At 46.7% G+C, this 72,089-nt stretch overlaps 1 protein-coding gene across 1 annotated transcript; it reads right to left on the bottom strand.

Annotated features, from left to right (window-relative positions):
• Positions 1–23,408: 23,408 nt before the first annotated feature.
• LOC144606262 (apoptosis-inducing factor 3-like) lies at positions 23,409–69,415 on the bottom strand. Its single transcript, XM_078422186.1, has 17 exons — positions 69,307–69,415; positions 65,475–65,584; positions 63,128–63,172; positions 62,925–63,006; positions 60,595–60,707; positions 58,298–58,384; positions 54,859–54,950; positions 45,404–45,534; positions 39,487–39,600; positions 37,553–37,626; positions 37,385–37,448; positions 35,716–35,792; positions 30,346–30,463; positions 30,113–30,211; positions 25,329–25,404; positions 25,122–25,226; positions 23,409–23,571 (listed from the first exon to the last, which is right to left on the bottom strand). Exons 1-17 carry the CDS (start codon positions 69,413–69,415, stop codon positions 23,538–23,540), a joined length of 1,530 nt encoding a protein of 509 aa, XP_078278312.1. The 3' UTR covers positions 23,409–23,537.
• Between the last annotated feature and the right edge of the window lie 2,674 nt (positions 69,416–72,089).

Here is a 72,089-nt window from a genome sequence, read left to right as displayed (position 1 = left end):
CGCGACGCAGCGGTAGAGCCACTGCCTCACAGCAACAGAAACCTGGGTTTGATCCCAATCTTGGGTGCTGTCTGTGTGGAGTTTGCATGTTCTCCCTGTGACCACATGGGTTTCCTCTGGATGCTCTGGTTTCATCCCACATCCCAAAGATGTGCTGCTTTGTAGGTTAATTGGCCCTGTAAATTATCCCTGGTGTGTAAAAAAGTGTAGAGAACTGGATGGCACGATGGCACAGCGGTAAAGTTGCTGCCTTACAGCACCAGAGACCCAGGTTCGATCCTGACTACGGATGCTGTGTGTACAGAGCTTGCAATGTTTTCCCTGTGACCGTGTGGGTTTTCTCCGGGTGCTCTGGTTTCCTCCCTCGTTTCCTTCCTCGTACAAGTTTTGCTGGCTTTAATGGAAAATGTAACTTGTCCATTAGTGTGTAGGATAGTTTTAGGTGTACAGGGTGACTCGGTGGGCCGAAGGGCCTGTTTCCGCGCTGTATCTCTAAACTAAACTCTTTTAAAAATGGATGCAAACGTGGGATAGCATAGAACTAGTGGGAACGAGTGACCGATGGTCGGCGTGGACTGAAGTATGAAGAAGGGTCTCGACCCGAAACGTCACCTATTCCTTCTCTCCAGAGATGCTGCCTGTCCCGCTGAGTTACTCCAGCTTTTTGTGTCTATTGTCGGCGTATACTCCAGTGGGCCGAGGGGCCTGTTTCCGTGATGTGCCTCTAAACCAAACAACATCTCTTCACTGGAAGGAGTGTTTGCGTTGCTTGGTGGTGTGAAGGAAGGAAAGAGGGCTGGGGTGGAGAAGGTACAGAGAGGTGTCAGTGTAGGTGGGGGATGAGTGATCAAGAATGTTGTGGAGGGAATCAAATCCCTTCGGAAAGCTGGGAGAGGAAGATATCTACATCACCATAAGGCCGTCGGAGATTACAGAGGATTCTGGAATGACTGGATCATCTATTAATTACATGGCACTAAAGTTATATCATCTGGATAATTTGGTCTCCACCCTTCCCGTAACTGAAAACATTTGTTTCTATGGGGCTTTAATGTTTGCCTGTGTTGGTAGTTTCTGTTTCCACTCTATTCCCAATACGTAATTATAACTGCTGTGGTATTATGAGCTTTCAGACTATGCCGCTGTGGATCCGGAATGTTATACAATGTATGCATAATCATTGTAACAATTGCAGTACAGCATGTGACATTAGTTGTGTTCGGAGATGTGATTTTTTTTTAAATTGGGGAATTAACAGTCCTTGAAATGAATGTTTAACTTGCTGGGTAGTTTGCAATTGCAAAAGATTAAAGAAACAAGTCAACATTCTGTCAAGTCGAATCTAAGAACTAATTCCTTGTAAAATTATGTGAAGGACTGAATTTAATGTAATTAGTAGTTAACAATTTAACTGCTTGATAGGCTTTGTTTTCTTAAGAATACCAGGGTATTAGAAAGGAATGCAAGTATAACTTATAACCAAGTCTGGAACCATGTGGTACATTTCGATACATTATTGGACCTGTCACTGCTATTGGGTGGTGGGCACAAAACGCTGGAGTAACTCAGCGGGTCAGGCAGCATCTCTGGAGAGAAGGAATGGGTGACGTTTCGGGTCGAGACCCTTCTTCAGACTGTTATTAGGTGACGATTTGTTCGCATGTTTTATCAGTAGATCTCTCCTTAGATTGATAAACAGCAGATCCTAAAGTCAGCGGACCCGAAACGTCACCGATTCCTTATCCCCAGAGGTGCTGTCTGACTAGCTGAATTACTCCAGCTTTTTGTGTCCATCTTCTGATCTTTGCTACTGATTCAACTGCAGGAGTATTTCCATCAATCTTCAGCTTCAGATTTTCAATGATTGGACTTGCAGCCAAACATTTCCGCTTCGACCCTTTGTGTCCCACCCACACTCTAAGTCCCAGGTTGCACGGTTCAGCCTCCTGGTCTGGCACTGTGATCTCCATCTGAATGGTTCTGCTTCTGTTTTGTGGCCTGGTTCCGCTTAGGAATAGAACCTTGGAAGATCTTGTGTAGGAAGGAACTGCAGATGCTGGTTTAAACCAAAGATAGACGCAAAAAGCTGGAGTAACTCAACGGGACAGGCAGCATCTCTGGAGAGAAGGAATGGGTGACGTTTCGGGTTGAGACTGAAGAAGGGACTCGACCCGAAATGTCACCCATTCCTTCTCTCCAGAGATGCTGCCTGTCCCGCTGAGTTACACCAGCTTTTTGTGTCTTTCACCAAAGATCTTACAGCGATAGAACGCTCTTTAGACATGTCTGCTTGCAAAAGGCAAAAATAATGAAACTTTAAAGTTTTCAAAAGCTCAACAAAATAGAGACTTGCTGAAAAGCATGGTAGAACTTCAGACAACAGGTAGAGCATCAGTTTTTGAATTGTTCTGGTCTTTGGCTTTGTTTTTTATTCTGCCTTTCATTTGGAACATGGCTGATCTGATGTTGGCCTCGTTTACCTACCTGCTGCCAAAAACTCTATTGTGCCTAAAGATCAATAATATGGTTCTGTCTGCCTTGAATATATTTAGAGTCAGAGAATCTTCCAGCACGGAAACAGAACCTTCGGCCCATCCTGCACAAAGCGGCCAACATGTCCCATCTGCACTAGTCCCACCTGCCTGAGTTTGGCCCATATCCCTCTAAACCTGTCCTATCCATGTACCTGTCTACATGTTTCTCAAATGTTGCAATAGTCCCTGCCTCAACTACCTCCTCCGGCAGCTCGTTCCATACACCCACCACCCTCTGTATGAAAAAGTTACCCTCGGGTTCCAATCAAATCTTTTCCCCCCTCACATTAAACCTATGTCCTCTGGTTCTCGATTTCCCCTTGAAGTGGGCAAGACACTCTGTGTTTTCCCCATCTATTCCTCTCGTGGTTTTGCACTTATATGTTGATTTAGCCCCCACAGTTCTCAGGTGAGAATCCCAATAATCCATGACCATTTAAGACTAAATTCCTCTGCTTCTTCATCTTAAATAATGACTTATTGTCACATCTCTCTGCAATTTCTTAGTCTTGGGCAGAGTAATTGCCATACCAAGCTGTGATACATCTGGACAGGATGTATAAATTGATAAGAGACATGGAATGATACAGCACAAGAACAGGCCCTTCGGCCCACATGCATGCGCTTCATGTCAAGACTATCACTTATTTACCTACATGTAACCTATTTCCCTCTACCCCTCTCCAACACTAGAGGGCATAGCTATAAGGTGAGAGGGGGAAAGTTTAATGAAATGCTTGGGGCAAGTTTTTTTACCTCCCACACTCCAAAGACGTACAGGTTTGCAGGTTAATTGGCTTCAGCAAAAATTGTAAATTGTAAATTGTCCCTCGTGTGCAGGATAGTGCCAGCGTACAGTGTTAGTGTGGACTCGGTGATTCGAAGGGCCTTTTTCTGCGCTGTATCTCAAAAGTCTAAAGTAAAGAGTGAGTCTGAGTGCGAGAGCCTCAGACCAGAGGTCTCAGAATTAAAGGACGTTTCTCTTGGAAGGAGATGAGGAACAATTTCTTTAGTCAGTGGATGGTGAATCTGTGGAATTCATTGCCACAGAACGCAGTGGAGGCCAAGTCAATGGATAAATTTAAGGCAGAGACAGATAGATTCTTGACTAGTACGGGTGTCAGGGGTTATGGGGAGAAGGCAGGAGAATGGGGTTGAGAGGAAGAGATAGATCCACCATGATTGAATGGTGGAGTAGTCTTGATGGGCTGAATGGCCTACTTCTGCTCCTATCTCTTATGAACATTCTATACACTAAAACGCTCGTTTGTTCCTGAACTACAGCCAAAACGGTACATGATAGCAGGACAATTGTAGGTGTCCCTTTGGTGCTAATGGAAGACGTTTCATAGAAATTGGTGTTATATTTTTTAAGTTATTCACATTTTAAAGTTACAAGAAAGCAGTCTGAAGAAGGGTCTTGACCCGAAACGTCACCCATTCCCTCTCTCCTGGACGCTGCCTGACCTGAGTTACTCCAGCATTTTGTGACACCATCACATTTTAAAGTTTAAATCTATCTCCTAGGGAAGGAGGAGGAGGTGGAGGGAGGGGGGAGGGAGGGAGGGGGGGAGGTGGGAGGAGGGAGGAGAAGGGGGTTGAGGGGGATGGAGGGGGAGGGGGAGGTGGAGATGAGGGAGGGAGGATAAGGGGGTTGAGGGGGATGGAGTGGGGATGGGGAAGGGAGGAGGGGGAGGTGAGGGGGTAGGAGGGGGAGGGAGCGGAAGGGGGAGGAGAGGGAGGGGGAGAGGGAGGAGAGGGTGCTGCACCAATGCAGGAGAGGTTTGGTCCCAACGGGTCCACTTGGTCTAGTGAACTAATAAAGATCTAGAGCATTGCTGTGCAGTCATGTCTGTACAAGGAGTATAGTAAGGAGCTGTGAACCCAGCCGTCTGGGGCACTGGTGTTGAGAATGATCATGGAGGATGTTTTGTCACTTATCAGTGGTCTATGGGCCAGGCGATCAAGGATCTCGTTGCAGAGCGGATTCTGGTTCCTTGATCTAGGAGTTTGGACGTGAGTTTGATGAGAATTATGGTGTTGGAGGGTGAACTATCGTCCATAAATATGGCTGACGGGTGTCACAAGTTTCAATCTTGTCTTTTAATGGACCACCTGCTGGAAATCCCCATCATCGACCAGTGGGGACATTGTTTCCCATTTCGTTCCTCATTTTAAAATTTGACAACTTAATAAAACACAAAATTGTAAATTACTAGACCAAGTGGACCCGTTGGGCCCAAACCTCTCCTGCATTGGTGCAGCACCCTGTCCTCTCTCCTCTCTCCTCAACCCCCCCACCCCTCTCCCCCACTCCCCCCTTACCCCCTCCCTCCCCCTCCTCTCCTTTTAAACTTTAAAATGTGAACAACATTAAATAGATAACATTGGTGAGTAAGGTGGGCCTAAAGTGACAATGGTGAGTACGGTGGGCCTAAAATTGTCGCGCTATCGTGTACCATTTTGGCTGAAGTTCAGTCACAAACAAGATAACAAACGAGAGTTTTAGTATATAGATAGCATTGCATTTTTAAAGGGTCAATTCGAATCACAAAAAAACAGACGTGTGATGATATTTGTCTCGGCAGGCTAATTAAAAATGCTGCTTCAGTAACGAGTGCCATTTTCTCACTTGCTTCATCTGCCCAAGTGAAGATGCAATGTTGATGTCTAATATAAAAAGATGACTAGTTTTGAGAGAACTTCATTTGCCACGCACTAGCTTTTATATATTAATGCTGAAAATGTATTGAATATTAAATCTGCCTATGGAATAAGTTCTCAAGTTCCAGGAGCAGAATTAGGCCATTCAGCCCATCAAGTCTACTCCACCATTCAATCATGGTTGATCTATCTCTCCCCCCTAACCCCATTCTCCTGCCTTCTCCCCATAACCCCTGACACCCGCACTAATCAAGAATCTGTCGATCTCCGCCTTAAAAATAGCCATTGACTAATGTAACCTATTATCTAACTCTACCCATTGACTAATCTAACTGGAATAGAGTATAATGAAAGTAATCCACTGTTTGAAAAGAAATATCCATTACATGGGTTAAAGTTAGATTTAAGTAGCAGGTTTAACCATCTTCTTTACGAAAAAGATACTGAAATACAAGGGGCACCAAGAACTGCAGATGCAGGAATCTTGAAGAAAAGACAGTGCTGGAGGATTTGTGCCGAACACAATGCCAAGACAAACAGATCTCATCCGCCTGTACATGATTCATATTCCTCTATTCCCTTCACTTTAGTTTAGTTTTGAGATACAGCGCAGAAACAGGCCATTCGGCCACCGAGTCCGCACCGACCAGCGATCCGCGCACACTTGCACTATCCTACACACACTAGGGACGATTTACACTTATAGCAAGCCAATTAACGTACAAACCTGCACGTCTTTGGAGTGTGGGAGGAAACCGAAGATCTCGGAGAAAACTCACAGCTCCGTACAGACGGCGCCCGTAGGATCTAACCTGGGTGTCTGGCGCTATAAGGCAGCATCTCTACCACTGCGCCACCGTGCCGCACAGAGACTTCCATCAGACTATCTAATAGCTTCTTAACCGCCACTAATGTATCCGCCTCCACCACCGCTCCTGGAGTGTGTTCCAGCCCCCCACACTCTTGGTGTGTGTGTGTAAAAATAATGCTCTTCGCATCTCCATTAAACTTTCCCCCATTCAGCTAAAATATCTATGCCCTCTAATGTTGGACATTTGCACCCTGGGGAACAAGGTTCTGACTGCCTAGTGTGCGGGGATCGCTGGTCGGCACGGACCCGGTGGGCCGAAGGGGCCTGTTTCCGCACTGTATCTTTAAACTAAACTAAACTAAACTAAACTTCAGAAAGTGATTACAATAAAACCACATCAATTGTGTTGGTGATTTTGCTGTGGACTTGTGGAGAAAAAAACTGAAATCTGTGGCATGGAACTAACTGTTCACTGTGCATCTAGGTTAATGCCACTCCATGTTTTCCCCCTGCATGTTCCTCTTGGAAACATTTATGGAGGCTTTGCGGTATGACAAATCTGGGGCCATAAAACGGCTGTGGCTCTTACTTCCTACAGAGTATGACCAACGGTGGCTACATTCTGAACTTTTCTCAGAACTGTCTGAAGTTTTTCAGCAATGACTCATGCAAGCCTCAGGCAGATGTGTGTGGAAGGGGCCTCAGCTACCAATGGTTGTTTGAAGGGAAATTAACCTTTGCACGACTAATACAAACCCACCTTTACAGTCATCCCGTTTAACTCTGACATGCCATTTAATGGTCATGGTATGGCGAGTCCGAAACTTGTTGGTTGTAGACGAAGTTTATTGCAGCCGCAATACACGAATACAGAGTTAAACAACAAGGTACAGGACAACCAATACAAACTTACTGTCTTCCTTGAAGACTTCGCCGAACTGACTAAAACGGGCGCCAAACGCGCACCTGACATCGCTGGCCAATCAGCGATGTCGTTCCCTGGACCAATCCCCATGGTCGCGTTCCCACGTGACCTCACTGGCCAATCCGAGGGTTCGACGACCTGGACCATTCTCTATGGTCGCTACATGACCCCCCAGAACCCGAGGTGCGGAACCTAGCAGGGAGCCGGATTTCGCGACCATAACGAGTACGGAGAGGGACAGCCTGAACCACAGGAGCCGGAGGTTCCGGACTTGGAGGAACAGCCGAAACGAGAGGTTCTGGAGGAACTACCGGCACGGGGGGTTCCGGAGGAACTGCCGAAACGGGGGGTCCTGGAGGAACTGTCGGAACGGGGGTTTCTGGACTGGGCGGAACTAACGGAGGTCGGCCTCTCCTAGGGGTTTGACCGACCAGGACTGGTTGATCCGGGTCCAAATGGGCAGGTTTGAGCCGGGACACCGAGACGAGTTCACTCTTGCCGCCCATGTCTAAGGTGAAAGTAGCCGTTCCCTTACGTAAAACCCGGAACGGCCCTTGATAGACCTTCTGCAACGGGGCGCGATGGGCATCTTTACGCAGAAAAACAAACTCACAGTCCTTCAGGGAAGACGGTTCATGTACCATGGGACACCCATGACGTGAAGTCGGCACTGGAGCCAGGGAGCCCACCCGTTCCCGGAGAGATGCTAACGCTGATGGGACTGTAGGGAGCAGGGCTGAAGGGTCCGGAAACAGATCTCCGGGTACTCGAAGTGTCGAGCCATATACTAGCTCTGCGGACGACGCACCGAGATCTGGCTTAGGAGCAGTCCGGATGCCCAAAAGAACCCAAGGGAGTTGGTCTACCCAGTCCGGGCCTTCAAGCCTTGCACTGAGGGACGCCTTAAGTTGGCGGTGGAACCTTTCTACGAGTCCATTTGCCTGGGGGTGATATGCAGTTGTGGGTTGTAACTTGGACCCGTACAGTTCCGCCAGCGCGGCCCAGAGGGACGAAGTGAACTGTGGCCCTCTGTCAGTTGTAATAACTGCCGGGACCCCGAAACGAGCTACCCAATGAAGGGCCAAAGTCCTAGCACAAGACGCTGACGAGATATCAAACAATGGGAAAGCCTCTGGCCACCGGGTGAACCGATCCACCACCGTGTGGAGGTGGGTGTAGCCCCGGGAGGAAGGCAAAGGCCCGACCAAATCCACGTGGATGTGGAAAAAACGACAAGCCGGGACCTCGAAATCCTGTACGGGGGGCTGGACGTGGCGCTGGACTTTAGCGGTCTGACAGGGCACGCAGGAACGTGCCCACCCCGCTACCTGTTTCCGCAGGCCATGCCAGACAAACCTCGCTGCTACCAAGGCAGAGGTGGAGCGGATGGACGGGTGCGCCAGCCCATGAATGGCATCGAAAACCCGGCGCTGAAGGGAGGGCGGTACTACCGGCCTGGGACGAGGAAGAGAAACATCGCACCAGACTTTCGTGCCCTCCGACCCACAAGCTACCTGGGCCAACTTCAATCCCGAAGTGGTGGACCGGTAAGCCGAAACGGTATCCGCTAGGAGCTGTGCCTCCGCAAGCTCCTGGGGATCCACTTCGCAGTCCACCGCCGAAATAGGGGGAAAAGCAGGTCTAGACAGGGCGTCAGCAACGGCATTAAGCTTACCCGCGACATGACGGACATCTGTGGTAAATTCGGAGATAGCAGTTAGATGCCGCTGCTGGTGGGCCGACCATGGGTCAGACAATTTCAAAAAAGCAAATGTTAATGACTTGTGGTCCGTAAATGCCACAAATGGGCGGCCCTCGAGGAAGTACCTGAAATGATGGACAGCTAAATAGAGAGCTAGAAGCTCTCGGTCAAACGCGCTATATTTCATCTCGGCCGAATTTAGTTGCCGGCTGAAAAACGCTAAAGGCTGCCAACGGCCACCGACCTGCTGCTCCAGAACCCCGCCCACCGCCACGTCAGAGGCGTCAACCGTCAGGGCCGTGGGGGCGGAGGGGCTCGGATGGACCAACATGGTGGCGTCTGCCAAGGCTGCCTTAGCTGCTGTAAAAGCCGACTCTGCAGTCGGGGACCACAACAACTCTACCGGATTCCCCGCAAGGCATTGGAAAAGCGGGCGTATGACTCGCGCCGCTGCCGGAACAAATCTATGGTAGAAATTAACCATGCCTACGAACTCCTGCAGCCCTTTTACTGTGGTGGGCCTGGGAAAAGCCCGGATAGCCTCTACCTTCTCGGGCAAAGGGGCGGCGCCGGCAGGAGTAATTCTGTGCCCTAGAAAATCGAGAGCAGGCAGGCCGAATTGACATTTGGAGGGTTGGATAATGAGCCCGTGGTCTTGGAACCGCTGGAACACGGTCCGCAAATGGACCTGGTGTTCCTGCACTGAGGGGCTGGCGACCAGGATGTCGTCCAAATAAATAAACAAAAAGGGTAAACCCCGGCCCACGCGGTCCATCAGTCGCTGGAAAGCCTGTGCCGCGTTCTTTAAACCGAAAGGCATACGCAACCATTCAAACAACCCGAACGGAGTAATAGTTGCAGTTTTCTGTATGTCCTCCGGTCGCACCGGAATCTGATGGTATCCTCGCACCAAATCGATTTTGGAAAACACCACCGCTCCTTCCAGCCCAGATGAAAAGTCCTGTAGGTGCGGTATGGGGTAGCGATCAGCCGTGGTGACAGCATTGAGACGCCGATAATCGCCACATGGCCTCCACCCCCCAGATGCCTTGGAGACCATGTGTAACGGCGAGGCCCACGGGCTGTCAGACTGACGGACAATTCCCATTTCCTCCATCTTCCTGAACTCCGCCCTTGCCACCAGCAGTTTGTCTGGCGGTAGTCTCCTGGCCCGAGCGAAAACGGGAGGGCCTTCGGTGCGGATGTGATGGACCACACCGTGCTTAGCCGAAGGTGCGTCAAAACGTGGGACGAGCAGCTCTGGGAACTCTGCCAGAATCGCAGCATACGAGTCGGGGGCCGCGACGACGGCCTGGACAGTAGGGCTGGGCGAGGAGGCGATTGTCGGAGCGACGTGCTCATCTTCGGCAGAGGGTCGGAGGTCGTTACCGCGGACATCAGGAACCAGTGAAAAAGCCCAGAGAAAATCTGCGCCCAGGATCGCTTGCTTGACGTCGGCTATGATGAATGGCCATTCGTACGTGCGGAGGCCTAACACAAGGGACATCTTCCGTGTACCGAAAGTGCGAATTGGGCTGCCATTAACCGCGATGAGGGTGGGACCTGTCTTACCCGATCTGGTTTCGAGGTCGGTCGGCGGCACTATGCTGACGATGGCTCCCGTGTCTACCAAAAATTCTGTGTCCGTGAATCGATCATGGACATAGAGGCGCCGGTTCTGGCCAATCGTAACTGCCCCTATGTACGATCGGCCGAGGCATTTCCCGCGAAGGTACAAGGCAAACGACAGTTGCGGGATTCGTTACCCCATCGTAGGTGATAATAGCACCAGCCGCGCTTGTGCGGATCTTTTTGGCGGGCTTTCGAAGAATTGGCGGGAGACGTGGCGCCATCTTGCCGTCGCTGTGGCGTGGTCACCGATGTCGAGACTTTGTTGATTGAACCACTTGCCTTGTTTTTTGCCGCTATGAGCGCGTCCGCTTTCGCTGCATATGCTTCGGGGTCCTTAAAAGAACAATCCGTGAGCAGCAGTCGGACATCCTCGGGAAGTTTCTCGCGGAATGCCTGTTCAAACATCGGGCAATCCGTATGCTCACCGGCTAGCATCATCATTTCGGCCATGAGGACGGAAGGCAGTTGGTCTCCAAGATCCGGTAGGTGCAGAAGTTTTGCCGCACCACCATGCTTATTAAACCCGAAGGTTCGCAGTAATACCTTCTTCATGGCCTCGTACTTGTCTTCCGCAGGTGAATTTACGATGAACCGCATCACGCGCTTGGTTGTGTCCGGCGATAGAGCGCTGACGAGGTAGAAGTACTTTGTGGATTCGTCCGACACCTTCTTTATATGGAATTGAGCCTCGGCGTGGATAAACCAAGCTTGCGGTGCGTACGTCCAAAATAACGGAAGATGGACGCCCGCCGCGCTTGACTCCGGTGTGCCCTGCTCGCTCATCGTCAACGAGGCGTCGGGTTCCTGCTCAGTCGGTGATCGTCCAGATCACGTCGGGGTCACCAATATGGCGAGTCCGAAACTTGTTGGTTGTAGACGAAGTTTATTGCAGCCGCAATACACGAATACAGAGTTAAACAACAAGGTACAGGACAACCAATACAAACTTACTGTCTTCCTTGAAGACTTCGCCGAACTGACTAAAACGGGCGCCAAACGCGCACCTGACATCGCTGGCCAATCAGCGATGTCGTTCCCTGGACCAATCCCCATGGTCGCGTTCCCACGTGACCTCGCTGGCCAATCCGAGGGTTCGACGACCTGGACCATTCTCTATGGTCGCTACAATGGAGCAAAATAGTAAAGGTGAATAAGTGGAAGAAAATCTAGAGTGGATTAAATGGCAAAGCTGTTTCCCATGTAGGAAAATAACTGCAGATGCTGGTACAAATTGAAGGTATCAGCAGGTCAGGCAGCATCTCAGGAGAGAAGGAATGGGTGACGTTTCGGGTCGTTTCAGTCTGAAGAAGGGCCTCGACCCGAAACGTCACCCTTTCCCTCTCTCCTGAGATGCTGCCTGACCCCTGAGTCACTCCAGCATTTTGTGATACCTTCAAGCAATTTCCCATGTTCATTGCTTTGGCAATTAGATGGAGCTTAGACCATAGAACATTGGAGCAGAATTAGGCCATTCGGCCCATCGAGTCTACTCTGCCATTCATTCGATCATGGCTGATCTATTTTTCCCTCCCAACCCCATTCTCCTGCCTTCTCCTCATAACCTTCCAAGCCCTTACTAATCCAGAACCTATCAATCTCCACAGTAGTTGGTATTATGGTGTTGAAGGCCGTGTTGTAATCCATTCATAGCACCCTGTTAGAAATGAAACCACTCAGTACATCAAACAGCATCTATGGAGGGAAAAGCCGAAAGTCATAAGAAATGAAATGTTCACTGTAGACTCTGCTCTTTATGCAATGCTATTTATATGTAATGTCCCAGAATATCTCTCTTGTGGACTGGATTTAATTCTGTGATGTGTTAGTAAAAAAAGGAAGACGCTGAAATTTGATGCTGCTCTGGACATCATCTTCTGCCGTATATAAAAACGTTAAAGACATTTGGACATGGATAGGAAAGGTTCAGGGAGATGTGGACTAAATACGGGCAGGTAGGACTAGTGTAGTTGGTGCATCATGAGCTGAGGGGCCTGTTTCCATGTTGTGCGTCTCAATGACTCTATATAAACAGATGTTGTTTCCAGTATGGATGAGGATGTGGCTGCAGCCACAATACTTTGCAGTTGAATGTTGAGGGTGGGTGGCTTGACTCCTAAACATGACCTTTGTTGAGCATGGTGGGATTAAGGTGTCCTTTGATCTGTTGGAGTAGCACTCCAGTTTTGGCCTCTTCCCACATTTATAAATATACTTAAACCAACTCAGGTTAGTTTAGTGTATTGTTTATAGTCACGTGTACTGAGATAGAGTGAAAAGCTTTTGTTACCTGCTATCCAGTTGTGTCTTTGTTGTATGGGGAGAAGGCAGGCACAGGTTACTGATTGTGGATGATCAGCCATGATCACATTGAATGGCGGTGCTGGCTCGAAGGGCCAAATGGCCTCCTCCTGCACCTATTTTCTATGTTTCTATATTTCTATGACTATTCAGTGTTGGGGGAATGTCAAGCAGTCCATTTGGTCTTGTCCAATTTTACCATAGAAATGTGTGGTTTGTTGGACTATTAGGAACACTGTTTTCAACCATGAGACATGGGAGCAGGCTTAGACCATTCAGCCCATCGAGTCAGTTCCGCTATTTGATCATGGCTGATCTATTTTTCTCCTCTCAACCTCATTCTTGAGCCTTGTTCATGTTGGGCTTTTAGAAGACAGTTAAGAGTGCGTCTGGATCTGCACAGAGTCAGTCTGTGTGGGGATAGTAGATCTTCCTTCCATAAGCACTGGAATGAGCCAGCCCTCTGCAGTAATCTAGCCCAGTCGTGTTCACACTGCTGTGACTGATCGTTATCCAGACCTCTGGCTTACTGATGTAGAAACATAACCACCATGTTACTATTTCCTTGGTTAATTTCCGACGTGGTTTCTTTACTTCCACGCTAGAATGTTAATTGGAAGAAGCTGATCTGTTTTCTATTTTTGAAATTGCTCATTTCTTTATTAAATGCAGCAGCTCATTAATTCCGAAAGGAAAATGTGTTGGAAAAGTGCGAGCATCTTGTGTTGGTCTGTGAAGCGCTGGAGTGTCAGGGGCTATGGGGAGGAGGCAGGACGATGTGGTTCTGAGATCACCCATGATTGAATGGCAGGGTAGGCTCGATGGGCCGAATGGTCCAATGCTGCTCCTGTGACTTATGAGCTGATAAATGACTGAATGGGAGAATAAACATGGAGAAAGTTGACCTACCTGCAATAATTAAAAGTAGACATCAGAGATGGCTTGACCTCCCCACCATCGAAGGGATTTGTCAGAGTCGCTGCCTAGAAAAGGCAGCCAGCATCACCAGAGACCCACACCACCCTGGCCACGCTCTCATCTCACCCCTGCCATCGGGAAGAAGGTACAGGAGCCTGAAAACTAAGGTCCAGGTTCAGGAACAGCTTGTTCCCTACAGCCATCAGGCTGTTCAACACTACAACCTCAAATAAGCTCTGAACTAAAATAGACAACTATTATTATTTTTTTTTTTAAATTATTATTATTTTGGGGTGTTATTATTGTTATTATTATTAACAGTACCATGTTTACATATTCTGTCATAGGAGCAGCATTAGGCCATTCGGCCCATTGAGTCTGCAAGTAAGAATGTCATTGTTCTATCTGGGACACATGACAATAAAACACTCGTGACTCTTGGCTCTTGCACATCTGCAATGTTGGATAACTGCACTTCACCCAAATATCATTTTGGTTCCCTTATAGTTCCGCTTTGGAACAGGGTTGTGCACCTCACAGAATTGCTGCCTGGCAGCTCCTGCAACCCTGGTTCAAACCTGACCTGTGGTGCTGTCTCAGTGCAGTTTGCATGTTCTGCATACATATTGTTCAGGTTGACTATTGTCACGAGGTACAGTGAAAAGCTTTGTTTTTGCACGCTATCCGATCAGATCACATGGCAGGTAATCGATGGTCGGTGTGGACTCGGTGGGCCACAAACCCTGTTTCCATGCTGTGTCTCTAATCTAAACTAAAAACGATACTATATATATATATATATGAATACAATCAAGTCAAACTCAAATAGAATAGGTAGAGCAAGGCGGAAGAGGCAGAGTGCAGAACATGGATTCCTCTGGCCTCTCCAGCTTCCTCACACAAGAAAAATGCAGGTCAGTAGATTCATGGGCAGGTGGAAATGTCCCCCACTGTGTTGGTAGTGGGACAACCTGGTGCTTGGAACACAGGGAAAATAAAGTGAGATTCGCGTAGAAAGGAACTGCAGATGCTGGTTTATAATGAAGTTGGACACAAAGTGCTGGAGTAACTCAGCGGGGCAGTCAGCATCTCTGGAGCACATGGACAGATAACATTTCAGGTTGGGACTCTTCGACCCAAAACCTCACCTGTCCATGTTCACCAGAGAGGCTGCCTGGCCCACTGAGTTACTCCAGCACTTTGTGTCCATCTTTGATATAAACCGGCATCTGCAGTTCCTTGTTTCTGTGTTATGGGTTCTGTATCATGTATCAGGGTTTTGTTTTATTGTTTGGATTACATAAAGAAGAATTGATCGTACCAGTTGCATACTTAATTGACATACTTTTGATCTATGTTAACCTTTGTTCCGGGAAAGCATTGCAACACACATGTCCTTGAAAGGGATGGTACAGTGTGCTTTCAGGAACTTGGATGTAGGTTCACTTCCCAGAACAACCTCTTCCAAGAATTTCTGTTTTGACCAACATCATGTCTGGCAGAGTTGTTGTGACTCAGATACCTTGGTGGCTGCAGCACTGTTGCTCTGTGATTGTACTTGCTCCATTGTCAGGGAAGTGATTCTGTTCTTTGGGGGATGGGGGTTAGGGTTGCCAACTATCTCACTCCCAAATACGGGACAAGGTGATGTCACCACCCCGTGCCCCATCTGACCTCACCCAGCCAACGGCCACGTGCTCCCGCTCCACCAATGGCGGCCGCCCGGGCCGGGAGGCGGGTTGCCAGGCAACCTCCAGCAGGCAAACACACTCACGCCCCCCCCTCCCCCCGAACACACTCCGTCAGCCTACACTGTCCCGGCCTACGGCGGCCCGCGGGACAGTGTAGGCTAACAGAGTGTGTTCGGGGAGCGGGGCCGTGTGCTAAGCAACCTCTGTTAGGCGAACACACTCGGCCCCGCTCCCCGAACACACTCCGTTAGCCTACATGGTCCCGCCTGACAGAGACCCCCGGGCCTAATATGGGACAAGGGCGGTCCCGTACGGGACAAACCAATATAGCCCAAAGTACGGGATGTCCCGGCTAATATGGGACAGTTGGCAACCCTAGGGTTGGACAGAAGAGCAATTGCACCCGCTGTTGTAAATACCCAGGGCATTCTCTGGTTACAATGCCGATCAGCATGATGAGTCTCCTCATTTTAGTTTAGTTTAGAGATACAGTGCAGAAACAGGCCCTTCGGCCCACCGAGTCTGCGATCCCCACACAGTAACACTATCCTACACACACTAGGAACAATTTTTACATTTGTACCCAGCCAATTGACCGACAGACCTGTACGTCTTTGGAGTGTGGGAGGGAACCGAAGTTCTCGGAGAAAACCCACGCAGGTCAGGGGGAGAACGTTACAAACTCCGTACACACAAGCATTCATAGCCAGGATCGAACCCTGGAACTCATGCGCTGTAAGGCAGCAACTCTGCCACTGCGCCACCGTGCCACCCCGTATACAAAGCAAGAATTAAAACTGGAAACATGGGTCTGAAATATGAAGAAATATTTCATGGCTTTAACGTTTTATCATCAGGAATATTAATTTGGGTGTAAACATACCATAACAAGATCATTGCACACAACACAACATTGAGATAATTACAAATCATCTTCCCAAGAGGCATTGAATACCTTTTAGTTTAGTTTTTGAGATGCATCACGGAAACAGGCCCTTCGGCCCACTGAGTAAGCGCTCCAAAAATATAGTCCTAGTGGTCCAATCTCCCCCGAAGGTCAGGCCCTCGAATCCTGGCAACATCCTCGTAAATTCCCAGGGTGGCGGGACTGTAATATGATGAAAGAATGGAGTGACTGGGCTTGTATTCACTGAAGTTTAGAAGGATGAGAGAAGATCTTATAGAAACATATAAAAAACTATTAAGGGATTGGACACGCTAGAAGCAGGAAACATGTTCCCGATGTTGGGGGAGTCCAGAACCAGGGGCCACGTTTAAGAATAAGGGGTAGGCCATTTTGCCCTGAGATGAGGAAAAACTTTTTCACCCAGAGAGTTGTGAATCTGTGAAATTCTCCGCCTCAGAAGGCAGTGGAGGCCAATTCACTGAACGTTTTCAAGAGAGAGTTAGATTGAGCACTTAGGGCAAGGGATATGGGGGAGAAGGCAGGAATGGGGTACTGATTGTGGATGATCAGCCATGATCACATTGAATGGCGGCGCTGGCTCGAAGGGCCGAATGGCCTGCTGCTGCACCTATTGTCTATTGTATTTTTGTATCTAATTTTCTCTGCTCCTTCCAGTTGCTGGTGTTTGACAGCAAAAATATCAATTTAAAAATGCATATCTGGTTTGTATCTATATTAATTTTGTTTTTAGTAAATTTAGCAAATGGAGGAATAGCACTGGTGGTTCCAGTCTAGAGCAAACTCTTTTTAAGTTGTCGTTCAGCTTGAATTGCTGTATTGGAATGATCTGTTTCTCACAGCGGCATTCTGTGACCTTGCCAGAGACTTGCCATTGTCCAATGTGCCTGACAAAATGTGGAGGTTGTCTGTAAGGATTGACACTTTTCCGGCCAATTTCTGAGTGTAAAAGTGAACATTGTTAATGAAACGCAGACGCCTTCCCAGGAGGTCACGGAGAAGCCGGGCGGTGGGGCCTTGTGGGGCAGCAGAGCCTGACTGGGGCAGTGGAGCCTCACCTCGCGGGTCAGTGGAATCTAGCGGGAATCTAGCGGGGCGGTGGAGCCTCACAGTGTGGTGGTGCCTCGTGGGTCAGTGGGGCCTCTCCTCGCGATTAAACATCTCCTCGCGGCCTCGCGGGTCAGCGGTCGATGAGGGCGTGGGGGAACCGCCTTGAGGGGGGAGTGGAGAACAATGGAGGAGCCGGCACAGGGGAGGGGGGAGAACAAGGGAGGACCTTGCGCCCTTTGTGTGACTTTATTGTAACTTTGTCGGTGCCCTTTACGTGGCGACTATTTGCATACCTTGGGTGTGCAAGTAAAGAATTTCACTCTGACTTGTCACATGTGACAATAAAGTATTCCATTCCAGATGAGGAAAAACGTTTTCAGTCAGAGAGTTGTGAATCTGTGGAATTCTCTGCCTCAGAAGGCAGTGAAGGCCAATTTTCTGAATGCATTCAAGAGAGAGCTAGATAGAGTTCTTAAGGATAGCGGAGTCAGGGGGTATGGGGAGAAGGCAGGAACGGGGTACTGATTGAGAATGATCAGCCATGATCACATTGAATGGCGGTGCTGGCTCGAAGGGCCGAATGGCCTCCTCCTGCACCTATTGTCCATTGTCTATTAAACATCTGGTAATAAAATCCCAACTTGATCTCGTATATGAACTGGTAAACAATCACTGATCTGAAGTTTAAATTAAACCGCACCACTGCAACTGTCAATTGCCAGAGAACCTATAATTAGGTTATTTTAAGAAGTCCTTCATGTTGATGGAATCTTCACAGAAGGTCTTCTTTTTAACTCTTGGAAATTACTTGGGAATGCATTGAAACCAAGACCACATCTATAAATCTAAATCTGATAGAAATTTTCAAGCTGCACATTTCAGTGAAGTTTAGTTTTTTTTAGTTCGGTTTAGAGATACAGCGTGGAAACAGGCCCTTCGGCACACCGAGTCCGCGCCAACCAGCCATACCCGCACACTGACACTATCCTACACACACTAGGGACAATTTACAATTTTGCAGAATCCAATTAACCTACAAACCTGTACATCTTTGGAGTGCCGGCGGTAACCGGAGAACCCGGAGAAAACCTACGCAGGTCACGGGGAGAACGTACAAACTCCGTACGGACAGCACCCGTGGTCGGGATTGAACCCGGGTCTCCGGCGCTGAAAGGCAGCAACTCTACCGCCATGCCACAGTGTAGGAAAGAGATCCATTTTATCAGCATTGGCAGAGTTTTTAATCCCGTCACTGAAGATCCATTGTGAATTTATGTGGTATTTGTAAAAGGAAATTTGTGATCTTAGTATCTGTTTTGTTGGATTCTATAAATATCCTCAAACATCCAGCCAAGTGCCGACAGTGAACAAGCCACTGAGTGCTGGTGTCCTCTCTCGTTTATTCTTTTGAACAGAGCAAGGCCGTGGCTACTGATTGCCTTTTAGCTGAATACGTGGCTGACAACTGTCACACACAATCAGCGTTCGACTGCACAACACGCATTGCAGGGATTCTTGCTGCTGGAGTTTTACAGTAAACTAGACGGGCGTGTACCCCATTGGGTCCAAACCTCTCCTGCGGGCCCGGCAACCCTCCCCCGACTGACGACCCGTGTTCCCTTTACTGGCCGGGGAGTGTCCCCCGGGGCTGGGGGCGGGCGGGCGAGGGGGGGAGATGAAAGGGGAGAGGGAGGCACCCGTGGAGGCAGATCCGGCGGCCATCTTAGGTAAGTATTCGATCAACGGGCCCCAACTACGCAGGCCCGGACACGTTGGGTTCCAATTGTGACGTCGAACACGGAGGTATTACTGTGTGACAGGCAGGGCAAGTGGAAAAGGGATTTATTAAAGTTTAAAAAGTGATTTTTAAAGTTTCACAAGTGAATAACTTTTAAAATATAACAACCATTTGAACCGCAGGCCAATGGTGAGTAAGGTGGGGCCTAAAGTTGTTCCGCTTAAAATTGTTGCGCTATCCTGTACCTTTTGGCTGTATTTTGGGTACGTACAAGCAATCAAATATATATACAAGGTGAGAGTTTTAGTAATGTAAGTATATAGATGAGTCCTGGCGTGAACTTACACCGGCCCTAGTACAAGCTAAAAGCTCACTAACAAATTATGTTTCCGTATTTAAATGTATATGTTTGTTGAACACAAACAGAGAAACATAGGAACATAGGAAATAGGTGCAGGAGTAGGACATTTTGCCCTTCGAGCCAGCACCGCCATTCAATATGATCATGGCTGATCATCCAAAATTAGTACTCCGTTCCTGCTTTTTTCCCATATCCCTTGATTCCTTTAGCCCTAAGAGCTAAATCTAACTCTCTCTTGGAAACGCGTTTAATAAATCGTGTTAATAAATCCTGTTGATTAGTACGGGTGTCAGACGTTATGGGGAGAAGGCAGGAAAATGGGGTTAGGAGGGAGAGATAGACCAGCCATGATTGAATGGTGTAGACTTGATGGGCCGAATGGCCTAATTCTACTCCTATCCCTTATGACCTGATGAATAGTTCAACATAATGCTATTTGCAATCGCTAATTTTCATTTATTTTGTCTTAGAAACTTTTAAAGGATGAAACAAACAGGTAAAACAATTGAAGGCACAAGGAACTGCAGATGCTGGTTTACAACAAAAAAAAGAGGCTCCTTCTGTGCCGGAGGGGCCCTGCAGTACTGGCACTCTGGGTATCAAGTTTCTTGACAATGTGTTATAAGCTGTATAAACCTGGTCTGCTGGGAAGACAATGAACTTGTCCATTCCCTCCCCTCCCCTCTCTTCCCCCGTCCCTCACCCTAGTTGTCCCACCAGTTTCACTGTTTGCATCCTTGTACTCCTCTTGTAATCACACCTTCCCCAGCCAACAATGGGCCATTGTGGGCTCCACCCTTCCTGAGGTCATCTGTTGTCTGGCCTTTTCTGGCCTCCAGTTCATTCCCTCCTCCCCCGGCACCTCTACTTTCAGTCCGAAGAAGGGTTCCAACCCCAAACGTCACCCATTCTTTTCCTCCAGAGATGCTGCCCATTCTGCTGAGTTACTCCAGCATTTTGTGTCTATCTTCGGTATAAACCAGCATCTGCAGTTCCTTCCTATACAAATGACGAGACGCTTTCTGCCTGGGATTCCATGAAGGGCCTGCCCCCGTGTAATGCCAGTAATAACGAATGCCTGGAATTCCCCTCACACTTCCAATTCATTGCTCGATCTACCACACCTCGTGGGTGATGGGGAGAAGGCAGGAGGATGGGGTTAGGAGGACGCATCCCTCAAGGCCATGGGCTCCACTGCACAAGCACATTTGCACTATTGTTGGCTTGCACTAACACCAGAGCTTGGGGACGCACCTTGCTACTCAACCACGATCTTATTTTACAATAGGCTCCACAGCATCCACAGAGAAGCAGGGAACAAATACAACAGCAGATGGAGTCATAGAGTCGTACAGAATGGAAACTGGCCCTTCAATGGATTAGAAATGAGAAGGATGTGAACATAGGTTGGTGATCGAGGATGGGAGCTCTCCTGAAGTGATGGTCGGTGTGTCCCAGCTGGACACAAAATGCTGGAGTAACTCAGCGGGTCAGGCAGCATCTCGGGAGAGAATGAATGGGTGACGTTTCGGGTCAAGACCCTTCTTCAGACGGATGTCTCCATGCCCGCCCCCTCCCCTGACATCAGACTGAAGAAGAGTCTCGACCCGAAACGTCACCCATTCATTCTCTCCCGAGATGCTGCCTGACCCGCTGAGTTACTCCAACATTTTGTGTCTACCTTCCATTTAAACCAGCATCTGCAGTTTTGTTCCTACACGTAGGTATCTCCCACATTGAATATGACTTTATTGCCTTCCATCAGTGTGAGGAATGTGGGGAATCCGCTGTGGTGGATGTTTACGTTAACTTTTATGTAGTTAAGTCTCTTGTTGCTTTTGTTCTTCGTATGGCTGTATGGTGATTTGCATATCACTGTATCTTAATTGGTACACGTGACAATAAAAGATCTTTGAAACCTTTGTATGGGAATTGCTGTGGGAATTAGAATTATCAGAGTCACAGAGCTTGGAAACAGGCCCTTTGTCCCAACTTGCCCGCAACGACCAACATGTCCAATCCACACTGGTCCCACCTGCTTGCATTTGGCCCATATCCCTCTAAACCTGTCCTATCCATGCACCTGTCCAAATGTTTCTTAAACGTTACGATAGTACCTGCCTCAATGACCTCCTTTTTCTTTCCATAAACCAGCATTTGCAGTTCCTTGTATCTTCAATTATTTTACCTCTTTGTTTCATCCTTTAAAAAGTTCTAAGATAAAATTAATGAAAACTAGCAATCCCAAATAGCAATATGTATTTATCAAACGCCATTGGTGGAGCGGGAGCACGTGGCCGCTGGCTGGGTGAGGTCACGTGGGGCGTGGGGCGGTGACGTCACCCTTTGTCCCTTATTTGGGAGTGAGGAAGTTGGCAACCCTACTAATACGGGACAAGGGTGGTCCCGTACGGGACAAGCTAATTTAGCTCAAAATACGGGATGTCCCGGCTAATACGGGACAATTGGCAACCCTAAAGCAGGGCCCCTTCTTCATGTTCACCAGAGATGCTGCCTGACCCACTGAGTTATTCCAGCACCTTGTGTCTTTATTTTTAGTAAACCAGTTCCTCGTTTCTGCGTTTTCACATCAAGAAATATGGTCGGGCAGTTTGGAAGTCAATCACCCGAGTTGCAGGCTCTCATTACAGGAGATTCTTGGGGCAATAGACCAGGCCGAACCACCTTCATCAATGACCGATTACTAAATTGAAGAAGGGTCTCGCCCCGAAACGTCACCCATTCCTTCGCTCCAGAGATGCTGCCTGACCCGCTGAGTTACTCCAGCACTTTGTGTCTATCTTCGGTGTAAACCAGCAACTGGAGTTCCTTCCGACGCCTACTAAAAATTCCTTAGGCATCTCAACGTCACCCATTCCTTCTCTCCCGAGATGCTGCCTGACCTGCTGAGTTACTCCAGCATTTTGTGAATAAATCTCCTATCCACCTGTCTGTATGAAGCCAAAGCGCCAACTTCATGTGCTTGGAAATACTGCCCCCTGCAGGCTACCCTAGGAGTCACACTCTATCCCAACTTGGATACATATTGTTCATGGAGTCATAGAATGGAAACAGGCCCTTCGGCCCAACTTGCCCACGCCAGCCAACATGTGTCCCAGCTACACTAGTCCCACCTGCCCGCATTTGGGCCATATCCTGCCCTAACATCATCATCGGTGGTCACACAAAGTGAGTATGACTTCTCTCCATAGGGTCAGACGCCTGCGCGTGACTTTGTTTAACGTGGGGAGACTGGTGCACAGACAGCCACCACACGGTCCTTGACAGATCTGGGTCAGGATCCAGTGGCGTGGAGTCCAAGACGACCGGGGACCCTTTTCTGCTGCAGCCTTCGTCCATCCGCCTTCCCAGCCGTTGTGACGCTCCACTAAAGTCAGCCACCATCCTCCCTCCGCCTGTTCCACCGTTGAGGTGGTGGTTGGATTGCTCTTTGTCAGGGACCTCCCCTTGACCTTACCACCATGGGTGACCCTAGCAGGAGCGTAGGCCCAGACGCCATCGCTCTCAGGATCTCAGGACCAGACGAGCTTCTCCACCACCACAAGGTGACAATCCACGGAGAAGCTGTCCTATCGACACCACCAGGTTAAGTCCAAAACTCCCTCCCCAGTAGTGAATATCTGTACCGGAAAGGCTGCAGCAATGGGGGAAGATGGCTCCAAACCACCTTCTAATGGAAGCGCACTATCCGGGAGTGGCAAGGAATGGGTGACGCTTCGGGTCGAGACCCTTCTTCAGACTGATGTCAGGGGAGGGGGCGGGCCAGCCTGGCCCGCCCCCTCCCCTGACATCAGTCTGAAGAAGGGTCTCGACCTGAAGCGTCACCCATTCCTTCTCTACCGAGATGCTGCCCGACCCGCTGAGTTACTCCAGCTTTTTGTGTCCACCTTCGGAACTTGGCATCATGTTCAGCACAGACATTGTGGGCCGAAGGGCCTGTTCTTGAGCTGCACTGGTATGTTCTCTGTTCTAATTGCAGGAGTAAGACTAGATTTCCGCTGAATGACTGCAGAAACACATTTATTAGCGTAATCTCTATACATTTCAGTTTATTAAGCAGGACAGAAAAAAAAAGACAAATAGTTGATGAAACTAGATTGATGGAAATGAAATTTAGATCATGGAAATTAATGACTGTACTCTCAGTTAATATAAAATGTCTTGTAATAAAAGGTTAGCAAAACAAATAGAATGATCGGCTAAGTTTTGAGAAACCTCCGTTAAATCGTTTTTGTAAAAAGACTGGCTTCAAGTGTGGACAAGTCCATCAGAGCTTCTTAATCCACGGCTTATCCTTCGAGCTGTTGACAGGAAAAATAAACACTTCAGTCACCCCAACCTCGATCTTCATGACACGATAACAAACACAAATCAGGAAGGTGTCGAAGGAACTGCAGGTGCCGGTTTACACCGAAGACAGACATAAAATGCCGGAGCAACTCAGCGTGACAGGCAGCATCTCTGGAGGGAAGGAAATGACCCATTGCTCCTCTCCAGAGATGCGTCCTGTCCTACTGAGTCACCCCATCATTTTGTGTCTGTCGCCAAAAATCTTGGCGGCGTGTTTTACATACAGATTTGAAATTGCAATTCCACATTACAAACTATACACGATATTGACTTGCCAATAATTGATTGAAGGGTGCCTCATGGATACCGGCCGCTTGGCCCACCAAGTCTGACCTACGGGTCCGACCCGAAACGTCACCTATTTATTCCTTCTCTCTAGAGATGCTGCCTGCCCCTGCTGTGTTACTCTAGCATTTTATGTCTATCTTCGGTATAAACCAGCATCTGCACTTCCATCCTGCACATTTAGATCAGCCACACACTAATCCCATCCGACACACTAGGGGCAATCTACAGAAGCCAATGAACTAACCTACAAACCCGCACGTCTCCAAAATGTGGGAGGAAACCGGAGCACCCGGAGAAAACCCACGCAGGTCACAGGGAGAACGTATAAATTCCGTACAGACAGCCCCCTTGGTCAGCATCGAACCCGGGTCTCTGGCGCTGCAAGGCAGCAACTCTACCGCTGCGCCACCGAGCCGCCCTACTCTAACCTAATAAAATATTTTTTGTAACAACAATACAATATCTCTTTATTGTCATTGTACAGGGGTGCATCGAGATTGGGAATGCGCCTCCCATACGATGCAATAAATTAATTAATTTAAACAACAACCCAACGAAACAAATTGTAACAGTTTTAAGACAGAATAAAGTGCAAGTAGATCTGTGCCGGATCACTGTGCGATGTGACCATCCGGCTCAGCAGGACCGGTTCATAGCAGCTATGGCCCTGGGGATGAAGCTGTTCCTGAGTCTGGAGGTGCGGGCGTAGAAGGCCTTGTATCGTCTGCCCGATGGAAGGAGTTCGAACAGACTGTTGCAGAGGTGTGAAGAGTCTTTGTGGATGCTGGTGGCTTTTCTGAGACATTGTGTGTTGTAGATGCCCTCCAAGGCTGATAGCTGTGTTCCGATGGTCCTCCGAGCTCTATGGACTACCCGTTGAAGAGGGTAACTCAGGCAACTAAGGCAACGTAATCTTTGGTGACCCTTGGACTATCCTTGATCGGACTTTGCTGGCTTTACCTTGCACCAAACATTATTCCCTTATCATGTATCTGTACGTTGTACGTGGTTCGATTGTGATCATGTACTGTCTGCTGACTGGTGAGCACAAAAGCTTTTCACTGTACCTCACTCAGTACACTAAATCCAAATAAACTAAAGTCAACTGAATGTCAAACCTTTAGAAAGTGGAGAGAAATTATGACAGCTATGTTTTTCATTCAACTTCAGGAAGATAACATTGGTCTCAGGTCTCACAGTAGGTATGACAAACCTTGCTTCCTCCTTTGATATGGTCTTTCCCAAAGATAGCACCTCTGCCACTTGGGAAACAGCAGGATCATAGTTCAGACTGCAAACCCCAATGACATTGTTGCCTCTGGAAATGGAAACAGAATATTATAAATTATACGCCTCATAATTTCAGTCCTTTAGAATGTAGAGAAAGTACACTCTGAGTTGGTTCTCAGTCAACACCTACTTGATGTAGAAAGCGACAAATGTCAGTTCATCAAGGTCGCCATGAATGATGACTTCTTCAAAACCAACTCCATAGCCTGGCAGAAAACAAAACAGTCATTTGAAGGAGAACTAAATACTCAGTTGGAGTTCCTGGCCTCGTACAATGCTGTATTTATGTGCTGGTGCAAAGTTACAAACTAGATTTTCAATATTTATTTTGGATTAGAGATACAGCGTGGAAACAGATACAAAATGCTGGAGTAACTCTGGCATTTTCATGTTCATAAGTTCGAGGAGCAGAATTGGGCTATTTGGCCCATCAAATCTGCTCTACCACTTGATCATGGCTGATCTATCTCTCCCTCTCAACCCCATTCTCCTGCCTTCTCCCCATAACCCCTGACACCCGTACTAATCAAGAATCTGTCAATCTCTGCCTTAAAAATATCCATTGACTTGGCCTCTACAGCCGTCTGTGGCAATGAATTCCACAGATTCACCACCCTCTGACAAAAGAAATTCCTCCCCATCTCCTTTCCAAAGGTGCGTCTTTTTATTCTGAGGCTTTGGCCTCCGGTCCTAGACTCTCCCACAAGTGGAAACATTCTCTCCTCATTCACACTATCTTGGCCTTTCATTATTCCGTAAGTTTCAATGAAGTCCCTCCTTATCCTTCTAAACTCCAGCGAGTACAGGCCCAGTGCTGTCAAACGCTCATCATATGTTAACCCAATTATTCCTGGGTTCATTCTCGTAAACCTCCTCTGGACCTTCTCCAGTGCCAGCACATCCTTCCTCAGATAAGGGGCCCAAAACTGCTCACAATACACCAAATGCAGTCTGACCAGTGCCTTATAACCTCTGTTTATATATTCTAGTCTCCCAAAATAAATCCTAGCATTGCATTCGCCTTCCTTGCTACCAATTCAAGTTGCAAATTAACTTTCTGGGAATCCTGCACCAGCACTTCTGAATTCTCACCCCATTTGGAAAATAGCCCATCTGTGGTGTAAACCAGCATCTGCAGCTACTTCTTACACAGTGTGGAAACAGACCTTTCAGCCCATCGGGTCCACGCCGACCATCGATCACCGGTTCACACTAGTTCTAAGCTTTACCAAATCTTTTCACTGATGCCATTTAACCTACAAACCTGCACGTCTTTGGGGTGTGGGAGGAAACCGGAGCACCCGGAGAAAACCCACGCGGCCACAGGAAGAAGGTATAACCTCCATATAGACAGCAGCCCTTGGTCAGGATCGAACCCGGGTCTCTGGCGCTGTGAGGCAGCAACTCTACCGCTGCGCCACCGTGCTGCCCTTTGGTTCGGCCGTATTCAGAGCATTGTGCGTAGTTTTGGTCAATTTGGCGAGGGTGCAGAAGACATTTGCCAGAATGCCGCCTGGATTAGAGGGCATTAGCTTTGCGAAAAGGTAGGACAAACTTGGATTGTTTTGTCTGGAGCGTCAGAGGCTGGGGGGAGACCTATTAGAGGTATAGAAACATAGAAAACATAGAAACATAGAAAATAGGTGCAGGAATAGGCCATTCGAGCCTGCACCGCCATTCAATATGATCATGGCTGATCATCCAACTCAGTATCCTGTACCTGCCTTCTATTCTCTCCATACCCCCTGATCCCTTTAGCCACAAGGGCCATAAAGTATATAAAATTATGACAGGATGCACAGTCAGAACCTTTTCCCCAAGAATGAACTGTCAAAGTCTCGAGGGCATAACTTTAAGGCGATAGCAGCAAAAGCTGAAGATGTACGAGGCAAGTTTTTTTCTCGCACAGAGGAAGGTGGGTACCTGGAACGCATTGCCAGGAGTGATGGTGGAGGCAGATACGATAGTGGCATTTAAGAGGCACATGGATATGCAGGGAATATGGATATGGATCAAGTAGCCCCAAAATATGCAAGTTGGTAGATTAATTGGCCACTGTAGATTTCCCCTCGTGTGGAGGTGAATAGCAGTTAATGGGAATGTGCGGGAAATGAAATAGGATTAATAGACAATAGACAATAGGTGCAGGAGGAGGCCTTTCGGCCCTTCGAGCCAGCACCGCCATTCAATGTGATCATGGCTGATCATTCTCAATCAGTACCCCGTTCCTGCCCTCTCCCCATACCCCTGACTCCGCTATTCTTAAGAGCTCTATCTAGCTCTCTCTTGAATGCATTCAGAGACTTGGCCTCCACTGCCTTCTGATTAATGGGTTGGCACCGACTCAGTGGGCAGAAAGGCCTATTTCATGCCCTATGTCTCCATTGGTGGCGCAGCGGTAGAGTTGCTGCCTCACAGCGCCAGGGACCCAGGTTCGTTCCTGACTACGGGTGCTGTCTGTACGGAGTTTGTCCGTTCTCCCTGTGACCTGCGTGGGTTTTCTCTGGGTGCTCTGGTTTCCTCCCACACTCCAAACACGTGCAGGTCTGGAGGTTAATTGGCATCTGTAAATTGTCCCTCGTGTGAAGGGTACAACGAGTGCATGGATTATCGCGGGTCGGCACGGACCAAAGGGCCTGTTTCCACACTGTATCTCTAAGCTAGACACAAATCGTAAACTATCGTCTAACATTTCTTGGCAGCAACCTTCATCAGCCATCTGCTGCCAACTCCACTGACGTCTGTGTTTTTCTACCATTTCCTGCGTTTCCCCTACACAGAATATTATTAGGCACGGTTTAGTGCAGGCGCGAGGTGAAAGATGATATTGTCACACCTTCAAAAACATGCATCCCCAGAGGCCAGAACTCATTCAGATACAAGAGCACACGGAAGAAATTCTCTGTATCAGTCGAGCAATTAAATGGTTGAGTTTTGAAAGGCGCAAAATAACGTCAACTCCACAGGGATTCCAAGTTTGCATTGTCAATGGGGTGAAAAGCTGTTAATGGGAATGTGTGCAGAATAAATTTAAATGGGTTGGCATTGGTGTAATGGGCTGAAGGGCCTCTTTCATGTGTCCATCGGGTCTGCCCTAACTCCACGTCAAGGAAGAGGGAGATTGCCGGACAGCATCAGCTGACACTATTACATAACCTGTAGATGGGTCCCGACCCAAAACGTCACCCGCCCTTTTTCTCCAGAGATGCTGCCTGACCCCATCTTCGTGTCCACCGTCGATCTAAACCAGCATCTGCTGTTCTTTGCTGCAGGTGCAGCCTGACCCACTGAGTTACCCCAGCACTTTGTGTCCATCTTTGGTGTAAACCAGCATCTACAGTTGCTTGTTTCTTCACACTGATAGCAGACCAGCGAAATCTCGGGCGGATGGGAAAGGTGACAGAGGAACCCAATCACGTTGTGTATGGTTTTAAGTTACTTTTTCCATGCTGAACGGGGCTTGTGGAACTGGACGGAAATAAGCCAAATGCGTTCGGGTGCGTATCCCCACACCAATTTTGCCTGCATTTCCTCTCTCTCCATCCCTCCCCCCACCCAAGTCACACCAGCTTTTTGTTCTCACCAAGCTGCAGTTAACAATGGCCTGTTTCCTTTATCATTTTTACTTTTTTGGGTATCTTTCATTCATTTGCTCTGCGTCCCTCTCTGTAACAACGCCTACATCTCTCAATAGACAATAGGTGGAGTAGGCCATTCGGCCCTTCGAGCCAGCACCAACATTCAATGTGATCATGGCAGATCATTCTCAATCAGTACCCCGTTCCTGCCTTCTCCCCATACCCCCTGACTCCGCTATCCTTAAGAGTATCTAGCTCTCTCTAAAAAGCATTCAGAGAACTGGCCTCCACTGCCTTCTGAGGCAGAGAATTCCACAGATTTACAACTCTCTGACTGAAAAAGTTTTTCCTCATCTCCGTTCTAAATGGCCTACCCCTTATTCTTAAACTGTGGCCTCTGGTTCTGGACTCCCCCAACATTGGGAACATGTTTCCTGCCTCTAACGTGTCCAACCCCTTAATAATCTTATATGTTTCAATAAGATCCCCTCTCATCCTTCTAAATTCCAGTGTATACAAGCCTAGTCGCTCCAGTCTTTCAACATATGCTAGTCCCGCCATTCCGGGAATTAACCTAGTAAACCTACGCTGCACGCCCTCAATAGCAATAATATCCTTCCTCAAATTTGGAAACCAAAACTGCACACAGTACACCAGGTACGGTCTCACTAGCGCCCTGTACAACTGTAGAAGGACCTCTTTGCTCCTATACTTAACTCTTGTTGTGAAGGCCAACATTCCATTGGCTTTCTTCACTGCCTGCTGTACCTGCATGCTTCCTTTCAGTGACTGATGTACTAAGACACCCAGATCACGTTGTACGTCCCCTTTTCCTAACTTGACACCATTCAGATAATAATCTGCCTTCCTATTCTTACCACCAAAGTGGATAACCTCACACTTATCCACATTAAACTGCATCTGCCCACTCACACAACCTGTCCAAGTCACCCTGCAACCTCGTAGCATCTTCCTCACAGTTCACACTGCCACCCAGCTTTGTGTCATCTGCAAATTTGCTAATGTTACTTTTAATCCCTTCATCCAAGTTATTAATGTATATTGTAAATAGCTGCGGTCCCAGCACGGAGCCTTGCGGTACCCCACTAGTCACTGCCTGCCATTCTGAAAGGGACCCATTTATCCCCACTCGTTTTCCCTTTCCCATGACTTTCAGTCTGAAGAAGGGTCTGGATTCGAAATGCCACCCATTCCTTCTCTCCAGAGATGCTGCCTGCCCCGCTGAGTTACTCCAGCACTTTGTGGCTTTCTTCGGTGTAAAGCAGCATCTGCAGTTCCTTCCCCACACTGACGCATTCCCTTACTCCGTGGTTACCTGCGTATCGAATGCTGTTTTTTGACATGGTCGTCCAGAAGTAAGGCACGGAGTGGTAGGTGGCCTTCTTCTTCAGCATGTTCAACGCGGCCACGTGACCTTCAGTGCGAGAAGAAGACAGCCGCGTTTACGTATTTGCTAACGTTGCAACAAATAAGAAATAAGCAGGTAAGGTTTTCACTGCTCGTTACTGTTTGCACAGCCATGTTTCCCAAATGGCCACCTGGGCTTACCGTGTGAGTGGGCTACTTGCCAGTGGTGGATGGTCACGTATTTGTTGTCTCTCAACGGTAGCGGAAAGGTGACCGCATCTCCGGCTGCGAACACTCTGGATATATTGGTCTCCATGTTCTGAAACAAAGTGCCAACGGCAGACAGATCAGAACAAGCACGGTCCCAGTTCCCAGCAATATCGTAAACCTGTCACGGTGTGCAAGGTCGGACGCAAAGTGCCGGGGCAACTCAGCGGGTCAGGCAGTATCTGTGGACAACATGGGCAGGCAATGTTGTAGGCCAGGACCAATTTTTCAGACCGAGTCTGACTCGTCACCTATCCATGTCGCCCAGAGATTATATGTAGGATGCTGGTTTAAAGCGAAGAAGCTGGAGTAACTCAGTGGGACATAGAAGGGTCTCGACCCGAAACGTCACCCATTCCTTCTCTCCAGAGATGCTGCCTGTCCCGCTGAGTTACTCCAGCTTTTTGTGCCTATCCTCCAGAGGTAAGTTTTAAGTTTGTTAGTCAGAGGAGCAGAATTAGACCATTCGGCCCATCAAGTCTACCCCACCATTCAATCGTGCCTGATCTATCTTTCCATCTCATCTCCATAAGCTTTCTTCTCTCCATAACCTTTGACACCCTAAGCACCTGTCAACCTGTGGGCGGCTGGATTGTAATCATGTACGGTCTTTCCACTGACTGGTTAGCACGTAACAAAAGCTTTTCACTGTACCTCGGTACACGTGACGATAAACTAATAAACTAAATCTCAGCTTTAAAAATACCCAATGACTTGGCCTCCACTGCCGTCTATGGCAATGAATTCTACAGATTCTACAATTCCACAGTTACTCCAGTACTTTGTACTTTACGCAAGATTCCGGCATCTACAGTTCCTTAGGTAGACACAAAATGCTGGAGTAACTCAGTGGGTCAGGCAGCATCTCGGGCGAGAAGGAATGGGTGGTGTTTCGGGTCTAGACCCTTCTTCAGACTGATCAGACTGCAATTCCTTAAGTCTACAAGATACAATGCAGTTGATTTTGTGCAGCATTCACATTTCCCTTAATACCTCATATAATACAACCAGCTTTCATAATTTCGTAAGGACTCTTGTTCCACTGAAATGTTACCATACGAAACACAGCAGTGAATGTTCAGTGAATGAAACTCGGCTCAAGGGCTACAATAAGATGTGTTGCAATTTTAACCGCAGAGCATTTCATTTCAATTACAAGATGGAGATCTGGGCCCTCAGAGTTTAGAATTAATGGCCTTGAGTTACATCGAGGATGACAATTCATACTCAGGATATAACATAAGCAGGAACAGCTGCACACGTTTGACATTAATTATGTTTAATTATAATATAATATCATATCATATAATATTGTATAATGTAATATAATATAATGTAATAAAATATAATATAATATAATGTAATATAATGTAATATAATATAATAAAATATAATATATAATATATCATATAATGTAATATAATATCATGTAATAAAATATAATATAATGTAATATAATATCATGTAATAAAATATAATATATAATATCATATCATATAATGTAATGTAATATAATGTAATAAAATATAATATAATTATGTAATAAAATATAATATATAATATAATATAATATATATAATATAATATAATATAATATAATATAATATAATATAATATAATATAATATAATATATAATATCATATCCTCCAATATCCTCCAATATCATATCCTCCAATTCGACGACACTGAAAAAATCATTCACGCTTTCATTTCCTCCCGCCTAGACTACTGCAACTCCCTATACACTGGGATCAGCCAATCTTCCCTGTCCCGCCTGCAACTGGTCCAAAACGCCGCAGCGAGACTCCTGACATGTACCCGTAAAAGGGACCACATCACGCCGATTCTGGCCTCTCTCCACTGGCTCCCTGTACGGTACAGAATCAACTTCAAGCTCCTCCTCTTCAAATATAAAGCACTAAATGGACATTCCCCCCCCTACATCAAAAATCTTCTAACCCACCTCTCTAACTCCAGGTCCCTCAGGTCGGCCGACTTGGGGCTACTCACTATCCCCCGGTCTAGGCTTAAGCTCAGGGGTGACCGCGCTTTTGCGGTTGCAGCTCCTAGACTGTGGAACAGCATCCCTCTCCCCATCAGAACTGCCCCCTCCATCGACTCCTTTAAGTCCAGGCTCAAAACCTATTTCTACTCCCTAGCGTTTGAGGCCCATTGAGGAGGCGCTGTGAACTGTTTTGTATGTGCTGTTATGTTTGTGTGCTATTGTATGTTTCATTTTTTCCTTAGCACCTAATCAGATGTACAGCACTTTGGTCAATGTGGGTTGTTTTTAAATGTGCTATATAAATAAAATTGACTTGACTTGACTTGATATCATATAATGTAATATAATATAATGTAATAAAATATAATATAATATAATGTAATAAAATATAATATCATATCATATCGTATAATGTAATATAATGTAATGAAATATAATATATCATATCATATATATACAGCCGGAAACAGGCCTTTTCGGCCCTCCAAGTCCGTGCCGCCCAGCGATCCCCGTACATTAACATGTAATATAATACAATATAATATAATCTAATGTAATAAAATAAATTATAGTATAATATAATGTAATAAAATATATAATATAATATAATAAAATAAAATATAATATAATGTAATATAATATAATATAATATAATATAATATAATAAAATATAACATAACATAATGTAATAAAATATAATATAAAATATAAAAGGACTGGACAAGCTAGATGCAGGAAAAATGTTCCCAATGTTGGGTGAGTCCAGAACCAGGGACCACAGTCTTACAATAAAGGGGAGGCCATTTAAAACTGAGGTGAGAAAAAACTTTTTTTCCCAGAGAGTTGTGAATTTGTGGAATTCTCTGCCACAGAGGGCAGTGGAGGCCAAATCATTGGATGGATTTAAGAGAGATTTAGATAGCGCTCTAGGGGCTAGTGGAATCAAGGGATATGGGGAGAAGGCAGGCACTGGGTATTGATTGAGGACGATCAGCCATGATCACAATGAATGGCGGTGCTGGCTCGAAGGGCCGAATGGCCTCCTCCTGCACTTATTGTCTATGTTTCTATATTTCTATAATATAATATAATGTAATAAAATACAATATAATATAATATAATGTAATAAAATATAATATAATACAACATAATATAACATAATATAATATAATATGAAATAATGTAATATAATGTAATAAAATACAATATAATATAATATGTAATAAAATACAATATAATATAATGTAATATAATCTAATCTTAAGACTTTATGTTTATTGTTCAACATGCATTTCCAGCAGAGAACACGTTTTGCTCTGCATGTTCCACTCACGTGCTTACATGCAAGTGTAGATGGGCAGAACAGGTCCTTATTGATAATCTGATGAGGTTACATTCGTTACTAGCCAAATACTCAGCAGCTCTGAGGATAATTATACCCTCATTGACATAATTCATTTTACAAAGTGCTCAGGGCAGGTGCGACCTGGCACGTTGTTAATGAATTAGAAAGCTGCCAAGTTTCAAGCACCATTGAAGGATGGCACTTCAGGGTTATGAGAATGATCTCAGGGATAATTGGATGAATGTAGGAGGAGCATTTGAGCTCTGGGTCTGTGTTCACTGGAGTTTAGGAGGATGAGGGGGGTGAGGGTGGGGAAGATGTACTAACGACAGGGTTGTTAGCACATCGACAGGCGGGAGGGATCTCATTGAAACTTACCGAATAACGAAAGGCCAAGACAGAGTGGATGTGGAGAGTATGTTTCCACTAGTGGGAGAGTCTAGGACCAGAGGGCACACCTTCGGAATAACAGGATGCACCTTTAGAATGGAGATGAGGAGGAATTTCTTTAGCCAAAGAGAAGTGAATCTGTGGAGGCCAAGTTAATGGGTATTTTTAAGGCAGAGATTGACAGATTCTTGATTAGTACGGGTGTCAGAGGTTACGGGGAGAAGACAGGAGAATGGGGTTGTGAGGTAAAGATAGATCAGCCATGATTGAATGGTGGAGTAGACTCGATGGGCCGAATGGCCTGGTTATGCTCCTGTGCCTTGTGGTCACTTCAGAGTTTCAGCATTCCTTGTGTTGGGTCGTACTTCAGTGTACGTGCTGTAGAACTACCATCGCCCAGCACTAGATCCTTGCTGGGAATGTTAAATTTATCCTAGATCATCCTAGAAAGTATGCAATGGAAATCATTCATCTGCTCCTCTTATCGGCACCTTTTTGTCCATTATAAGATTATTTAGGGGTTGGACATGTTAGAGGCAAGAAACATGTTCCCAATGTTGGAGGAGTCCAGAACCAGGGGCTACAGTTTAAGAATAAGGGGTAGGCCATTTAGAACGGAGATGAGGAAAAACTTTTTCAGTCAGAGAGTTGTAAGTCTGTGGAATTCTCTGCCTCAGAAGGCAGTGGAGGCTAATTCTTTGAATGCATTCAAGAGAGAGCTAGATAGTATGGGGGTATGGGGAGAAGGCAGGATCGGGGTACTGATTGAGAATGATCAGCCATGATCACATTGAATGGTGGTGCTGCCAGGACAGGTTTAGAGGGATATGGACTAAAGGCAGGCAAGTGGAACTAGTGTAGATGGGGCATGTTGGTCGGTGTGGGCAAGTGGGACTAGTGTAGATGGGGCATGTTGGTCGGTGTGGGCAGGTGGGACTAGTGTAGATGGGGCATGTTGGTCGGTGTGGGCAGGTGGGACTAGTGTAGATGGGGCATGTTGGTCGGTGTGGGCATATTGGGCCGCAGGGCCTGTTTCCACGCTGTTTGACTCTATGAGACAATGGCTCTATGATTGAAAGATACAGATACAGGTGTGTATCCTCTGATTAGAAACATAGAAGCATAGAAAATAGGTGCAGGAGTAGGCCATTCGGCCCTCCGAGCCAGCACCACCATTTGAATATGGTCATGGCAGATCATCCAAAAGCAATACCCCGTTCCGACTTTCTCCCCGTATCCCTTGATTCCGTTAGCCCTAAGAGCTAAATCTAACTCTCTCCTGAAAACATCCAGTGAATTGGCCTCCGCTGCCTTCTGTGGCAGCGAATTCCACAGATTCACAACTCTCTGGGTGAAAAAAGTTTTTCCTCATCTCAGTCTTAAATGGCCTACCCCTTATTCTTAAAGATTGAGAATTTGGATTGGCTTGCAGCCAAGTGGTGAGGGGAAAAATGGAAGAATGGAAACAAGGAGGAAAATTTGTTACATAAAACATGAAAGAGCGTGGGTGAAGGATATCCTTTAAAGCAGTGAAGCTGTGGTACTCAAGAGAATAATTTCTACCTTATTAACAATGACCTGTCTGTTCGCATCCATTTTGACACCACTGTTTAGAAGGAAGCTTGTTGCAGGGATCACTCCTGTCCACACCGTCACAGGTAGTTTATGCAAGAGATAAAAGACTATGTAAGGAAGACTGTACAAGGAAAATAAACAGTTATATCAGTCTAGTTTACAGATCCAGCGTGGAAACAGGCCCTTCGGTCCACTGAGTCCGCGCTGACCAGCAATCCCCGCACACTAACACTATCCTACGCACACTGGGGACAATTTACATTTGAGCTAAGCCAGTTTACCTACAAACCAGTACGTCTTTGGAGCGTGGGAGGAAACCGAAGATCTCGGAGAAAACCCACGCAGGTCACGGGGAGAACGTACAAACTCCGTACAGACAGCGCCTGTAGTCGGGATGGAACCCGGATGCCTGGTGCCATAAGGCACAACTCTACTGCTATACCATCATGCCAATCCTTTACTAGAAAACGATTTTATTCTTTAGAGCGCAGAAGGATGAGGGGTGATATTAAAGAGGTGTACAAAATCTTCAGAGGAATAGATCGGGTAAATGCAGTCTCTTGCCCAGAGTAGGGGAAATTGAGGAGCTTCGGCAAAAAAATGTAAATTGTCCCTAGTTTGCAGGATAGTGCTAATGTACAGTGTGGTCACCGGTCGGTGCGGACTCGGTGAGCCGAAGGACCTGTTTCCTCAGCGGGGGAATTGAGATCCAGATAACATAGGTTTAAGATGAGGGGGGAAAGATTTAATAGTAACCCGAGGGGTAACTTTCTGTACACAAATGGTGGTGGGAGCATGGAACGAGCTGAGTTTATCAAGTTATTATATATGTATCATTATAACATTCAGGAGACATTTGGCAGGTATATGGATAGGGTTTAGAGGGTTATGGGTCGAGTGTGGGCAGGAGGGAGTAGTGTAGATGGGACATGTTGGTCGGGGTGGGCAAGTTGGTCCAAAGGTGCCCGTGTTGAAACATGCCCTTCGGCCCAACTTGCCCACACTGCCCAACATATTCCATCTACACTAGTCTCACCTGCCTGCCTTTGGCCCATACCCACCTAAACCTGTCCTATCCATGTACCAGTCAAAATGATTCTTAAACGTTGCGATAGTCCCTGCCTCAACTACCTCCTCCGGCAGCTCGTTCCATGTACCCACAACCCTTTGCGTGAAAAAGTTGCCCCTCAGATTCCTATTAAATCTTTCCCCCGTTGGAGAAGGAACTTTTTCACCCAGAGAGTTGTGAATTTGTGGAATTCTCTGCCACAGAGGGCAGTGGAGGCCAATTCACTGGATGGATTTAAGAGAGAGTTAGATAGAGTTCTAGGGGCTAGTGGAATCAAGGGATATGGGAAGAAGGCAGGCACAGGTTATTGATTGTGGAAGGTCAGCCATGATTACAATGATTGGCGTTGCTGGCTCGAAGGGCTGAATGGCCTCCTCCTGCACCTATTTTCTATGTTTCTATTTTTCTCACCTTAAACCTATGTCCTCTGGTTCTCGATTCGCCTTCTCTGGGCAAGAGACTGTGTGTCTACCCGATCTATGCCTCTGTGCGCATACAGATGGGATAGGCGGTACAGACATTGTGGGCTAAAGGGCCTGTTCTATGTTCAATGATTAACCATCCAGTTAAAAATATATAACCTTATACCTATTCCCACGACACATATTTCTGCTGGAATAACTCTTCCATCTTCAAGCACAACTGCTCCCAACTGCAAATACATGAAAAGTTATTGATGTAAGTTACAAAAATTGGCTCCAAGATTGAACAATAAATATGCATTGAAATGATCAATTAATTATTCATTAAGTTTACCAATCTATTCTGTCCCGTGAATTCCATCACACTACTTTCCATGAAAAACTTCACATTTTCATCTTCAAACTTCTGTAACATTAAGGATTTCCAATTAGAAACAAGATCAAGTTCACAATTAAGTCTAATGAGCTCAGAGGTAGTAGTGCAGGCATACATTAACGATTAAAAGCCGAGGACGACAAAAGCAAGCTTCAGCGCTTTTCTTGAACAGCAACAGAATACATATTAAAATATTCTGTCGCTTATTTAAAGATAAGTACGGATAAGCAAAAGTTAGAAACTGGGAACCGCAGATGCTGGAGATACCAAGGAAAGACACAAAGTGCCGGAGTGACTCAGCGGGTCAGGCAGCATTAGGGTTGCCAACAATCTCACTCCCACGTAAGGGACAAAAGGTGACGTCACCGCCCCGCGCCCCACGTGGCCTCACCCAGCCAGCGGCCACGTGCTCCCGCTCCACCAATGACGGCCACCAGGGCCGTGAGGCGGGTTACCACGCAACCTCTGTTAGGCGGCGCCAGGGCCTCCGGGCCTAAACTGTCCGGGACTACAGTGTCCGGGCCTACAGTGGCCCTCGGGCCTAATACGGGGCAAGGGAGGTCCCTTACGGGACAAACCAATTTAGCCCAAAATATGGGATGTCCCGGCTAATATGGGACAGTTGGCAACCCTAGGCCGCATCCCTGGAGAACATGGACAGGTGACGTTTCGGGACTGGAGCCTTCATCAGAGCAAAAGGCCGGCAAAAAATTTTGAATCCAAAGAAGTGGTGTCCTTCAGAAATAAAAACAGAAAGTGTTGGAAACACTCAGCCAGTCGGGCAGCGTTTGTAGAATGAGAAACAGAGTTAAAAAGCTCAAAGATCCTTCAATCTGTTGAGCATTTCTTGAATTGTAATGTAGTTTAGTTTAGTACGCAGAAACAGACCATTCGGCCAACCGAGTCCGCGCCGACCAGCGATCCACGCACACTAGCACTAAACCCCACACTCGGGACAATTTCCAATTTTACCAATGCCAATTAACCGACAAACCTGTACGTCTTTGGAGTGTGGGAGGAAGCCGGAGCACCCGGAGAAAACCCACGCAGGTCACGGGGAGAACGTACAAACTCCGTACAGACAGCACCCGTAGTCAGGATCGAACCGGGGTCTCTGCCGCTGTAAAGCAGCAACGCTACCAGTGAGCCGCCATGCCACCCCTTGAATATTCTGTTCTTGTTTCTGATTCCCCATATTTGCAGATTCTCTCTTATTTTTTTAGCAGAAGAAAAGACTGCTGGAGGAACGCAGCAGGTCAGGCAGCCTGTGTGGGAGGAATGGGCAGATAACGTTTCGACTCGAGACTCTGCAAACATCGACTGTTCAATTCGACCGCACGCTGCCTCAGCCAATTAGCGAAAGGCCCGGATAGAGTGGATGTGGAGAGGATGTTTCCACTAGTGGGAGAGTCTGGGAGCAGAGGGCACAGCCTCAGAATAACATGACGTACCTTTTGAAAGGAGATGAGGAGGGATTTCTTTAGTCAGAGGGTGGTGAATCTGCGGAATTCATTGCCGCTGAAGGCTGTGGAGGCCAAGTCAATGGATATTTTTAAGGCAGAGTTAGATCGATTCTTGATTAGTGCGGGTGTCAGGCGTTATGGGGAGAAGGCAGAAGAATGGGGTTGAGAGGGAAAGATCGACCCACCATGATTGAATGCGGAGTAGGCTTGATGGGCCGAATGGCCTACTTCTACTACCTATGGACGTATGACCCGCTGAGCTTCTACCAGCAGTTTGTATTTTTGCTCAGGATTCCAGCATCTGCAGTTCCTCATGCCTTTCTTTTATCTTCGAACTTTCTTTGGAACTGGGTCTTACGGCTGATTATGTACGATCTTTCCAACCGTTCTCATTTCAGACAGCGTAGATTTAAACTTGTCAACTTAACTTCATTATGGCTCTGCCAACGTCCATCCCCAGCTCTTCCTGAAGTGGGACCTTGGTCATTCCGACCACTGTCACAGACTTGGCTTTGTACATCAGGTACCAGGCTATCTCCATCCCTAGAAGATCACAGAGAAAAAAAAAACTCAGGTGAAATACTGATGTTACCTCCTTGTACAAAGGGCATGCGTGTGCTCGCAATGTCTCATTAGAATTTATATACATGATTGATTGAATTGATTGAAAAATACTGCAAGGAACCAGGCCCTTCAGCCCACCGAATCCACAGGAACATAGAACATAAGATCCATAGGAACATACTCCGTGCAGGAGTAGGCCATTCGGCCCTACGAGCCAGCACCGCCATTCAATATGATCATGGCTGATCATCCTAAATCAGTGCCCCGTTCCGGCTTTTTCCCCATCTCCCTTGATTCCCTTAGCCCTAAGAGCTAAATCTAACTCTCTCTTGAAAACTTCCCTTGAAGTCTGGTACTTTACTAGTGGACAAATCCTTTTGAGGTCCAAAGCATAAAATGACCATTCATGGTAAACATCAATATGTGGTTTCCTTGTGGCCTAAACATCTTCCACGTAGACATTTATAAAAAGCATAAATATTAAGCACTTTAGCACTGCTAAGCTAACATTATTTGATTAATTGAAAGATGCAGCATGGAAACTGGCCCTTCGGCCCACCGAGTCCATGCCGGCCATTGATAACCCGTTCACACTAGTTCTATGTTATCCCGCTGCAGATCAATTTCGCTTCTGGGATAAATGAAGTTTGATCGTATCGCATCGTATCATATCATACACACTGGGGAAAATTTACAGAGGCCAATTAACATATTAACCCCTCACGTCTTTGGGGTGTGGGAGGAAACCGGAGCACCCGGAGGAAACCCACGCGGTCACAGGGAGAACGTGCAAACTCCACACGGACAGCACCCGGGGTCAGGATCGAACCCAGGTCTTTGGCTCCGTGAGGTAGTGGCTCTACCAGCTGCGTCGCTGTGCCACCCACGTCTTCAGGGACATGGACTGGCGTTCCAATGCAGCACATTGAGAATGCTCCCTTACAGGTGACAAACTGAGGATGGGCTGGTCCTAGTCAGACGTACAAGGCGCTATACAAAGGCAGGTTATTGTATATGGAGGTAAAAAAACAAGTAGTGATGGAAAGGAAGACTGAAGCTTGTATACAGTTGCCTGCGGCAGTCAAAACAAGTCATCCTTCCTGCTCCAGTTTAGACATCTGTAGGATCATCTACACCACTATAAGACCCACTTACCCACACAGCATTTAATAAACGTTAGGAGCAGAGGAAATTTACAGGGGCGAAGGAGGCACTAAAACCCCAACCAGAGAAAACCCATGCTGGTCACGGGGAGGGAGTACAGAGAAGGTTCACCAGATTGATTCCTGGGATGGCAGGACTTTCATATGAAGAAAGACTGGATAGACTCGGCTTGTATTCGCTGGAATTTAGAAGATTGAGGGGGGATCTTATAGAAACTTACAAAATTCTTAAGGGGTTGGACAGGCTAGATGCAGGAAGATTGTTCCCGATGTTTTCCAGAACAAGGGGTCACAGTTTAAGGATAAGGGGGAAGTCTTTTAGGACCGAGATGAGAAAGTTTTTTTTCACACAGAGAGTGGTGAATCTGTGGAATTCTCTGCCACAGAAGGTAGTTGAGGCCAGTTCATTGGCTATATTTAAGAGGGAGTTAGATGTGGCCCTTGTGGCTAAAGGGATCAGGGGGTATGGAGAGAAGGCAGGTACGGGATACTGAGTTGGATGATTAGCCATGATCATATTGAATGGCCGTGCAGGCTGGAAGAGCCGAATGGCCTACTCCTGCACCTATTTCTATGTTTCTAGAACGTACAAACTCCGTTCAGACAGCACCCATGGTCGGGATCGAACCCGGGTCTCTGGCCCTGTAAGGCAGCAACTCTACCGCTGCGCTACCGGGCAGCCTTAGTCGGCACGGATTCGTTGGGCCAAAGGTCCTTGTTTCCGCACTGTATCTTCAAACTAAAACAAAACTAAAGTTATCTTTAAAATCTTTAACTTTATGTTCCCTGTTATTTAGAAAACCACTCTCCCACTTGTCTAACAAATGGGCGCAATAAAAGTCACTATTCCCCGATCAGTTTTATTGCCCTCAGTTTAGTTTGCAACCCCCTAATGTTTATTTTAACTTAGCTGTGGATTCCAAGTACCATGTTAAATCTATTTATTGCCTCTCCCAACATAAATTCCCTTCGCTATGTTCGGCTCTTTTCCCATTACGCTTCCCCAATCTGTAAGCTCCTGGGTTAAACATTTTACAAACTACTCATCCTTCCTATAACTTCCAGAATTTCCTACAATGTTTGATATTGTCAGGTCGGGAGACCCAGTTATGGAGAGAGAGAGTAGAGAGGGACCAAGCTGGGGTTGTTTCTTCATTTCAAAGGGATTGAGGGAGCTTAGATTGTGGATAGTGTGTGGATATAAAAGGCAGTTTAAGAGCTAGATAGAGCTCTTAAGGATAGCGGAGTCAGGGGGTATGGGGAGAAGGCAGGAGCGGGGTACTGATTGAGAATGATCAGCCATGATCACATTGAATGGTGGTGCTGGCTCGAAGGGCCGAATGGCCTACTCCTGCACCTATTGTCTATTGTGTGGATATTAAAGAGAGTCTAATATTGTGAGGATAGAAACATAGAACATAGAAAATAGGTGCAGGAGTATTCGAGCCAGCACCGCCATTCAATATGATCGTGGCTGATCATCTAAAATCAGTACCCCGTTCCTGTTTTTTCCCCCATATCCCTCGATTCCTTTAGCCCCGAGAGCTAAATCTGACTCTCTCCTGAAATAGGCTTTATAATAACTGCCCTTTATAAAACTGCCCTTTATAAAAGGCAGTCTAATGTTGTGTGGATAATATAACTCACTCCATCAATTCAGACAGCTTGATCCTTCCTCAAGTTAATGCAAGCTTTGAGCTGCCGTACGTACCTCGAAGCTCGGCAGTTTTCTTCCTGAGTCACTCAGCCTCACACAAGGATGTCCTAAAACCCTTGCTCTACAATGTCCACGCAGGAATGTTAACAGAGGTGAAACTTTTGAGAAATATCTGCACACTGCAATGGTGAACTTTCAGAATGATTCTGGGTCCAATCCCAGAAAGGTCAACGGCTTTTACCAGTGTCCGGTGAACACGTGTAATGTAATGAGTGGTAACTTCACTTGTTGCACTATCATTTTGCAGGGCGTTGTGGATGTAGCCCAGTCCATCACACAGATCAGACTGCACCATTGACTCCATCTACACTTCACGCTCCCTCGGAAAAGCAGCCGACATAATCACGACACCCTGGTCATTCCTTCCTCTCCCTCTCCCTGCCTCCGCATGGCAACAGGTTCAGTGGCTTGAAAGCGCGCACCACCAGACTCAGGAACAGCTTCTTCCCTGGTGTTATCAGGCTTCTGAACGGCCCTTCCATCAGCCAGAGTATTGGCCGATTCACCTCTACCCCATTGAGAACTGGATAGAGCTCTTAAGGATAGCGGAGTCAGGGGGTATGGGGAGAAGGCAGGAACGTGGTACTGATTGAGAATGATCAGCCATGATCACATTGAATGGCGGTGCTGGCTCGAAGGGCCGAATGGCCTCCTCCTGCACCTATTGTCTATTGTCTATTAACTTTGTCTTGGAACTGATGCACTACAATGCTGAGAACTGTAGTCTGCACCCTGTATCTTCCCCTTTGCTCTACCTATTGCCCTTCAGTTGAACTGATTGCATTGATGTGTAGTATTAGCTGATCTGTTTGGATACAATACAATACAATACAATATATATTTGTCATTGTACAGGGGTACAACGAGATTGGGAATGCGCCTCCCATACGATGCAATAAATTAATTAGCTCGTCAGTATTAATTTAAACAACCCAATGAAACAAATTGTAACAGTTTTAAAACAGAATAAAGTGCAAGTAGGTCTGTGCCGGTTCACTGTGCGATGTGACCATCCGGCTCAGCAGGACCGGTTCATAGCAGCTATGGCCCTGGGGATGAAGCTGTTCCTGAGTCTGGAGGTGCGGGCGTAGAAGGCCTTGTATCGTCTGCCCGATGGTAGAAGTTCGAACAGACTGTTGCAGGGGTGTGAAGAGTCTTTGTGGATGCTGGTGGCTTTTCTGAGGCATCGTGTGTTGTCCAAGGCTGGTAGCTGTGTTCCGATGGTCCTCTGAGCTCTATGGACAACCCGCTGAAGAGCTTTCCTCTCTGCCTCCATGCAGCTGAGATACCACACAGGGATGCCATGTGTTAGGATGCTCTCTATGGTGCAGCGGTAGAAGGTCGTCAGCAGCTGTTGGGGTAGACCAGACTTTTTCAGTGTTCTCAGGTAGAACAGTCATTGCTGTGCCTTTTTGACCAGCGCAGCAGTGTTATTGGACCATGTTAGGTCCTCCGAAATGTGAGTGCCCAGAAACTTGAAGCTGGACACTCTCTCCACACTGTCCCCGTTGATAAAGATCGGGGCGTATTCCCTGTTGTGTGCCCTATGGAAGTTGATGATCAGCTCCTTGGTCTTGGTGGTATTTAGGGACAGGTTGTTATCAGAGCACCAGTCCGCCAGGTTCTGCACCTCCGCTCTGTATTTTGTTTCATCACCGTTGGTGATTAGCCCGATCACCGTTGTGTCATCTGCAAACTTGACAATGGTGTTGGTGTTGAATGCAGGAACACAGTTGTGTGTGAATAAGGAGTAGAGCATGGGGCTCAGAACACAGCCCTGTGGTGTGCCGGTACTCAGGGTCCAGTCTCACTGCCTGCGGTCGCTCCAGCAGGAAGTCCAGGATCCAGTCGCATAACAACGAGCTGAGGCCTAGCTGGTGGAGTTGGAGTTTGGTGATGAGCTTGCTGGGGATGACCGTGTTGAAGGCGGAGCTATAGTCAATGAATAGCATCCTCACGTACGTGCCCTGTCTCTCCAGGTGAATCAGGACAGTGTGAAGAGCCAGAGAGATGGCGTCCTCATAAAAAACAAAGCTTTTCACTGTACCTCGGCACACATGGCAATAAAAAACTTAAACCTAAATATATTACGGACAATAGAACATCTGGAGCTGGAGCAATTTAATGTCACCTGTATCGAGGTACAGTGAGACGCTTTTGTTGCGTGCCAACCAGCCAGCGGAAAGACAATACATAATTACAATCGAGCCGTCCACAATGTACAGATACATGGAAAGGGAATAACGTTTAGTGCCAGGTAAAGCCAGTAAAATCCAATCAAAAATAGTCTGATAGTAGTTCAGGACTGCTCTCTGGTTGCGGTAGGATGATTCGGTAGCCTGATAACAGCTGGGAAGAAACTGTCCCTGAATCTGGAGACGTGCGTTTTCACTAGGGTTGCCAACTATCTCACTCCCAAATACAGGACAAGGTGATGCCACCGCCCCTCGTCCCACGTGACCTCACCCAGCCAGCGGCCATGTGCTCCCGCTCCACCAATGGCGGCCGACCGGGCCGGGAGGCGGGTTGCCAAACAACCTCCGTTAGGCGAACACACATGGTCCCGCTAACCGAACACGCTCCGTTAGCCGACACTGTCCCGGCCTCCAGCGGCCCGCGGCCCTAGACGGGACAAGGGCGGTCCCGTACGGGACAAACCAATTTAACCCAAAATACGGGATGTCCTGGCTAATACGGGACAGTTGGCAACCCTAGGTTTCACACCCCTGTAACATTTTTGCCCAATGTGGAGAGGGGAGTTGTGCTATTACTTACGAAGGATTGTGATGTTGACTTGCAAGACTAGTTTCTCTCTTACTCACGCAAAATTTCTCGGCGTCCATCGAGTAATGCAAGCCCATAAAACGTGTGCACTTCTCCAAAAGAACTTTAAAGGAATTACCAAGGAATGAGGAGCCCACGATGACAATGGTTTTCCCCTTGGACGACCGGTCAATTTTCCTTGCTTCCTCAGGGGAGTTCAAGCTGAATATATTTTTCAGATCTGTCCCTGGGCAATTAATTTTACGAGGTCTGTATTTAAAAACAAAACATTATAGACACAGAATAATAACACTGGACTGAAATAACTGATGCACCTGGAGTGTGCTTTTTTGACATCAAAAACTAGACATTTTGTAATATTATTACGAGAGTACAAGTAACATCGAATCCCAAGGAAATCTCAGGAGATAACTTCACAAACCACAGCATTGTCAAGAAGACAGTAGCAGGTATAAAAAACATTCGAACTTGTCAGAATCACAGTCATAACAGCACAGAAACAGGCCCTTCAGCCCAACATGTCCATGCCAACCAAAATACCATATCTAAGATAGTCCCACCTGCCTGCATTTGGCCCATGCCCCTCATAATCTTTTCTATCCATGTAACTCTCTGTGTGGAAAAAAAAACATTGTCCCCCAGGTAGACACAAAATGCTGGCGTAACTCAGTGGGACAGGCAGTATCTCCGGACAGAAGGAATGGGTGACGTTTCGGGTCAAGACCCTTCTTCAGACTGGGGGTCGGGGAACGCATAGATAGGGAAGTGTGGGGTGTGAAAACGAGACATCAAAAAGAGATATAAAAGACATAAAGTTCAAGGAAAATGTAGAATAGATCATCGTTAGCTCGGAGAAGGTAACAACAAAGCAAATAGAGATAAAATGAAATCAGCGGGACAGTCAGACTGGTCGGAGAACAGGGAAGGGGGTGGGATGGAGGGAGATTTTCTATTAAATCTTTCCCCTCTCAACGTAAATCTATATCTTCTGATTCCTCTACCCTGGGAAAAAGATTACATATTCCCCTCATAAGGCTGTACACTTCTATAAGATTACTCCTCAGCTACTGGCACTCTAAGGAATGAAGTCCTAGCCTAGCTAGCCTCGCTCTAGCTCAGGCCCTTAAGTCCTGAGCTTAATAACTTCCTTCCTATGCATGTGTTTAAGCATGCTCTCTACAAAGACCTCTGGAATAGCTTCTAACCTACACATATGCTTAATAGTGTAAGAAAATAACTGCAGATGCTGGTACAAATCACTGCAAATTTATGTGTACGTGACAAATGAAAAATTGACTATTAAATCGCAGGTATTTATTCACAAAATGCTGAAGTAACTCAGCAGCTCAGGCAGCATCTCAGGAGAGAAGGAATGGGTCACGTTTCGGGTCGAGACCCTTCTTCAGACTCTCCTGAGATGCTGCCTGAGATTACTCCAGCATTTTGTGAATAAATACACATATGCTTAGATAAATGCCCGCTTTTGGTTATTATACAATACAATACAATACAATACAATATATCTTTATTGTCATTGTACCCAGGGGTACAACGAGATTGGGAATGCGCCTCCCATACGATGCAATAATTTAAGTAATTAACAGCAACCCAACGAAACGAAACAATTGTAACAGTTTTTAGACAGGGTAAAGTGCAAGTTGATCTATGCGTTGTGGCCATCCGGCTCAGCAGGACCGGTTCATAGCAGCTATGGCCCTGGGGATGAAGCTGTTCCTGAGTCTGGAGGTGCGGGCGTAGAAGGCCTTGTATCGTCTGCCCGATGGAAGGAGTTCGAACAGACTGTTGCAGGGGTGTGAAGAGTCTTTGTGGATGCTGGTGGCTTTTCTGAGGCATCGTGTGTTGTAGATGCCCTCCAAGTCTGGTAGCTGTGTTCCGATGGCCCTCTGAGCTCTATGGACTACCCGCTGTAGAGCTTTCCTTTCTGCCTCCGTGCAGCTGAGGTACCACACAGGGATGCCATGCGTTAGGATGCTCTCTATGGTGCAGCGGTAGAAGGTCGTCAGCAGCTGTTGGGGTAGACCAGACTTTTTCAGTGTTCTTAAGTAGAACAGTCTTTGTTGTGCCTTCTTGACCAGCGCAGCAGTGTTATTGGACCATGTTAGGTCCTCCGAAATGTGAGTACCCAGAAACTTGAAGCTAGACACTCTCTCCACACTGTCCCCGTTGATAGAGATCGGGGCATATTCCCCATTATGTGACCTACGGAAGTTGATGATCAGCTCCTTGGTCTTGGTGGTATTTAGGGACAGGTTGTTATCCGAGCACCAGTCCGCCAGGTTCTGCACCTCCGCTCTATAGTTTGTTTCATCCCCGTTGGTGATAAGCCCGATCACCGTTGTGTCGTCTTCAAACTTGACAATGGTGTTGGTGTCGAATGCAGGAACACAGTCGTGTGTGAAGAGGGAGTAGAGCATGGGGCTCAGAACACAGCCCTGTGGTGTGCCGGTACACAGGGTGATAGTGGAGGACAGGCGCGGGCCCATTCTCACTGTCTGCGGTCGTTCCAGCAGGAATGTGATGATTCCTCATACCCTCATAAATGTGATGAATCCAGCTCACTAGGTGGCTCCCTGCATCGAAGGAACAACCCTTTGGGGCGGCACGGTGGCTCAGCGGTAGAGTTGCTGCCTCACAGCGCCAGGGACCCGGGTTTAATCCTGACTCCAGGTGCTGTCTGTACGCTTGGCCTGTGGATTGTCTCTCGGAGCTCTGGTTTCTTCCCACACTCCAAAGATGTACAGATCTGATGGCTAATTGGCTTCGGTAAGAATTTTAAATGGCCCCCAGCACGCAGGATAGTGCTAGTGTACGGGGATTGCTGTACGGCCCGGACTCTGTGGGCAGAATGGCTCGTAACCAGGCCTCATATCTAAACTAAACCAAACTAAACCCATTGAGACTAACTAAAACGGCTTATAAATTGTGCATCAAAGTCACTGTGCAGGTGCCTTGCTAAATATAAAGTCACCAGTACACGAGGCAGAACTGAAGAACAGGAAAACTTAGCTAAATTAGAACACAAAACCAGCCATGATTTTGATCATGTTCTTATGTCAGCCTTATATTCCAAAATGTTCCTCGCTAGCAACCTTGTTCTACCCTCTAAACCTGCTGCTTATCAAAACCCAACCGCACCTCCTAGAACGTAAATCACGTTGTATGTATCCATAAACCTTGACCTACACTGGCCTTGTAGGGACCCAAGGCGAAACATCACCTCCAGAGATGCTGCCTGACCCGCTGAGTTTAGTTTGGTTTCAGTTTAGAGATGCAGTGTGGAAACAGGCCCTTCGGCCCACCGGGTCCACACCGACCAGCGATCCCTGCAGCATAATACTACCCTACACACACCAATAGACAATAGGTGCAGGAGGAGGCCATTCGGCCCTTCGAGCCAGCACCGCCATTCAATGTGATCATGGCTGATCATTCTCAATCAGTACCCCGTTCCTGCCTTCTCCCCATACCCCCTGACTCCGCTATCCTTAAGAGCTCTATCTAGCTCTCTCTTGAATGCATTCAGAGAATTGGCCTCCACTGCCTTCTGAGGCAGAGCCAGGGACAATTTTACAATTCTACCGCGCCAATTAACCTACAATCCTGTACAGCAGCAATCAGCAGCAGCAGCAGCAGAAGCAGCAGCAACAAGCAGCACCAAGCTGTGTTGCTTGGGAAGTAGTGTGTGGGGATTGTGTGGGGATTGTGTGGGGATAGTAAGGAGTAAGACCTGTGTGATCTCCCGGACAAGTTTCGATCGCCTAGCTTGGGGTCGGAAAGGAATTTCCCGGATTTTTTCCCAAATTGGCCTGGGTTTTTTATCCGGTTTTTCGCCTCTCCCAGGAGATCACTCAGTTCTTTTGGGTGGGCGGTTGGAGCGGTTGGAGTAGCGGCCGGGCGGTAGGTTTAGTAACCGAGCGCGGGGCTTTGTTTGGAGAGTATGAGTGCCAGGGCAGTTTTTTGTTCTGGGTGTCGGATGTGGGGAATCTGGGAGTCTGATAGTCTTCCAGACATCCACATCTGCGCCAGGTGCGACGAGATGGGGCTCCTAAGGGACCGTATTAGGAACCTGGAGCGGCAGATTGATGACCTCCGTCTGGTCAGGGAGAGTGAGGAGGTTATAGATAAGAGTTACAGAGAGGTGGTCACTCCTAGACCACGGGAGGTAGACAATTGGGTCACTGTTAGGGGGGGCAAGGAGCAGAGGCAGGGACTAGGGAGTACCCCGGTGGCTGTACCCCTTGGAAATAAGTACTCCTGTTTAAGTACTGTTGGGGGGGACAGCCTACCTGGGGGCAGCGACGGTGCCCGGGCCTCTGGCAAGGAGTCCGGCCCTGTTGCTCAGAAGGGTAGGGAAAGGAAGAGGAGAGCGATAGTAATAGGGGACTCTATAGTGAGGGGGTCAGATAGGCGTTTCTGTGGACGCAGTCGGGAGACCCGGATGGTGGTTTGCCTCCCTGGTGCCGGTGTCCGGGATGTGTCTGAGCGTGTCCAGAATATCCTGAAAGGGGAGGGAGAGGAGCCAGAGGTCGTGGTACATATAGGTACCAACAATATAGGTAGGATAAGGGAAGAGGTCCTGAAAGGAGAATTTAGGGGGCTAGGAAGAGAGTTAAAAAAAAGGACTTCCAAAGTAATAATCTCAGGCTTACTGCCTGTGCCACGCGATAGTGAGAATAGGAATGGAGTGAGGTGGAGGATAAATACGTGGCTGAGGAACTGGTGCAGGGAGCAGGGTTTCAAGTTTCTGGATCATTGGGACCTCTTCTGGGGGAAGTATGACCTGTACAAAAAGGACGGGTTGCATCTGAACCTGAGGGGAACCAATATCCTGGCGGGGAGATTTGCTAAAATAATTGCGGAGACTTTAAACTAGTACGGTTGGGGGGAGGGACTCAAACACAGATAGCTAACAGGCAGTGTGTGAGGCAGGAGGCAGAAAAGGGAAACACTCAGACCCAATATGTAGGAGAGAAAGAAGGGAAAAGAAATAAACTGAGAATAAGAAATGATGGGTCCCTTAAATGTGTATATTTTAATGCTAGGAGCATTGTAAGAAAGGTGGATGAGCTTAGAGCCTGGATTGACATCTGGAAGTATGATGTTGTGGCGATCAGTGAAACATGGTTGCAGGAGGGTTGCGATTGGCAATTAAATATTCCAGGATTTCATTGTTTCAGATGTGATAGAATCGGAGGGGCAAGAGGTGGGGGTGTTGCATTGCTTGTCAGGGAGGATATCACAGCAGTGCTTTGGCAGGACAGACTAGAAGGCTCGATTAGGGAGGCTGTTTGGGTGGAACTCAGAAATGAGAAAGGTTTAGCAACACTTATAGGGGTGTATTATAGGCCGCCAAATAGGGAACGAGAATTGGAAGAGCAAATATGTAAGGAGATAGCAGATATTAGTAGTAAGCACAGAGTGGTGATTGTGGGTGATTTCAATTTTCCGTATATAGACTGGGAATCGCATTCTGTTAAAGGGCTGGATGGTTTGGAGTTTGTAAAATGTGTGCAGGATAGTTTTTTGCAGCAATACGTAGAGGTACCTACCAGAGAAGGGGCAGTGTTGGACCTCCTGTTAGGAAATGAGATGGGTCAGGTGACGGAGGTATGTGTTGAGGAGCACTTTGGGTCTAGTGATCACAATGCCATTAGTTTTAATATCATTATGGAGAAGGTCAAATCTGGACCAAGGGTTGAGATTTTGGATTGGAGAAAGGCTAATTTTGAGGAGATGAGAAAGGATTTAAAAGGAGTGAAATGGAAATTTTTGTTTTATGAAAAGGATATAATAGAGAAATGGAGGATATTTAAAGGTGAAATTTTGAGAGTACAGAGTCTTTATGTCCCTGTTCGGTGGAAAGGAAAGAATAATAATTTGAAAGAGCCGTGGTTTTCCAGGGAAATTGGACACTTGGTTCGGAAAAAGAGGGAGATATACAATAAATATAAGCGGCAGGGAGTAAATGAGGTTCTTGAGGAATATAAAGAATGTAAAAGGAATCTTCAGAAGGAAATTAGAAAAGCAAAAAAAAGATATGAGGCTGCTTTGGCAAGTAATGTAAAAGTAAACCCCAAAGGGTTCTACAGATATGTCAATAGCAAAAGGATAGTGAGGGATAAAATTGGTCCATTAGAGAGTCAGAGTGGTCAGCTATGTGCTGAGCCGGAAGAAATGGGGGAGATATTAAACAATTTCTTTTCTTCGGTATTTACCGAGGAGAAGGATATTGAATTATGTGAGGTAAGCGAAACAAGTAGAGTATCATATCATATCATATCATATACATACAGCCGGAAACAGGCCTTTTCGGCCCTCCAAGTCCGTGCCGCCCAGTGATCCCCGTACATTAACACTATCCTACACCCACTAGGGACAATTTTTACATTTACCCAGCCAATTAACCTACATACCTGCACGTCTTTGGAGTGATGGAAATTAGGTGATGGAAATTAGGTGATGGAAATTAGGAGGATTAAAGAAGAGGAGGTACGGACACTTTTGAAAAATATAAAAGTGGATAAGTCTCCAGGTCCTGATAGGATATTCCCTAGGACATTGAGGGAAGTTAGTGCAGAAATAGCAGGGGCTATGACGGAAATATTTCAAACGTCATTAGAAACGGGGATGGTGCCGGAAGATTGGCGCATTGCGCATGTTGTTCCCTTGTTTAAAAAAGGTTCTAAAAGTAAACCTAGTAATTATAGACCTATTAGTTTGACGTCTGTGATGGGAAAATTAATGGAAAAGATACTTAGGGACAATATATATAATTATTTGGATAATCAAGGCCTGATTAGAAACAGTCAACATGGATTTGTGCCTGGAAGGTCATGTTTGACTAATCTTCTTGAATTTTTTGAAGAGGTTACCAGGGAAATTGATACGGGCAAGGCTGTGGATGTTGTCTATATGGACTTCAGTAAGGCATTTGACAAGGTTCCACATGGAAGGTTGATTAAGAAGGTTAAATCGTTGGGTATTAATAGTGAGGATGCAAGATGGATTCAACAATGGCTGAATGGGAGATACCAGAGGGTAACGGTTGACAATTGTATGTCAGGTTGGAGGCCAGTGTCTAGTGGAGTACCCCAAGGATCTGTGTTGGGTCCACTGTTGTTTGTCATTTACATTAATGATCTGGATGATGGTGTGGCAAATTGGATTAGTAAATATGCAGATGATACTAAGATAGGTGGAGTAGTTGATAGTGAGGTAGATTTTCAAAGTCTACAGAGAGACTTGGGCCTTTTGGAAGGGTGGGCTGAAAGATGGCAGATGGAGTTTAATGCTGATAAGTGTGAGGTGCTGCATTTTGGTAGGACAAATCAAAATAGGACGAACAGGGTAAATGGTAGGGAATTGAGGAATGCAGTGGAACAGAGGGATCTGGGAATAACTGTGCATTGTTCCCTGAAGGTGGAATCTCATGTGGATAGGGTGGTGAAGAAGGCGTTTGGTATGCTTGCCTTTATAAATCAGAGCATCGAGTATAGAAGTTGGGATGTAATGTTAAAATTGTACAGGGCATTGGTGAGGCCGAATCTGGAGTATGGTGTGCAGTTCTGGTCGCCAAATTATAGGAAGGATGTCGACAAAATGGAGAGGGTACAGAGGAGATTTACTAGAATGTTGCCTGGGTTTCAGCACTTAGGCTACAGAGAGAGGTTGAACAGGTTGGGTCTTTATTCTTTGGAGCGTAGAAGGTTGAGGGGGGACTTGATAGAGGTTTTTAAAATTTTGAGAGGGACGGACAGAGTTGACGTGGGTAGGCTTTTCCCTTTGAGAGTGGGGAAGATTCCAACAAAGGAACATAGCTTCAGAATTGAGGGACAAAGGTTTAGGGGTAACATGAGGGGGAACTTCTTTACTCAGAGGGTGGTGGCTGTATGGAATGGGCTTCCGGTGGAAGTGGTGGAGGCTGGCTCGATTTTATTATTTAAGAGTAAATTGGATAGGTATATGGATAGGAGGGGATTAGAGGGTTATGGTCTGAGTGCAGGTAGATGAAACTAGGTCAAGGAGAATGGTCGGCGTGGACTGGTAGGGCCGGACAGGCCTGTTTCCATGCTGTAGTTGTTATATGTTATATGTCTTTGAAGATCCCGGAGAAAACCCAAGCAGGCCATGGGGAGAAGGTACAAACTCCGTACAGACAGCACCCGTGGTCACGATGGATCCCGGGTCTCTGGCGCTGTGAGGCAGCAACTCTACCGCTGCGCCACCGTGCCACCCCTCCACCTTTACTCCAACTCTTTGCGTCTTTCCCTGGAAAGTTATACATTGATTTAAAAAAGTGTACCATCGTCTTCAAAATCCTCTGAGCGGGTTTCAGAACTCTTCCAGTCCTTCACCCCCAGAGGATAGTGACATAGATGCTCCAAATAAAAGGTGGAGGGTCCAATAATATCAAAACGTTAATAGTCATAAACTCTAGCTTTGGAAATGCCAACTATCACACAAATTTAGATAGTTCCAACTTTAGATAGTTCCTCTGTCCCTCCCGTCCCCTCCTCCTTCCCAGATCTCCCTCCATCTGCCTGTCTCCACCTATATCCTTCCTTTGTCCCGCCCCCCCTGACATCAGTCTGAAGAAGGGTCTCGACCCGAAACGTCACCCATTCCTTCTCTCCCGAGATGCTGCCTGACCTGCTGAGTTACTCCAGCATTTTGTGAATAAATACCTTCGATTTGTACCAGCATCTGCAGTTACCTTCTTCAACTATCACACAAACCTCTACACCACAAGCCAACACTTCTTTCTGACTGTGTCGAAAGCAGACAAACATTTCAGTGACTGGATTTCAAAGACACTTGGATAGGTTCATGGATAGGAAACGTTTAGGGGAATATGGGCCAAATGCAAGTAGATGGGGGCAGTTTGGTCGGCATGGACAAGTCCTGTTTCCGTGCTGTGTTACTTTATGCAATAACATTAATTTATCGTGGGATTAAAGGAATTGTTGAAATAATGGCATTTTTTCAGATTTAAAATCATGAAATGTTCCTACTAAAAGAGGGATCACATTGAAACCGACAGGACAATGAAAGGCCTGGATAGAATGGACGTGGAAAAGATGTTTCCAGTAGTGGGAGAGTCTAGGACCAGAGGACACAGCCTCAGGATAAAAGGACATACCTTCAGAATGGTGATGAGGAGGAATTTCTTTCGCCAGAGGGTGGTGAATCTGTGGAATTCGTTGCCCCAGATGGGTGTGGAGGCCACGTCAGTGTGTTTTGAAAGCAGAGATTGATAGATTCTTGATAGGTAAGGGTCGTCAACGGTTACGGTGAGAAGGGAGGGGAATGGGGTTGAGAGGGACAGATCAGCCATGATTGAACGGCGGAGTGGACTCGATGGTCCAAACATCGATGGTCCAATACCAATTGGATTTGATATGCAAGCAAACAGGCATGGATGGATAGGGCTAGGGAAATGTTTTGAAAGTTGTAAACAAATTGGAATAAAACGAAGCCACAGAGATGCACAATCAAGTAGCGGGTACTATCTCCAAGTCGGCAGAGACCAATGTGAGGATGTCAGTCACTTACGTGCAACCCGGAGCGAGGAGTAAATCGTTGTATTGCTGAGTAGTTCCATCGAAAAAGCCAACCCTCTTTTTTCCTGTGTTTACAGATACTACCTGAACATAACAGAAGCAAAGCGTTTAAATCTAAACCTTACAGTAAATACATTTCTTTAATATCATCAAGTATTAGGCCAAGGGAAACAGCGACCCCCGCACACTAACACCACCCTACACACACTAGGGAGAATTTACACTTATACCCAAGCCAATTAACCTACAAACCTGTGCGTCTGTGGAGCGTGGGAGGGAGCCGAAGATCGTCACGGTGGCGCAGCGGTAGAGTTGCTGCCTTCCAGCGCGTGCAGCGCCGGAGACCCGGGTTCGATCCCGACTACGGGTGCTGTCTCCACGGAGTTGGTACGTTCCCCCCGTGACCTGCGTGGTTTTTCCCCGGGTGCTCCGGTTCCCTCCCACACTCCATAGCCGTACAGGTTTGTAGGTTAATTGGCTTCGGTAAAATTGTAAATTGTGCCTCGTGTGTAGGACAGTGCTAGTGTATGGGGTGATCGCTGGTTGGGGCCGTCTCAGTGGGCCGAAGGGCCTGTTTCCACGCTGTTTCTTTAAAATCTAAAGTCTAAATAGATTGGGAAATGGGCCACATAATAGAATGTACAGGGCCCTAGTGAGACTGCACCTGGAGTACTGTGTGCAGTTTTGGTCTCCAAATTTGAGGAAGGATTTTCTTGCTATTGAGGGCATGCAGCGTAGATGTACTAGGTTAATTCCCGGAATGGCGGGACTGTCGTATGTTGAAAGACTGGAGCGACTAGGCTTGTATACACTGGAATTTAGAAGGATGAGAGGAGATCTTATCGAAACATATAAGATTATTAAGGGGTTGGACACGTTAGAGGCAGGAAACATGTTCCCAATGTTGGGGGAGTCCAGAACATGGGCCACAGTTTAAGAATAAGGGGTAGGCCATTTAGAACTGGGATGAGGAAAAACTTTTTCAGTCAGAGTTGTAAATCTGTGGAATTCTCTGCCTCAGAAGGCAGTGGAGGCCAATTCTCTGAATACATTCAAGAGAGAGCTAGATAGAGCTCTTAAGGATAGCGGAGTCAGGGGGTATGGGGAGAAGGCAGGAACGAGGTACTGATTGAGAATGATTAGCCATGATCACATTGAATGGTGGTGCTGGCTCGAAGGGCCGAATGGCCTCCTGCTGCGTCTATTGTCTATTAAATAATTGTGATTCATGTCTGAGTGAAATTCTTGGACGGGATTTTTTCTGAATTCAGAAAATTATTGGTGGAAGATTACATTGCAGTGTTATTGTGAACAGTTGTGGGCACCATATCAGGGGAAGGATGTGCTGGCGTTGGAGAGGGTCCAGAGGAGGTTTACAAGAATGATCCCAGGGATGACAGGGTTAGCATATGATGAGCATTTGACGGCACTGGGCCTGTACTCGCTGGAGTTTAGAAGGATGAGGGGAGACTTCATTGCAACTTACCAAATAGTGAAAGGCTTGGATAGAGTGGATGTGGAGAGGATGTTTTCACTAGTTGGAGAGTCTAGGACTGGAGGTCATAGCCTCAAGACGTTCCTTTAGGAAGGAGATGAGGAGGAATTTCTTTAGTCAGAGGGTGGTGAATCTGTGGAATTCATTGCCACAGAAGGCTGTGGAGAACAAGTCAATGGATATTTTTAAGGCAGAGATAGATACTGTAGATTCTTGATTAGTAAGGATGGCAGGGGTTATGGGGAGAAGTCAGGAGAATGGGGTTGAAAAGGGAAAGATAGATCAGCCATGATTGAATGGCAGAGTGGGCTCAATGGTCCGAATGGCAGAGTAGGCTCAATGGTCCGAATGGCCTAATTCTGCTCCTATGACTGATGAGTTTATAAGAATGCATTCCCTATATCACCAACCATTACAAGATGGAGTGTGGTTATCAGGTGCTCTCCCGTAGCAGAACGGTGCGCAGCGGCACGGTGGTGCAGCGGTAGAGTTGCTGCCTTACAGCGAATGCAACGCCGGAGACTCCGGTTCGATCCTGACTATGGGCGCCGTCTGTACGGAGTTTGTACATTCTCCCCCTGACCTATGTGGGTTTTCTCCGAGATCTTCGGTTTCCTCCCACACTCCAAAGACGTACAGGTTTGTAGGTTAATTGACTGCGTAAATGTAAAAAAATTGTCCCTAGTGTGTGTAGGATAGTGTTAATGAATGTGCGGGGATCGCTGGGCGGCGCGGACTCAGTGGGCCGAAGGGACTGTTTCCGCGCTGTATCTCTAAACTAAACTAAACTAAACTTTTGTGGGAGCGTCCAGCAGAGGTACCCTGATTAATGTCAGGGCTGACTGAGGGAGTACTTGGTCAACATCGGGCACATTGTAGGGGCACCTGAACAAAATAGCCAATGCACATTGCTGATGCCTTTTTGATGCTTGTTGGGTAATGCTGCTTCGCAAGTACTGCACGATACCATACTTCATTCCACTCAGTTCAGTTGATTGAAAGATACGGCATGGAAACAGGCCCTTCGGTCCACCAAGTCAATGCCAACCATCCATCGCCCGTTCACACCAGTACTGTGTTATCCTACTATCGCATCCACTCCCTACACACTAGGGGGGATTTAACGAAGGCCAATTAACCTAAAATCCCGCATATAGAAATATAGATACATAGAAAATAGGTGCAGGAGTAGGCCATTTTGGCCCTTCAATGGCTGATCATCCAGAATCAGTGTCCCATTCCTGCTTTCTCCCCATATCCCTTGAATACATCCAGTGAACTGGTCTCCACTGCCTTTTTTGGCAGAGAATTCCACAGATTCACAACTGTCTGGGAGAAAAAGATATTCCTCATCTCATTCCTAAATAGCCTAACCCTCATTCTTAAACTGTGACCCCCTGGTTCTGGACTCCCCCAACATCGGGAACATGTTTCCTGCATCTAGCCTGTCCAATCGCTTAAGATTTTTTTTTCTATAAGATCCCCTCTCATCCTTCTAAATTCCAGTGAATATATTTGGGTTAAGAGGGAAAAATAGATCAGCCCTGATTGAATGGCAGAGTGGACTCGATGGACGAGTGGCCTAATTCTGCTGCTTTGTCTTCTGGTCTTACGGTGGTATAGTTGTGGCAATAGGCAAATTGAAGGGGGTTCCAGCTCATTCCTGAGGCCAGGAGTTATCCCATAATATCCAACCCAACCAAAGTGGAGACGCTGTAATCTCTCAGAAGGTCAAGCAGCAGCTTCAGATCAGAGACTGCAAACCCGCACGTCCTTGGAATGTGGGGAAACTACAGGAAGCCCACAGGGAGAGAACGTGCAAACTCCACACAGGCAGCGAGCTTGGATCTCTGAGGCTGTGAGACAGCAGCTCTACTACCAGGCGACTAAAGAGGTCATGGAACGCCATCACGCAAAGGTAAACGTCACATCTCACCTCCATGTTCGTCCGCACCTCAATGCCATAAGTGATGTAAAACTCTGGTGGCCTCAGCAAGATATTCTTAATGTGAAGGTTCAAGTTCTAGAGAAGCATACAATGACACAGTCAGAAAATGTTATGCAGGCGGAAGACATACGGTTGCTACAGCAGAGAGAGGTACATTCAGTTAGGTTGGTGTAAGAAAATAACTGCAGATGCTGGTACAAATCGAAGGTATTTATTCACAAAATGCTGGAGTAACTCAGCAGGTCAGGCAGCATCTTGGGAGAGAAGGAATGGGTGACGTTAGGTTGGTGAATCACCTTATGGGTGCACCGACCTGCAACTAATATGATCAGTTCTCAGCTTTATTTCTCAGCTAATTGTCTCAGACAACCAGAGATCATTGCAGAACCACTATCTACCTCATCGGTGACCCTCGGACTATCCTTGATCGGACATCGCTGGCTTTACCTTGCACTCAACGTTATTCCCTTACCATGTGTCCATACACTGAAAATGGTTCGATTGTAATCATGTACGGTCTTTCTGCTGACTGGTTAGCCCGCAACAAAAGCCTTTCACCATACCTCGGTACACGTGACAATAAGCTGAACCCAACTAAACATTAAATTGAAGGTATCACAAAATGCTGGAGTAACTCAGCGGGCCAGGCAGCATCTCTAGAGAACATGGATAGGTGACGTTTCACAGAGTGCTGGAGTAACTCAGCGGGTCAGGCAGCATCTCTGGAGAACATGGATAGGTGACGTTTCACAGAGTGCTGGAGTAACTCAGCGGGCCAGGCAGCATCTCTAGAGGGAAGGAATAGGTGACCTTTCGGGTCGAGACCCTTCTTCAGACTGACATTAAATTAAACATTAAATTACCCGATTTCCCCAGGGATTGAAAGGAAATCTCAACCAGAATACTACCTGATGATGATGTTGATGATGATACTGATACAGAAACAAGGAACACCAGATGCTGGTCTATAGCAGAATTAGCCACAAAATGCTGGAGTAACTCAACGGGTCAGGCAGCATCTCTGGAGAACATGGATAGGTGACGTTTCACAGAGTGCTGGAGTAACTCAGCGGGTCAGGCAGCATCTCTGGAGAACATGGATAGGTGACGGTTCGGGTCGGGACGTGTGGATTCCAGAAGAAGAGTCCCACATTATTCAAAAATAATATGGCAAAAATATGAATAAAATAGATGTATTCTTAATAAAAAGTTCAAATGAATTAGTCCTCAAAGTTAAAACTTAAAACATTGCTGAAAATGAGGGTTGGATTATCTCGTTTAGTTTCGTTTATTCTGGTCGCGCGTACCGAGGTGCAATGAAAAGCTCTTTTGTTGCGTGCTAACCAGTCAGTGGAAAGAGTATACGTGATTAAAATCAATCTGTCCACAGTGTGCAGATACACGATAAAGAGTACAATGTGTGGTGCTGGATAAAGTCCAGTAAAGTCCAATTAAAGATAGTTCGAAGGTCTCCAATGGGGCCGATGAGAGGTCAGGACCGCTCTCTAGTTGATGGAAGACATTTCTTCAGACTGATTGCACATGCACCCATTTTCAAAAGGTAAGAATGAATAGCTGAATCAACCCTCCCTATTTCCACCAGACTTTAACAGAGGCCGTAAATGCTTGAAAAATAATATTACTAACATTTGCTCTGACTTTGTGGCATTTCCACAAAGAGCAGACATGTCACAGGTGAACAATGTGTCGGAAAGAACTGCGGATGCTGGTTTCAATCGAAGGTAGACACACGATGCTGGAGTAACTCAGGTGGGACGGGCAGCATCTCGGGAGAGAAGGAATGGGCGACGTTTCGGGTCGCGACCCTTTTCGGGTCAGCCAAAACACTATGACAACTGACAGGCGAAGTGAATAACATTGATTATCATGTTACAATGGCACCTGTCAAGGGGTGGGATATATTAGGCAGCAAGTGAACAGTCACTTCTTGAAGTTGATGTGTTGGATGCAGGAGAAATGGGCAGGAGGAGTAAAGGCCTGAGCAACTTTGACAAGGGCCAAATTGATATGGCCAGACGACTGGGTCAGAGCATCTCTGCAAAAATGGTTATGGCAGCATCTCGGGAGAGAAGGAACGGGTGACGTTTCGGGTCGAGACCCTTCTTAAGCTGCGTTACTCCAGCCTTTTGTGTCTACCTTGTGCAGATAATTAACTTTTGCAATTCCAACAGGTGGCGGTGGTAACGTTTCACTTGCCGCGAAACCAGATGAAACAATTAAAATAATACAAAAACAGCAAAGATTGAACATTGCGGACAACCAACCTTACTCAGCTTTGTGCGGTCGTAAGGCAAATAGATTTCTTTGGTTGCTATTATTATGCGTCCTTTGTAAAACTCCTGGCGAAGGGTTTCTGCGCACACCAATGCAGCGGGACCTTCAATGCAGAAAAGGAAATGGAGCAGAATGTTACAGGGTGTTTAAAACGGAGGTGAGAAAAATTAAAACTGAGGTGAGAAAAAACTTCTTCACCCAGAGAGCTGTGAATTTGTGGAATTCTCTGGCACAGAGGGCAGTGGAGGCCGATTCACTGGATGGATTTAAAAGAGAGTTAGATAGAGCTCTAGGGGCTAGCGGAATCAAGGGGTATGGGGAGAAGGCAGACATGGGTTACAGATTGTGGATGATCAGCCCTGATCACAATGAATGGCGGTGCTGGCTCGAAGGGCCAAATGGCCTCCTCCTGCACCTATTTTCTATGTTTCTATGTTTCTATATCTGCGGGTGAACCATATTCTCAATTGGCAAGGGGTTCTGAACTCACCAAGGCATATTGACCCGAGTTCTTCTTGCCTTGAGGAGTTACACAGAGTGGGGTGTTGCTCAACTTTCGTCAGAAGAAGGGTCCTGACCCGAAACATCAACCATTCCTTCTCTCCAAGATGCTGCTTGTCCAGCTGAGTTACTCCAACATTTTGTGTCTACCTTCAATTTCTTTGTAACTACAGCTTCTTCCTCATTTGGATTTGTGCTCCCGGAACAGAAAATGAAAATGATGAGAGGAATGGATCGGGTAGATGCATAGAATCTCTTGCCCGGAGAAGGGGGAATTGAAGACCAGAGGACATAGATTCAAGGTGAAGGGGAAAAGATTTAACAGGAGTCTGAGGGGAAACTTTTTCACACAAAGGTTGGTGGGTGTACGGAACGAGCTGCCAGTGAAGTTAGTTGAGGCAGGGACTATCCCAAAGTTTAAGAAACAATTAGACAGGTACATGGATAGGACAGGTTTGGAGGGATATGGACCAAACACAGGCAGGTGGGACTGGTGTGGCTGGGACGTGTGGGCAAGTTGGACCTGTTTTCCACACTGTATCACTCTATGACTAGTGCTGTTTCCACACTGTATCACTCTATGACTACTGTGGATGGGGCTAGCGGGCTGGTGTGGGCAAGTTGGGCCGAAGGGCCTGTTTCCACACTATCACTCCATGGCTTTGTGGACACTGACAATGTTACTCAAGAGCTGGTGGCTCACAGCAGCCTGGGTCTTGCCTGGATCACGCACTGCTCATAAGAACTAGATCACGGACTGGAGTCATGTAGTGTGGATCCCGGCCCTTTAGCCCAACTTGCCCACACCGACCAACATGTCCCATCTGCACTGGTCTCACAAGCACATTAAACTAAACTTAATTAACAGAGATGCATTGTAGAAAGTGTTCTGACTAATTGCATAAACTTTTGCATGGCGGCACGGTAGCGCAGCGGTAGAGTTGCTGCTTTACAGCGAATGCAGCGCCGGAGACTCAGGTTCGATCCTGACTACGGGTGCTGCACTGTAAGGAGTTTGTACGTTCTCCCCGTGACCTGCGTGGGTTTACTCCGAGATCTTCGGTTTCCTCCCACACTCCAAAGACGTACAGGTATGTAGGTTAATTGGCTGGGTAAATGTAAAAAAAAATTTTTTTAAAAATTGTCCCTAGTGGGTGTAGGATAGTGTTAATGTACGGGGATCACTGGGCGGCACGGACTTGGAGGGCCGAAAAGGCCTGTTTCCGGCTGTATATATATGATATGATGATATGATATGACCCGAAACGGCAATATCAATGAGCAGGAACGCTGGAGGCTGCTGGGATGGTGGTCTCATGGCCACAGCCCTGACCACGTCTACATCAGACGTTGCCTCAGGAAGGCAGCATCTACCATCAAGGAGTCCCACCATCCTGGCCATGGCCTCTTCTCGCTGCTTCCAACATCGGGCAGGTGACACGGGCAGAAGCCTGAAGTCCCACACCGCCAGGTGCACCACCCGCTGCGACAACCATCAGGTCTGGAACTGACCCGCACAACCCCAATCAACCCTCAGCAACGAGTCACTCCACCCCAGCTCCCGCTCCCACCATGGACATCTTTTCCAATTGTATTCTTGCACGACTATCTTTTTTTTTTTTTAGTTTTGCTCTTTTGGATAATTTATTTTCTAATTTGTTTTTGGGTGCGTTGAGTCTACGTGGCAAGCTAGTTTCTCATTCTACCTGCACCCGTGGTTCCGTCGCTGCAGAAAACAGTGGCGGGAGAGGTTGTGGGACGCAACTAGTTTCACTTCACAGAGAATAGAACCATGAAGTGGATACCCTGCCAGACTTACCCCCACCGATAATAAGGATGATTCTCTTGCTCGATGGTGATGGGGAGATCATCAATTGGGTTCTTTTGTTTGTTTCTAGGGCCTAGTTAAAGCAAACACACCCACACAATACTAAATCCAACTGACTAGGTCGACAAACAAGTTAGTAAGAAAATCTCTTTTTTTTGTTAAAGTTTGTCTTAGCTGTGCAAAGGAACATTTACTTCAGCAGTTGCAGATATTATAACTTTGTCGTTCTCAACTTTAACCTGTGGAAACACAAGCAAAGACATTGTTAAAAGCTTTTTAATTTGGACCGATTCCTTCGAGGAATCCATCTTGTCAACATCATGTGGATGAGGATTTATTGCTGAAGAACTTTGTTCATCTTTTTAACACACCGTCTGGATTTGCTCAACTGGTCCCAGGAGTTGATCTCGAGATGCAATAATGAAGCACAGTGAAAAATAATGCCCCGTCTTTTTAAAACAAAGATGCTTTGCAGTCATATGTATGACATGAGATATTCCAGATACTCGCTGGAGTGCAGAAGGATGTGGCGGGGGGGGGGGGGGAAACCTCATTGAAACTTACCAAATAGTGAGAGGTCTGGGTAGAGTGGATGCAGAGAGCATGTTTCCATTAGTGGGAGAGTCTAGGACCAGAGGCCACAGCCTCAGCATTAAAGGATGTTCCTTTCTGAAGATGAGGAGGAATTTCTTTAGTCAGAGGGTGGTGAATCTGCGGAATTCATTGCCATAGGAGGCTGCGGAGGCCAAGTCAATGGATATTTTTAGGGCAGAGCTAGATAGAAAGGTACGGTAAGGTGTAAAAGTGGATACCCTGCTAGACTTACCCCCACCGATAATAAGGATGATTCTCTTACTCGGTGGTGATGGGGAGATCATCATTTGAGATCAAATCCAATGATCAAAACATCAAAAGAGATTAAGTTCATGGAAAATATAGACTAGATTAGTGTTAGCAACGAGAAGGTGACAATTAATCAAATAGTCTGTAGAAGGGTCTCGACCTGAAACGTCATCCATTCCTTCTCTCCAGAGATGCTGCCTGTCCCGCTGAGTTACTCCAACATTTTGTGCTTATCTTCGGTTTAAACCAGCACCTGCAGTTCCTTCCCACACATTGTATTTGGAGCGGAGGAGGCCCTTGGTCACGGATTAAGTGAAACGTCACAATTAGCCGGGATTCATGCACTCCATTGATCCAGCAAATAAAACAGAAGTGCCAGTGTGTGGGTGCCGTGTCTGGATAGATTCAAGACTGATGTGGTGTCAAAAGAATGAAGAAACCCGCCATCATTAATGGAACTGTTTAATGTAAACAAATGGCTTCTTGGATGATAAAAACTGAAGAGGCCATCATCACACGTGGAACCGCATCCAATAAAGGGTAAAGAGAGGAGGTGACTGAGGAAACTCTATGTGCATGGAAGGAACTGCAGATGCTGGTTTAAAACAAAGATAGACACAAAAAGCTGGAGTGACTCAGCTGGACATCTGGAGGAAAGGAATTGGTGACGTTTCTCCTTCGAGATCCTTCCTTAGACCTGAAAAGTTTGAAGAAGGGACTCGACCCGAAACGGCACCTGTTCCTTTTCTCCAGAGATGCTGCCTGACCCGCTGAGTTACTCCAGCTTTTTGAGTCTGGCTGAGGAAACTCTATGACATTTCTTCTATAATTTGCATCTGGAAGATTGATCACCAAACTATAACTGAAGATATTTCTATTTATGCCAATATTCCTACAACTTGCAATTAATTTGAGATAGACACAAAATGCTGGAGTAACTCAGCGGGACAGGCAGCATCTCTGGAGAGAAGGAATGCGTGACCTTTTGGGTCGAGACCCTTCTTCAGTCTGATTTCAGGGGAGAGAGAGATACATAGATAAGGAAGTGTAAGGTGTGAAAACAGGACAAATGGGAATGGAGATCAAGGAAAATGTAGAACAGATCATTGTTAGCTGAGAGAAGGTAACAACAAAGCAAATAGAGACAAAATGTGGTCGGAGACAGTAAGACTGGTCGGAGAACTGGGAAGGGGGAGGGATGGAGAGAGAGGGAAAGCAAGGGTTACTTGAAGTTGGAGAAGTCAATGTTCATACCGCTGGGGTGTGAGCTGCCCAAGCGAAATATGTGGTGCTGTTCCTCCAATTTGCGCTGGGCCTCACTCTGACAGTGGAGAAGGCCCAGGACAGAAAGGCCAGTGTGGGAAGTAGACATGAAATGCTGGAGTAACTCAGCAGGACAGGCAGCATCTCTGGAGAGAAGGAACGGGTGGCGTTTCGGGTCGAGACCCTTCTTCAGTAGGTCAGTGTGGGAATGGGAGGGGAAGTTAAAGTGACTCTCAGCTGCTGTGGGGATGTATAACCATCCCTCGCTGAGGATATTCTTTTATCACCAGCTCAACAACCCCTTCCCTATTTCCATCCTGTTCAGAACAATTCTTCTTTGATAAATCTTCAACCGTACGGGGGCGTTGTGTTGCGTTTTAACGTTTTCTTTAACAAGGCACAAATAATGAAACATCAGAGTGGCCTAAATGTTACCTGGTAGAACTGCACGCCATCGAGAGTGGGGTACTCTTCGATATCTCCTGTTTTTATATTAAAACAAGCTCCGTGTCTAGGACATCGAACTCTGCCATTTGAGAGAACTCCTGGAGAGAGGGGGAAAATTGAAGACCCGTTTTTATGTGAATCAGCTGAGACACAGAAAGGCAGGTTGGAAATGAGATGCTTAGAATGCCACTAATTATCCGTTTATTGTCGCCTGGTACAGTGAAAAGCTTTTATTTCAAAAGTTAAAATATATAAGCAATGATTTGTAGGAGTGAACTGCAGAATGCTGGTTTACACCGAAGATAGACACGTAATGCTGGAGTAACTCAGCGGGACAGGCAGCATCTCCGGAGAGAAGGAATGGGTGACGTTTCGGGTCGAGACCCTTCTTCAGACCCTTCGTCAAACAATAATTTACCCGTTTGATTCAACAGGAGTGACTCTAGGCAGAAGGATATGTGATATAGATTCTGCAGTTTCTCAAATGAAGCGGTGACATTTGGTATGAGAGTTTAACAGAGCATATTGAAGAGAAGCAACGGTATTCCTTTCTCAGCCAGTATCATTTCAAAGAAACAGTTCCCTTTCTGTTGAAACTAGCTGTTGTAGTTTAGAGATAAAGCGCGGAAACAGGCCCTTCGGCCCACCGGGTCCGCGCCGCCCAGCGATCCCCGCACATTAACACTATCCTATACCCACTAGGGACAATTTTTACATTTACCAAGCCAATTAACCTACAAACCTGCACGTCTTTGGACTGTGGGAGGAAACCGAAGATCTCGGAGAAAACCCACGAAGGTCACGGGGAGAACGTGCAAACCCCGTACAGACAGCACCCGTAGTCGGGGTCTCCGGCGCTGCATTCGCTGTAAGGCAGCAACTCTACCTCTGCGCCACCGTGCCGCTCAAGTTGCTTGGGTAACCGCTTGGGGTGACACAGCGGTAGAGTTGCTGCCTTACAGCGCCAGCGCCCCGGGTTCGATCCTGACTACGGGTGCTATCTGTACGGAGTTTGCACCTTCTCCCCGTGACCTGCGTGGGTTTTCCCTGGGTTCCTCCCACTCTCCAAAGACGTGCAGGTTTGTAGGTTAATTGGCTTTGGTAAAAAAATTGTAAATTGTCCCTAGTGTGCAGGATAGTGTTAGTGAGCGGGAATCGTTGGTCGGCGCGGACTCAGTGGGCCGAAGGGCCTGTTCCCGTGCTGCATCTCTAACTGAAACTAAACTGACTGACAATAGACAATAAGTGCATGAGGAGGCCATTCGGCCCTTCGAGCCTGTACGCACCGCCATTCAATGTGATCGTGGCTGATCATTCTCAATCAGTACCCCGTTCCTGCCTTCTCCCCATACCCCCTGACTCCGCTATCCTTAAGAGCTCTATCTAGCTCTCTCTTGAATGCATTCAGAGACTTGGCCTGTGTACTTTGACATTGTTACGTACGACAGCAAAATTCTCCTGAGTGTGAAAATTCAACGATTTTTGTCACAAGGAAGATAACGTCAGTAGCGCCTTACAGATGCAAAACCACAGTGGGCAGTGCTCCCTGCGGATCTTTCCACACTCACCAATAGTGCCAACTTTGGGTAGACCGTATTAGTTAGAAGAAGGGTTCCAACTCACCACCTCACCCATCCATGTTACCCAGAGATTCTGCCTGACCCGCTGATTTACTCCAGAACTGTGTGTCATTTTTTTTGTATACCAGCATCTGCAGTTCCTTACTCCAACATCTAACTATATTAGTTGCTTGGGTAACCAACTGCGTACTTTGACATGATGACGTGCAACAGAGGAAAAAACAAATGGTAGACGCAAGGAACTGCAAGTGCTGGTTAACAAAAAAAGGACGCAAAGTGCTGGACTAACTCAACAGATCAGGCAGTACCGCTGGAGAACGTGGATAGGCGACGTTTCGAGTCGGGACCTTTCTTCAGACTGATTGTGGGGGGGGGGGGGAGGGGGGGAAAGACAGCTAGATGAGGGGTGGGAGCAGGACAAATTTTGGCAAGTCAGAGGTTTGTACAGGGGAGGGGGGTTTGATTTGGATAAAGACCAGAAATGAAAAGACATCATGCATGAGATAAGAGGGATCTTATTGAAACATATATGATAATTAGGGGATTGGACACATTAGAGGCAGGAAACATGTTCCAATGTTGGGGGAGTCCAGAACAAGGGGCCACAGTTTAAGAATAAGGGGTAGGCCATTTAGAACGGAGATGAGGAAGAACTTTTTTGTCAGAGAGTGGTGAAGGTGTGGAATTCTCTGCCTCAGAAGGCAGTGGAGGCCAGTTCGTTGGATGCTTTCAAGAGAGAGCTGGATAGAGCTCTTAAGGATAGCGGAGTGAGGGGGTATGGGGAGAAGGCAGGAACGGGGTACTGATTGAGAGTGATCAGCCATGATCGCATTGAATGGCGGTGCTGGCTCGAAGAGCTGAATGGCCTACTCCTGCACCTATTGTCTATTGTCTATTGTCTATTGTCTAGAAGAGGCACAAAGTGTGAAGCTAGAGGAATGAATACAGGCGTAAGGAGACAGGGGGAATGGGATGAAAGGGAAAGGGAGAAATGGGTGTGTCTCCAGGTGGGGCACAGAGAAGAAAAAACACGAGGAGGTTGTGCCTTGGGAGTTACAATGTGCTTCCATTGCAAATGTGCAGTTCAATTGAACTGGACACAAAATGCTGGAGTAACTCAGCGGGTCAGACAGCATCTCGGGAGAGAAGGAATGGGTGACATTTTGGGTTGAGACCCTTCTTCAATTGAACTATTTGGCCAAGACTCAAAATATCAAATTAATCAAGATCACTGTAACTATTGGGATTGTGCTGAGCCAAAAAAAAAAAAAATGCCAGAGAAACTCAGCAGGTCAGGCAGCATCTGTGGAGGGAATGGACGGAGGACATGTGTCATCGGTTCAAGAACCAGATATGCCCGGTTGCATTTGTCAAAATTCTCCCCGAATATTTTCATAACCTCCGGAAATAGCAAATTTTAGCATGCACTGAAAAAAATTGCTACTCACAAAAATGTCTAGGTTTAAAAGAGCATTTATTAATCACACTGTGTCAGATGATGAGTTATAAGTGAGTCAAGGGGTGTCCATCAAACAGCCCATTGCCCAGCGTGTAAAGCCAGTTTAGTCCATAAACACAATCTGTTGAAGGAGCAAAGGAATATACAGCAACTTCTCCTGATAAGGTTTTCTGCAGTATGTTTTTTCATTGAAATTATATGTTGCAAATTGATCCCAGTTACATAACTATTTTTTCAGAGATGCTCTGACCCAGTCGTCTGGCCATAACAATTTGGCCCTTGTCAAAGTCGCTCAGGTCTTTATTCCTGCCCATTACCCCTGCATCCAACACATCAACTTCAAGAACTGACTATTCACTTGCTGCCTGATATATCCCACCCCTTGACAGGTGCCATTGTAACATGATAATCAATGTTATTCACTTCGCCTGTCAGTGGTCATAGTGTTTTGGCTGACCCGAAAAGGGTCGCGACCCGAAACGTCGCCCATTCCTTCCCTCCCAAGATGCTGCCTGACCTGCTGAGTTGCTCCAGCATTTTGTGAATAAATACCTTCGATTTGTACCAGCATCTGCAGTTATTTTCTTACACTACAGTGTAGTCCCCAGCGTCAGTTCTTTCGACTTTCAGAGGGATATTGGCAAATGGGGCTAGCTTAGATGGAGTGGGCATGGATGAGTGGGGCCACAGGTCATGTGCGACTTTATGACCGTACGTCTGTGACATAGTTCATCAGTCACAGCAGTGAACAATTTAACATGTATGAAACACAGCGTTTTACCTTTGACTAGTTGAGCTCCGTTATGGGCGCACAAGTGACCGATGGCACTGAATTCCCCATTGCTTTTGATAACCAGCACTTTATGATTTTCTACTTCAAATTCACGCATCCTGCATGGAACAGAAGATTAATGACAAAGAAATAGTGCTTAGTTTCATTTAAAAGAAGCAATACCTAGACATCAGTCATCAGATCACTTCTGGTTTAAATCTCCATTCTGTCATCTCAAATTAATTACATTGTTGGCTGGTCGTTTTAAACTAAGTAGTTTTAGTTGGTGCTACTTTTGAAAATAAAACAAAACGGCACGCAGGCTATTAAATTTTTTTTTTACATCTAGGTGTATGTGTCGACGGTTTACGAGGATGTTGCCAGGACTAGAGGGTCTGAGCTATAGGGGGAGGTTGAGTCGGCTGGGGGTCTTGCCTAGACTAGGGGAGTCGAGGACCAGAGGACATAGCTTCAAGGTGAAGGGGAAAAGATTTAATAGGGATCTGAGGGGTAACTTTTTCACACAAAGGGTGGTGGGTGTATTGAACAAGCTGCCGGAGGAGGTAGTCGAGGCTGGGACTATCCCAACGTTTACGAAACAGTTAGACAGGTACAATGGATAGGACAAGTTTGGAGGGATATGGACCAAGCAGGTGGGGACTTGTGTAGATGGAACATGTTGGCAGGTGTGGGCAAGTTGGGCTGAAGGGCCTGTTTCCACACTGTGTCACTCTATGGCTCTATGACTCTATCTATGTGGAAAGGGAGATCACAATTTCCTAACATTTTCATTTTCTCGGATGAGACTGTTACTCTTTGAAGTTCTGTGTAGAGTTTTGTGTACAGGTGATATCTGTGTGGAGTTTGCACGTTCTCCCCGTGTCTGCGTGGTGCTTCGGTTTTCTTCCCACATCCCAAAGACGTGCGAGCTTGTAGGTTAATTGGCCCTCTGTGAAAATGTCCTTAGTGTGTAGGGAGTGGACGTGAAAGTGGGATAACGATGGAAATTGTGTGACCTGGTGATCGATGGTCGGCGTGGACTTGGTGGGATGAAGGGCCTGTTTCAATGCTGCACCTTTCAATCAATTCAATCAAACAATCAAATGTAAAATTAAAGTCAAAAGGCATCGATGGAAAGCTCTCCAGTATTGAGCCAAGGACTGGCACAATGCCAGCAAGCTGCAATAAATGCCGAGGGACACTGGCTGGCTGAAGCTAGGCACAGCCAAAATAAACACCTTGCGGGGAAAGAACACTGTCTAATGTCCAGCCACGACTAGACTTCCATTCTGAGCCCCACACCTGAGGATGGACCTGCTGTCATTGGAGAGGGTTCCAGAGGAGGTTCACGAGAACGATCCCAGGGATGACAGGGTTAACACGCGAGAAGCGTTTGATGGCTCTGGGCTTCGAGACCAAGTCACTGCGGTTCAGAAGAATGTCGGGGTACCGGATCATGAAAGGCCTGGATGGAGTGAATGTTTCCAGTAGTGGGAGAGCCTCGGACTGGAGGTCTTAGCCTCAGAATAAAAGGACGTGCCTTTGCAATGGAGATGAGGAAGAGTTTATGTAGCCAGACAGTGGAATGGATTACTTTATAGTCACGTGTGATGAGGCACAGTGAAATTATTTGCATGCAGACGCAAGGTATGCAAATAGCCACCACATAAAGGGCACCGACAATCTGGTGAATCTGCGGAATTCATTGCCAGAGATGAAGACCCTTTAGAAGTTGCCTCGACCCGAAACGTCACCCATTCCTTCTCTCCAGAGGTGCTGCCTGCCCCGCTGAGTTCCTCCAGCATTTTGTGTCTAACTTCGATTTAAACCGGCATCTGCAGTTCCTTCCTACGCAATGTTTTGACAACCACAGTTAAAATAATAGACGAGCACTTACTCTCCATCATTCATGTCATCCACAAAACAAATCTGTTTTTCAATTAACGGCGCTTGATCTTGCCTCATGTGAGCATATTTGGGATCATTTTGTGCGGGATCAGGATGAAGTTGAAAATTAACTGTATTGGGGGGGGGGGGGGGGAAAGAGTATGGATAAAGAACATTAAATTTGACCAGGTCACCTCAGAAATGTTTTAACACACGTCTTCCTTCATAAACACTGCAGTAAATTTCATCCCGTAAAATAATTCTTAACAATAATCATAAACAAATAAGACTATATACTTAAATTATAAAAAATACCAACTGGAAGAAAAGCAAAACTGAGAGACCAAAGATTTATTTGTCTCAAAAAAAATGCAGATGCTGGTTAAAATCGAAGGTAGACACAAAATGCTGGAGTAACGCAGCGGGTCAGGCAGCATCCCGGGAGAGAAGGAATGGGTGACGTTTCGGGTCGAGACCCTTCTTCAGACTCGCCCCGAAACGTCACCCATTCGTTCTCTCCCGAGATGCTGCCTGACCCGCTGAGTTACTCCAGCATTTCGTGTCTACCAAAGATTTATTTGTTACACTGAGTGAGTCCTTTAAGTGTTAAATAGAGTCCTGTGTATAACTCGAGGGGAAGACAAATTGCTTCGCAATGATAGTAACATGGAAGGACTGCAGATCATTGCATCACCATGATCTGCAAGACTTCAAACCAAATGTTGGGAGGAAGGAGTAACGCTGAGCGTTGGAATAGCTTCGCGGGTCAGGCAGCATCTCTGGAAAGAATGGATAGAGGCAACATTTCAGGTTGGACTGAAGACTCAAAACATCTGTTCTCCAGAGATGCTGCCTGACCTGCCTGAGAACATGGATAGGCGACGTTTCGAGTCAGGACCCTTCCT

This window comes from Rhinoraja longicauda, chromosome 26, assembly GCF_053455715.1.
Source record: "Rhinoraja longicauda isolate Sanriku21f chromosome 26, sRhiLon1.1, whole genome shotgun sequence".
Classification (NCBI taxonomy): domain Eukaryota; kingdom Metazoa; phylum Chordata; class Chondrichthyes; order Rajiformes; family Arhynchobatidae; genus Rhinoraja; species Rhinoraja longicauda.
The sequence above is the reverse complement of the archived record's forward strand: the minus strand, read 5'-3'. Positions and strand labels throughout refer to the sequence as shown.

Bases quoted from the DNA above. Each gene is read 5' to 3' on its own strand.
- LOC144606262 (XM_078422186.1), bottom strand. From the start codon at position 69,415: ATGCGTGAATTTGAAGTAGAAAATCATAAAGTGCTGGTTATCAAAAGC. The intron at 65,585-69,306 runs GTAAAACGCTGT...CCCTCTCTCCAG, and splicing joins CGGAGCTCAACTAGTCAAAG to GAGTTCTCTCAAATGGCAGA. The intron at 30,212-30,345 runs GTAAGCCCAGGT...CTCGCACTGAAG, and splicing joins GCAAGTAGCCCACTCACACG to GTCACGTGGCCGCGTTGAAC.